Source organism: Sorex araneus, chromosome 2 (genome assembly GCF_027595985.1).
Source record: "Sorex araneus isolate mSorAra2 chromosome 2, mSorAra2.pri, whole genome shotgun sequence".
NCBI lineage: Eukaryota > Metazoa > Chordata > Mammalia > Eulipotyphla > Soricidae > Sorex > Sorex araneus.
This window is the reverse complement of record NC_073303.1, coordinates 379,722,202-379,790,441: the sequence shown is the minus strand read 5'-3', so window position 1 is coordinate 379,790,441 and position 68,240 is coordinate 379,722,202. Positions and strand designations below refer to the sequence as shown.

General features: G+C 66.8%; 1 protein-coding gene across 8 annotated transcripts; it reads left to right on the top strand.

Moving 5' to 3' along the window:
• The first annotated feature begins 16,366 nt into the window (after window positions 1–16,366).
• On the top strand, window positions 16,367–64,509 carry ZNF516 (zinc finger protein 516). Of its 8 annotated transcripts, none has more exons than XM_055126863.1 (4): window positions 16,367–16,489; window positions 42,436–44,249; window positions 56,979–58,139; window positions 61,796–64,509. In XM_055126863.1, the coding sequence occupies exons 2-4, from the start codon at window positions 42,572–42,574 to the stop codon at window positions 61,810–61,812; spliced, it is 2,856 nt and encodes a 951-aa protein (XP_054982838.1). In that variant the 5' UTR covers window positions 16,367–16,489; window positions 42,436–42,571; the 3' UTR covers window positions 61,813–64,509. The 8 variants fall into 8 exon arrangements, with proteins under 8 accessions (XP_054982838.1, XP_054982836.1, XP_054982837.1 ...); XM_055126861.1 differs by lacking the exon at window positions 16,367–16,489 and adding an exon at window positions 16,684–16,807; XM_055126862.1 differs by lacking the exon at window positions 16,367–16,489 and adding an exon at window positions 16,869–16,989.
• The last annotated feature ends 3,731 nt before the right edge of the window (window positions 64,510–68,240 follow it).

Below are 68,240 nucleotides of genomic sequence, written 5' to 3'. Positions count from 1 at the left end.
GGAGCCCTGCCCGCCCCGCCCCGGCCCCCCACCTCAGGGTCCCGGGCTGCAGGGCAGGACCGCCGCCTGCCTTCTCGGTCCTGCAGTGAGAAGGCGAAGTCCGGCCACCCTGCGTGACGCCCCTGGGAGCAGGGCTGGGAGACGTCACCAGTACAGCCGCCAGCCTCGGGGCAGGGCAGGCTCACAGCCACAGTGCTCTGGAGTCTATTTGCCTGGCAGGCTTTCTGGGGGGACCCTGGGGTATATTCAGTGGCTTAGCGACGTACGCGGGCGCAGGCACACGCTGGGCAGGCAGAGGGACACAGCCAGGGACACAGCTCACCACAAGCCCAGGTGGCCACTCCCGACCTCAGCCTCCTCCCTGCCCCAGCCTCTGGCAGCCCCACGCCCGGACTCCTCGCCCCCACACACTGCAGAGCGCCCAGAGAGGGTCTGTCGGCCCTCACGGGGGCCTGTTCTCCCTGCCAGCCCCCTCTGTGGCACAGTGGCGCGTCCCGGCTGTCCAGGCGGGAGGTGGGGCCGCAGCTGGCCAGAGCAGCAGGACACTGAACCCACAGCCCGGGGAGCCAGGCCAGCGGGCACTCAGTGGGGGCCGCAGCCCAGCGCCCCGAGACCCCGTGTTCTCGGGGCAGAGCCTTGCCTCCCGGGACCGTCCGACCAGCCGGGCTCACGCCTGCGCCCTGGGGCCTGGCCACTGCTTATTGTGCTGGAAAACTGCCCAGCTCGTACCCGGGGTCAGTCCTGGCCAGGCCACGTGCAGGGAAACACCTCGACCTCCTGTCTCTCTCACCCTAGCTGCTGAGAATAAGCGGGTGGGACCCTCCGGGGCCCCGTTAACTGAAACAAAGCGAGTGCTAAGAGCCAAGTTTCGAAATTCGTCTTTCCAGCCTCATCTCTGCCCTGCGGTTCTTCTCTTCACTCCGAGACGGACACTCCGGCCGGCCCGCCGGTGACCCCGAGGGCCCCACACGGCAGGGGCACACACTCATCTCTCAATCTTACTTGGATACAGTCTCAGACCCCCGAGTGGGGGTGCGAAGGCACCGGACAGTCCATCCCGTCTGCGTGTCCCTCCGTCCGCCCCGGGCTCCATGATTCACGGTGGCTCTAGAGCAGTTTCGGGCCTTCAAGGCCAAACCCGCCCCGCGCCTGTGTCCCCGCACCTGTGAGCACTCTCCTCCTTGGCTCACGCCTCTGAGCACCCACTCACTGCAGCTGGGGTCACACACTTCCAGCAGTGTCCACTAGTGGCACCTGAGCAGGGTGGGACGAGGGGGGCCGGGGGCGGGCGCCCTGGCTCAGCCGCTGCTGTCGGGCCGCGCGTCACTGGGGTTGTGTTTCTCACACACGCTCTCAGCACACACACACACACACACACACCCCGCCCCCTTCCCTGAGCTCTGGCTTATCTGTCTGCTTGTGATTAGCTGTCACGTGTCACTCGTCACGCGCTCCTCCTCGTGTCGTTGCTGCTGTGTCTTACTCTGGCTCTCCCGTGCCGTGGACGGTGTGGCTCACGGGTGCTGCCCACGCGTGGCCTCTGCCACAGCCCCGCTCGCCCTCACACTTGGAAAGTCACTTGGACGGTGACCCCCCTGCCAGCCGTGCGGGGTGCTCAGGCCCGCCTGCCCGCAGGGAACCTCGCTGAAGGCCTCGGAGGCCGGGAGACACAGCTGGCGCTCGTGGGCACAGCACGGGGGGTGGCCCTGCAGCGAGGGGGCCAGGCCAGGCGCTGCTGCGGCCCGAGATGGCCAGGACCCGTGTGTGCTGGCCGGCAGGAAGCCGGGCGCTGGGCCGGGCACCTGCTCTCACTGCCCCATGAGGGCGAGGGGGCTCAGCCTTGCAGGAGGGTGGGGTACGGGCGCCTCTGGGAACCACTGAGCCCCGTGCGTGTGGGGCGGCCTGGCCTTAGTGATCCTTAGCTCAGACCCTGCCTCCATGGAACTGTGTCGTGCCAGGCCATGCCAGGCTGTGCTGGGTCATGCCTGGTCATGCCGGGTCATGCCGGGTCGTGCCGAGTCACAGCATGCTGTGCCGTGCGGGGCTGGGTTGGGCCAGGGTCAGGGTAAGGAGGGCATCAGAACCACGCTGAGGGGCTGCCCACGGATAGACAAACTGCGCGGGGGGGTGTCACCAACGCCCCGGCAGCGGAGAAGGGGTCGGGGGTCACCAGCACGAGAGCTTCCGAGGAGTGGGCAGTGCCTGGCCAGCGTCTCTGGCACTCGCTGTCCAGAAACTCCGTGGCGACAGGGGCGGTGTGTCTCAGCGTGGCGGTCCACACACACAACCACAACAAAGGAAGAGCATGGAAGAGCCACAGCCCGGTGAGGCGAGCGGGAGGCCGCCCCGGATGCCCCCGCCCCCCCCGCCCCCCGGCCCCACGGCGGATCTGCAACCTCTGGAAAACACCCGCATCCAGCCCTGGTCAGGACCAGGTTCCCCGCACAAAGGAGATCTGGCGTGAGGTCTGCGCGGTCACATGACATAGTCTCTCGCCTCCCGACTCCAGAGCCCCTGGGACCCAGAGGTGCGTCCCCCGGCCAGCGCCGAGCCCTCGACACAGCACATGGCGCCTCTGAGAGCCTGACTCCATGTTCCAGACACGCAGTCGGGTCACGCCAAGGGAACAAACGGGGTCCAGGGTCCCGTGGCCAGAGTTGACGGGGGCCGAGGAGCCGCTGGAGGGAATTTTCCTGGGCAGCAGCGAGGGGGACGGAGGGAGGAAGCCCCGAAGGGAAGCGGGAGGCAGGCCCGGGCCCGAGGAGAGCGGCCCTGGGAACTCAGGGCTTGTTTGTCAGAGAGGAGGAACCGGGAAACAGGAGCCCGCGCCGACACGCCGCCCGCTGTGAAACAGGAACCCTGCGGCCACAAAGGGAGGCCCTGGCGGGCCGAGGGGGGGACCAGGAGCGTCTCTCAGGCCGCGCTGGCCGGCACAGTGGACAGTGTTCCAGAGGGTCGGGGACACAGTCGACCTGGAACCTGCTCCCCGAGGCCGAAGGGAGGCAGAGGCCCCGTCCCCGGGCTGCCCCGTGGGCAGGCGCTCAGGAGGACGTCTGAGGGGAGGCCGCCTGTGTGGGCAGCGTCTGTCACCTGAGAGAGCCCAGGGCTGAAATCCGAGCAGGACCGGGAGGGGCGGCCCGGGGCGGGCGGGGGGTGACGTGCTGCCGGTGAGGACGGCGCGGGGTCCTGGGCAGCGCCAGGGGCGGCGGAGGGGCAGCTGGGCTCAGCGTCGCCCCCCGCTCCCAGCCCCCGCTCCACGGACCCAACCTGCAGGAACCAGCAGGGACCAGCCGCAGCTGGGCTGGAGGCAGGGCGAGCCCAGAGGGAGGGACTGTGCACCTGAGCACCTCAGAGCCGCCCTCGGGGCGGCAGGAGGGAGCCCAGACTCCGGCGGGGCCAGGCCCTCACCCCGGCGTGCGCGCGGCTTCACGGACAGCACGCGGCCACCAGGCCCGGGAGGGTCGCACCACACGGGCAGCCACAGCTCTGACAGAGGACGACGGAAGCGGGGCCACGGCCCTCAGGCGCAGGCAACGCCGGGACGGGAGTCTCTGAGCAGACAGGCAGCTGCACGCACAAACACCAGTGGGGCACGCCACACCAACACACAGTGTGTGCTCCACACACGGTGTATACACACACGGTGTACGCTCCACACACGGTGTGTGCTCCACACACGATGTATACGCCACACACGGTGTGTGCTCCACACACGATGTATACTCCACACACGGTGTATACTCCACACACGGTGTATGCTCCACACACGGTGTGTGCTCCACACACGGTGTATACACACACGGTGTATGCTCCACACACGGTGTGTGCTCCACACACGGTGTATACACACACGGTGTGTGCTCCACACACGATGTATACTCCACACACGGTGTATACTCCACACACGGTGTGTGCTCCACACACGATGTATACTCCACACATGGTGTATACTCCACACACGGTGTATGCTCCACACACGGTGTGTGCTCCACACACGGTGTATACACACACGGTGTACGCTCCACACACGGTGTGTGCTCCACACACGGTGTGTCCTCCACACACAGTGTGTGCTCCACACATGGTGTGTATTCCACACGGTGTGTATACTCCACACGGTGTGTACTCCACACACGGTGTATGTTCCACACACGGTGTGTGCTCCACACACGGTGTATGTTCCACACACGGTGTGTGCTCCACACACTGTTGTATACTCCACACATGGTGTATACTCCACACACAGTATGTACTCCACACATGGTGTATACTCCACACACGGTGTATACTCTACACACGGTGTATACTCCACACACGGTGTATACTCCACACACAGTATATACTCCACACATGGTGTATATTCCACACACGGTGTATACTCCACACACAGTGTGTACTCCACACACAGTATAAATCCCACACGCAGTAATACCCCCCACAGTGTATACTCCACACATAGTACACGCCACACCATACCACACACTGCATACGTAACGCACAGTATATACTCCGCACACCTGGCACAGGCGTCATGGATGGGCTCACAGAGGGACAGTAAGTCAGGGGAGGGAGGAAGATGGGTTCAGAGGTGCCCAGGAAGAGGGTGTGTCCACTGGCCCTGGTGTGCCCACTGGCCCTGGTGTGCCCGCCGGCCCTGGTGTGCCCGCCGGCCCTGGTGTGCCCACCAACCCTGGTGTGCCCGCTGTTCTTTTCTGTCTCCGGGTACCTCTGCGGCCTGGGGGTGGTTCCTGGGACCCTGCCTGGCGTGAGGCCGGGCACCACCGCCAGCCCCACGGCCGTGAGCAGGGTGTGAGTCCTGCTGCCCGCTCCGGCTGAGGCTGCTAGGCAGAGCCCGTGTGGCGGCTGTGTCCAGGCCCTCAGATGGCTGCAGGGGCACAGCCCGTGGACACAGCCCCTGCCCGACAGCTCGTGGGGAGCCGTGGGGTGCAGACGAGCGCCCACCGGGGGCCTGGGCCTGCAGGGGGACCCCGCCCGCCCTGGCACCCACATCCGTGCGCACGAGAGCCAGGGCTGTGGGGAGGCCCGGCCGGCTCTCCGCCTGCAGGCCCCCGGGGACGCGGTGTCCTGGTTACCAGGCTGTCACCTGCCTCTGGGGGCTGCGCCCAGCTGGCACCCACGAGCACAGACCAGCTCACGCCCACTCCTCCCACGGAGCCCGGCGTGGAGCCCGTCTGCGCCGCCCTCTCGGTTCCCGGCAGCCTCTGTGCGACCTCGCGGGGAGCCAGAGGGCGGGAGAGGCGTCGGCGTCTCCGGCATCTGGGGGCCGGAGCAGGAGTCCTGGGGGTTCTGGACGTGCCCTGCGCAGAGAGGTGGGAGACACCAGAGCTTTGGGGGCCGCATGAGCCCCCTCGCACGTCCGCACGGCAGGCAGCCGCCGGCGGCCCGGCAGGGGCACCTTCACGCCCTCCTCCTCACCACGGGCAGCCGGGCACGAGCACTGAGCTGTGCTTCGGGGGTCAGGCCCGACCGCTGGCCGCACAGTCGGAGGCTCGCGTGCAGAGGGACGGGTCTGGGGAGCGTCAGCCGCCCACCCCGATTCTGCTGTGGGAGACGCAGGGGGCTGCAGGGCCCAGGAGCCGGGAGGGAAGGGGGGCGGGTTCGAGAGGGCCCGCACAGGCGCCTGTCTCCCTCGCCCAGCCCCTCCCAGCTGACCACTGGGCGCCCCGGCAGGGGGCTCTGCCCACCCGCAGCTTGTCCAAGTCCTGCGCCTCCGTCCACAAGCAGAGCCGGGGAAGCAGCCCCGGGACCCGGGAGCCCAGGTCTCTCCCAGCGCAGGCGGCTGGCCAGGCGGGAGGGGGGCCACTGAGCCCAGCACCATGGCTGTGCGCGAGGGTCCGAGGGCCATCGGCGCCCAGCGGCTGCTGCAGAGTGGACAGAGATGGTCTGTGCCCAGGGGGCGGGGCCAGCCCCATGCACGCACCCGCCTGCCCACACAGGGAGTGGACGCCACCAGCTCCAGGATGCGGTGCCCGCCTGCCCGCCCAGGGGAGTGGACCCCAGACCCGCGGGCGTGTCCTGGACTCAGGCTGGGACTGAGGGCCCAAACACCACCATGTCACCCGCATGCTGTCCCCTGGGAAGTGAGATAAGCTGCTACGGCCCAGGGCCCCGCTGCCCCGCCCAGCAACCCAGGGACGGGGCACGGCTCGAGGGAGCCCAGGCAGGCCTGTCCCAGGCTGACCTGGGTCAGAGTCCGCGGCAGGCAGGCAGGGCCAGGCCACGGGCATACAGTTCCTCGCGCGTCTCTTCCTGCACAGACAGCTCTGGCCGAGGGGCCCTTCACCAGAGCCTCGTCCCGGCGGCTGCGGGCTGGGACGCCCGGGGCCTTCTCCACACCGGCCCCCATCTCTCAGAGGGAGGGGCGGGGCTTCTTCCAGACGCCGTTTCCCCGGGCCCGGCCGCTCTGCCCCCGCACACGCACAGCCCCTTGCGCCTCCGCAGGAGGGCGGCCCTGGTGGCGGCAGCCGAGGAGCTGTGCTCGGCCCTCGGCCCTTGCGCCCAGGGGAGCCCGGCCCGCACCAGTGCTCGGCGCTGTGGGGAAGGGCTGAGGGAAGGCGGACACGCCGCCTCTTACTACACACCACGCCACAGTCTACACACACACCCCAGGCCACACACACACACACACACACACACACACATACTCACACATACCCACGCCAGGAACTTACACACATTCACACACACACACGCACGCACACACACACATACCCATGCCAGGAGATACACACACTCACACACACACACACCCCAGGCCAGGTACACATACATACACGCACACACATGCCAGGTACACACACACACACCACAAACACAGCCCGAATCCCCACACCAGGGACACACACACACATACCCATCCCCCAGGCCAGAGACACACACACATACACATAACCCATGCCAGGTTATACACACACACACACACACACACACACACACACCCCACACACATAACCCATACCCCCCAACAGGGACACACACATATCCCCCAGGCACACACACACACACACACACACACATAACCCACACCCCCCAACAGGGACACACACACATCCCCCAGGCACACACACACACACACACACACACACACACACACACCCTCATCCCCAGGCCAGGGCCACACATGCACACACGCACATGCACACGCACACGCCCTCTCGGCGCAGAGGGCCATGCCGGAGGTGTGTGTGGGAAGGGACGTCCCTGCGGCCCTGGCGCCTGCGCCCTGGCAGGGGCCACACGCAGGCCGGGGAGACGCGTGGAACAGCTGTTTCCTAGCAACCAGGGGGCCGGCTGGGCCTTTCCTCTCCCACCTAGACACATCGGGGAGGAGGAGGAGGCGTGGGGCTGGCTGACCTCGGCCCCCGCAGCCGTGCGGCGCCAGGAGCCGTGCGGGACCCTCGGTGGGGCCAGGCCGGGCAGGACACAGCCACCGGGAGCCCAGGGAGCGGCTCTGCCGGGGCGGTCTCGTGGCAGACGTGCCTGAAGCAGCCCCTCCCCACACCCGAGACCCTCAGCCCCCGGCTGTGTGCACGGCCTTGCCCTCCCCGGGTCTAGACACGCGGGTTCGACCGGAGCGCGGCAGTGAGCTCCATTTCCCAAGCCCCGAGAGCACTGTGGAACCAGGTCCGAGGGCTTTCTTGCTGAGGGAACAGAATCGCCCAGGAGCCTTCGGGAGCCCATCAGGAGGGAGGGGCCCCGGGGCTGCCCCGTGCTGCCGCCTGGCGCCGCGTGCCTGGGCCACGGCTGACTCCGAACTCCGGGCCGAAGGAGCCTCCCGGGGCTGTTGTGCAGGGGTCTCCCCGGCCAGCCCCACCCGGGCCCCGAGACCCTTCCCGGCACGGTCACTGATGCAGGAAGCCCGCGGGCCACAGGCCCGGCACCGCCCGCCGGCCCGAGACAGCAGGGGGCTTGGGGATGGCAAATCTCGTTTCCCTCCTTCAGGAAAGAGGGACGCGCCTTCTCGGGAGGAAGGTCACCGGCACGACGACGCGCTGCCCGTGCAGGCCCTGTGGCTGCTCGCCACCGTGTCGCTCGCGCGTTTGCTCCGTGTTTGGGGCCGCAGCCTGCGTGCTCGGGGCTTACCCCTGGCTCTGCACTCAGGGATCCCTCGTGGTGGGGTCAAACCGGGGCTGCCGCGGGCCCTGCCCTGTCCTCCGGCCCGAAGTCTTTCCTGAACCGCTCGGCACGTGTGCGCGGCCTTCCAGGAGCCCCGGGACAGGCTCTGCCCCGGCGGGGAGGGGGGGGTTACCGGGAGAGCCCGAAGTGCTGGGTGGGTGAGGCCAGCGCCAGGCCGGGCTCGGGAGGAAGCGTCAGCCCCAGTGACCCCAGCCCAGGGAGGCCCGTCCTCCTCCCGGAACAGGGGAGCCCCAGTTCCCTCCCCGCACGGCCACAGGGCGGCTTCGCTCGGGTCTCTGGGAGTTAACCGCGCATCCCGCCTGGTCTTCGTGCCGCTTCTCCCAGGCAGGCACCGGGATCTGCTCTCCGCCTTAGGTGACTCCCCGGACCTGGGCAGTAGCCCCTTGCCTCTCCGAGAGGAGAATCAGGGTAGACGCGGCGGGAGGCACCGAGCACTGACAGCGGGCACGAGGGCACCGTGTTCGGCTCTGCAGACGGCAGCAGCCGTGGTTCCCCGGAGGCAAAGCCCAGGAGGGGGCAAGAGCGTCGTGTCGTGTCCACCGCAGCCCAGACCGCGTCTGCCCTGAAGAACCCGGACGCCGGGGGGAAACGGGGCCCAAGAGAGTGGCCGAGCGGCCCAGCCCGCCCTGCGCATGTCCCGGGGGGCCAGCGGGGCCCCGGCGCTGCCCAGGCTGTGTGACGGGGGCCTGAGTGTGGCCGCACGCTCAGCGAGAGACGGGCCCGTCCGGCGTGGACAGACGGCAGGCGCCAACCGGAGGCCGTGGCGGGTGGGCAGAGGCGGCCCAGTCCTGGCCCTGAGGCGCTCCCCGTGCTCTGCCGCGTGCAGGCGGCCCCCAGCCCGGCAGCGGGGACCCCCCTCCCCCCGACTCTCTGGTTCCCAGGCCGGAGAATGAGGCCGAGCGCCCGTCAGTGCTGGGCTCTTGTTCCTCGGCTTTGAAATAGGGCTTCGGGCCGCGGGCCAAGCTCTCCCTGGCGCTGGAAGCGAGACGGTCCTGGGGAGCTGAAGCTCCTTCTGCGTGTGGCCGGGCCCCCCTGGCCCTGTGAGAGCAGCAGCGAGACGCGGCCCGCGGCCTGCCCGCACGCCGCCCCGTCCTCTCTGTCACCGCCCCACCGGCCGCCCTTAGAAGGAAACATCACGCTCTCTCAGCTTCATCTGCTCCTGCACGGACAGACGGACGGACAGATGGACGGACAGACGGACGGACAGATGAATGGACAGACGGACGGACAGATGGACGGACAGACGGACGGGCGGTCTCTGCCGGCCAGTGCAGGGGTGAGCCCTGGAACCCGGGGCCAGCAGAGCCCCCGGCCATGTCCCGGCCCACCTAGGAAGGAAGGGCAGCTGGCACCCGTCCTTCCCGCCGCTCCCAGCGCTTCACTCAGGACGTTCCAGAAACGCCTCCCACGGACACTGCGGTGTCTCCCTCCTCGCTGGTCAGAGGGGCAGGGCAGCGGGAGGTCTTTGCCTCGCAGGCGGCAGACCCAGGTTTGTCCCTGGCACCTATGGCCCCCGGGCCTGGCCAGTGCTGATCCCCGAGCACCCCCGCCCCCCCCCCCGAGAGGATCCCTGTGGTGGCTGCTCGCCCGTGTGCAGCCTGCAGCATGGCCCCGGCCTGGGCGCCCTCGGCCCTCGCAGCCCCACACCGGAGCCCCCAGAGACCCCACTCACACCGCACACCCGGAGCCCGGGGAGGGGCCGGCCCTCAGAGGCGTCTTTCTGGGGCAAACAACGGGCGAGTGTTTCCTCCTTCCTGCAGCTCGGCCCCCACCCGCGGGACGGGCGCCTCGTGTCCTGCAAGAAACTCGAGTAAAGCGCGAGCTAAATAATTAAAGCCGAGCGCACGGCGGGCTGCAGGGTACTCCTCGGCCGGTCAGCCGCGTGGGGAAGAGTGGAAACTGACTTTTCCCCCACCAGGACTAGAAGGGAAACTCAGCTCCCTCTGGGCCCCCTAAGGGGCCGGACACAGCAGCTCCCCCGCAGGGCGCTGGGGCTTCCCCGAAACCGAATCCCATGGCTGTGTAAGTGGCTTCCTGCCCTCACTTACCTAACAGGATATTTCAGAGGGGCCCTGGCCGAGGGCACCGCTTTCCCGTCCCACACCTGCTCAGAAGCTGCAGGAACAGGAGCCAACGCAGGGGCACCAGGGAAGCCTCGGGGCCTGCTGCTGGCCAGCCCCCGGCCGCCGGGCTCCCCGTGACCCTCACTCGCGGTTATTTTGAGTTCTTTCATTGAACCGGTATTTGACACTTGCTGATTTCTCTCGTGCACCACCTTTGAGTAAATAAAATCGTATTTTATTCTCTCGCAGTAACTCCCGAGAGCGAGCCTCAGTCACAGTTCCTGTGATACGCGGGTTCCTCCCAGGGGCCCCTCTTCCTGGGGAGGGTCGCACACCACCATCCCCCGCTCTGAGCAGCGCTGAGCTTCTGATGGGCCTCTCTCTGACTTGACGTGCGTCGTCAGCACTTGTGCATGTGTGTCATGCGGCACTGTGTCCTGTTATAATGCATTCACTGCATTATTCTTGTATTGCTGTATTCTTGTCGCACTGTACTGCATCTCTTGCATGGTGCTGTTTTCTTGTCACATTGTACTGCATTTATTGCATGGTGCTGTTTTCTTGTCACATTGTACTGCATTTATTGCATGGTGTTGTTTTCTTGTCGCACTGTGCTGCATCTATTGCATGGTGCTGTTTTCTTGTCGCACTATACTGCATCTATTGCATGGTGCTGTTTTCTTGTCGCACTATACTGCATTTATTGCATGGTGCTGTTTTCTTGTCACATTGTACTGCATTTATTGCATGGTGCTGTTTTCTTGTTGCACTGTACTGCATTTATTGCATGCCGCAGTGCTTTTGTCGCAGTGTGCTGCATTTATTGCGATGGTGCTATTTTCTTGTCACACTGTGCTGCATCTATTGCATGGTGCTGTTTTCTTGTCGCACCGTACTGCATTTATCCAATGGTGCTGTGCTCTTGTCGCTCTGTACCACATTTATTGTATTGTTGCAGGTTGAAGCTTTGTCGTGCTGTATTTCCTGTATTGTTCCTGTTATACTTGGCACATTGCAGTGTATTTATGGTATTGTTCTGTGTTGCAGATTTTGTTGTATGGTAATGCATTTATGATACTGCTTTGTGTTTTATTGTGGTCCTGTGAAGGAGCGTGGGCCACACGGGGTGTGGGCTGTGTGCGAGGCCTGGGCCGCCGCAGGCTGGGGGTGGCGGGGGCGCGGGGACGCTGGTGGCAGGGAACGGCACTGGGGCGGGACAGGGGCTGGAGCAGACGCCGAGAAAGGTCTCGCGTGGGCTACTGTGAACCACACTGCCTGAGTTTAGTGATGATAGTGAGTCTGAAGAGTGAATTAAAGCAGTTCACTCTTGGCAAAACCAAACCGACCGCTGCGGAGAGAGAGCACCTCGCCAGCAGGGCTGTGTGCACAGGGGCGCGGCCCCACCCCGGCGCAGGGGGGAGGGGAGCTGAGGCCGCCACAGGGTCGCCCTGCCGTCCAGGGGCTCCCCAGGCAGCCCCGAACGTCCCCTGGGCCACGCAGAGGGGCTGCCCCGCCCCTGAGAGCTGGGCCCAGCCTCCAGCCCCCTGCTCCGGGGTGACCCTGCAGCCAGCAGTGAGGTCACAGACGCCCGGGAAGGGCCGGCCCCGCAGGCACGAGCGTCCGCCCCACGCGAGGGCAGGGCTGGCCGCTCAGGGGAAGGACCCCGGCCCGGAGACAGCAGCACACAGGCTCCGGCTAGCGCGGAGAACTCTTGGCCTTTCCCGAAAGCGCCGTTTCCGTGTGTAATTGGACACTGATGGTCTCCTCCGGCCCCTCCTGCTGCTTCCCTGCCAGGGAGGCCCCACTCGTCCCGAAGACAAACAGAGCAGGGATTCCTGGGGGCCGGTGCCGCCACAGCCGGGCTCAGTGCTCCCCGCAGCCCCGGGCTCAGTGCTCCCACAGCCCAGGCTCAGTGCTCCCACAGCCTTGGGCTCAGTGCTCCCCGCAGCCTTGGGCTCAGTGCTCCCACAGCCTTGGGCTCAGTGCTCCCTGCAGCCTTGGGCTCAGTGCTCCCCGCAGCCCCGGGCCCAGTACTCCCACAGCCTTGGGCTCAGTGCTCCCATAGCCTTGGGCTCAGTGCTCCCCGCAGCCCTGGGCTCAGTGCTCCCCGCAGCCCCGGGCTCAGTGCTCCCACAGCCTTGGGCTCAGTGCTCCCCGCAGCCCCGGGCTCAGTGCTCCCACAGCCTTGGGCTCAGTGCTCCCCGCAGCTCCGGGCCCAGTGTTCGTATGGATTCCGTCTGAAGTTCCTGCACTTTCAGCCACTGAATCACAGGTCGTCACTGGCCCCACCGAGCACACCGGGCAGAGGCTCCCCGAGCCCGGAGCCACCTGGCGTCTGCTCCCCGTGGGACTCGGCTCCTGCCCCGCCTCTCCGCAGGGGCGGGGGCCGGAGCCACCCCGGGAACGGCTCCTCAGCTTGGCGTGGTTCTGAATGCCTCCCCGGACCCGTGTCTGACTGCTGTCGGCACCGTCACAGAGACGGCGGGGCGGTGAGCCGTGTGCCTGCGGGCGTGCGGGCACAGCTCAGCCGAGAGGCCGGGCGAGCCCCAAACGTGGAGGCAGAAGCCAGCGGGCAGCGGTGGCTGGGCCGCCTCTTGAATGGGGGTGGCCCCAGGGACACAGCGGTGCCAGCACCACCGAGCTGGACACTGGGGAGTGGCTCAGAGCGGGCCTGGAGTGGCCTAGTGGTCAGGGCAAGCGGCTGGCCCGCCCCTCCCCCGCGCCACGCCCACCCGGTCTGATTGCTGAGCCCTGCGGGGAGGCCCCGCGTCCTCAGGCGGCGGGACCCAGTCTCTGAGCACTCCTGGGAGCCCCAGACGCTCAAGCGGGGCCTCCCCAGGCCACACCCCGTGGGCTGCGGGACAGTGGAGTTCTGACCCCAACTCGGCCCAGACCTGAGAGCCAGGGGCCGCCTGATGACCAACATTCAACCCCTCCGCTGCCAGCCCCTCTCCAGGGTCCCGGCCGAAGCCTTCGCTGGTGCCTGTCCAGCCGTGTTGTGCCCTCTGCCGCCGGCCGCCATCAGGGACGCGCCTTCTCCCCCGTCACAGTCGCTCTGGACACGCCCCTCAGGCCTCCGCTTGGACAGTGGCTCCGAGGCGGAGAGGGAGGGCCATGGCCTCAGTCCTGAGTCCGGCCTTCTGGCCTCAGAGACGGTGCACCCGGCTGACCTGGGCTGCATCCGGGCACACAGGCGGTTCCCAGGACTCCCCCAGCAGTGCTCCCTGAGCACAGAGCCAGGAGGAAGCCCTGAGCATGGCCAGGCGTGGATGCCCGGCTCGGGGCCCTTCACTCCCGCCCAGCCCCTGCTGCGCGAACCCCACCTGCGGAGTCGGCTGTGGGGGTCTGTGCAGCTCACAGTCTCTCCGGGGCTGTCGGTGAGGCCAAAGCTGGGTGTCCTTCCTGCTCCCTTGTGGCCTCGGCCTCTCCTTGCCTGGGGCTCGGAACGCTGCCCCCTCGGGTGTCTCGAGGGCTAGGGGGCCTTGGAGATGGGCTCACATCTGGGCGGGAAAGGATGGTGCGTGAGCGCCGTGGGCACTGGGCAGGCTCTGAGGGACTGTCCATGGCATACGGGGCTCAGCGCACAGTGCTCCAGGGAGAGCGTGGGCCTTCGCTCGGCCAAGCCTCGCAGACCTGCACACCTCAGGGAGAGGTCATCACGCGTGCTCCAGACACGCAGACACGCAGACCTGAGCCAGCCCCGCACGGCCTGGGGCCCAGCGTGACCCACACTTCTCCCTGGCCCAGCCTGTCGGGGAGAAAGCGGTTCCTGGGGGTGGGTGCTCGGGCACTGGGACACGGCCCCCCCCACGCCAGCCCAGCCGGCCCGGTGCGCCCTGGAAATGCAGGTGCGGGTCTTGGCTAGACACGGGCGCGGGGACAGGAGCAGCACCAGGTGGGGCCCGAAGTCCCCAGACGAACGAGTGGGCCGTCCAGCGGGGCCAGGCTCCGAGGCGGCGGTGCTCCAGCTGAGTCTTTGCGGGGGCCACGGTCCCAGCCTCAGTTCATGCAGGGGACTGTGCTCCAGACAGACACCCTCGCCCGGCCTCGGAGGGCTGGGCTCTGGAATCTACACGCGGCCTATCTCTCACTTCCGAGTCCCGGGACGGGAAAGAATCTGAGGTATGAACAGCATGCTGGGTATTAAATACTCGTGTAACCTTGAACCCACCAGTGGTTAAACGAACAGCCAGTCACCTGTGATGCACGAAGTGGTCGCAGACTCCGGTACCGACCCACGGCTGGCGACTGAGCCCAGCACACCCAGAGCGCCAGGAGACCCTGCAGGCCCAGCCCCCCCCCCCCCAGAGCTGCAGAATACCCCCGATTCGGCGCCTAACGTCATCCTCCGCTCTAGGCTGCCATTTAGAAAACCCTAATAAATTCACACACAGAGAGAGTCAGCATTAAATATTTACTAATAAGTAGTGCACTTAAATTTTTGAGCATGAATATTTCATAACTATTTTTGGAGTTTGTCTTGAATTTCATGCTTTGGTTTCCAGAGTTGCAGCCAGCCTCCTCGGAGTTCTTCTGTTTGCTTGTTGTTGTCCTAGTGACTCCTTAATGGACGCGGCAAGAACAAGAACCTTCCCAGTCCGCAGGCCCACGCTGACGCGCGGCCTGTTAGCAGACAGGCCATCGAACACAGTTTCATTAAAATGCCATTATCTGGGGCTGGAAGGAGCACAGGCCAGGACGCCGAACAAATAATTCATTAGCCAGTAACAAGGGGAAGTAAGTGTTTTCTTCTCCATCTATTTCATTACAAAATTATAAACAGCCGAATGTATAGTTTTCCACCGTCCCAATAATATTGCTGACTCTTCTCCCCCCCAAATGTCGCAATTTTTTCTAAACATTTCAAATCGCTCTCGGGGGATTCGGGGATCTGTGTTCCCTGCGGGGAGCGGCCTTGATCTTAAAAATCTCCGAAAGTATTGAACGGCTAAAGTTTTGGTAACACTAAGTCGTTCTAGGACGACTATGGAACTCATGAGATATTTTACAGCACTTTCAGCCTGGAGTCAGCTAGTGGTGGGGGTTCCCCACGGGACTCGGCACAGACAGCGGCACATTCTGCCTCTGCAGCCGGGGACGGAGCGGCCTGCAGCCGCCTCTGCAGAAGGCACCGCGGCTAGCTCTCAGGTTACAGCCGCGGGTCGTGTGGGCCCCGGAGAAAGGAACTTCCTTGGAGAGGGGCTGTTACCCTAGAACCGGCGGGCAGCGCGGCCCGGGCAGGGGGGCTGGGCCCCTCAGCGGCCGATCGATGTGGCTTGTCGATTTCCAGCACATGGGAGTGATTAATCCGACCCCTGCCGGGTCTGCGGCAGACCCGAGGGGCGCAGATGGATGTATGGATCTGTAGCACCGACCGAAATTCATTCCAAAACAGCCCAGGCGCTTTTCAGCGGACGGGCACGCACCCTGGGCTGTCCGAGGGCGCGCACACCCGCCTGCGGCACCCGTGCCGTCTCTGCGCATTCTCGCCGTGGGTGGCACGGAGTGGGGGGCACTTCGGTCCTGGCCTGCGAGTCCCAAACGTGACCCAGCAGACCCCCTGCTGGGGCATTCGCTTTGAGAGCAGCAACAATTGTCAGCCGCCGTCCCGAGCCCGCCGGTCCCATACAGGCGGGTCTCTAAGCCCCCGGCGCGGGGGTCTGCGTCTCGGGGACCCGCGCGGACGCCGCGGCGGCCCTGCCCGGCGTGCTGGCCCCTCTCCATGTCCATGCGGAGTCCGCGCGGGGAGGCGGCGCGCCGGGTCCGAACAATGCGCCCGGGCCGGGGGAGCCGCTCGCAGGACCCGCCCCGGCCGCGCCCACGTCACCGCGGCCCGCCGCGGGAGGGGGGTCGGGATCCCGGCCCCCGGCCCAAGTCAGCACGACAACTCCCGCGGGCCCGCGCGTGTCGGCGCGACGCGGCCGAGTTGGAGACACGCAGCGACCCGCGCCAACTTCCCGGGGGTCCCGGGCCCCGGCACGCGGGCGCCCCTCCGCGAGCGCGCGCGGGCCCCCGGCGTGGGGGCGCGGCGGCCACGGCCCGCGCGGGGCCGGGCGCTCAGGTGCCCGCGGGCGGCCGCGCGCCCACGCGTCGCACGTATGGCTGCGTGCGTGGCCGGGCCGCGCGCGCGCGCGGGGCCGCTCCCCGCGCCCGGGCCGCGGCCACCCCGCGCCGCCCGCACGGCCCCTCAGCGCGGCGGGGCCCGACCCCCGCGCGCGAGTCCCCGCGGCGGGCCCGAACTTTGCGCCGCCGAGACAATAGTGGAGCGGGTGCGTTTCCTCCAGGGCAGACCATTCCCGGGCCGGGGGAAGCCGCGGGCCCGCGCCCGGCCTCCCGCGCCCCGCCCGCGCCGCGCCGCGCCGCCCCCCGAGCCCGGCCCGGCGCGCGAGACCCCCGCGGGGCGGGCGCGTCCGGGGCGCGCGCGGGCGGCGCGGGGCGGGGGCCGGGCGCGTGGCGGGCCCCGCGCGCCCTCGCGCGTCCCCCGCGCCCGGGCGCAGCTGGCGCGGTCGGGCCGGTGCGGCGGCGCCTTCACCTTGGCGGCGCGGGGCTGCGCGTCCCCCGCCCGCCGCGCGCGTCTCCCCGCCAAGGTAGGGCCGGGCCGGGAGGCGGCGGCGACTGGGGCGGCGGGCGGGGGCCTTACCGCAGTGAGGGCGGGGTGCGGGCTTTGTACGCGGGCCCGTGGGGGAGGCGGCCGGGATGCGCTCGCCCTCCGCGCGGAGACAAAGAGCAAATTGCCCGACTTTGGAGAGAGGCGCTCGGGCTGGCGAAGGTGGGCGAGGGGCCGGGCGCAGTGCGGGCACGGGCGTGCGCGGGGCGGGGGCTCGCGCGCGCCCCCCGGGCCCTGGCGGCGTGCCCGGCAGCCGGACGCTCCGTGGCCTTCCTTCCCCTCCAGGAGTGCGGGCGCCCGGCGGGGAGGTGGGGGCGGGGCGGGGGCGCCGCGGTCCTGCGGGGGCCCGGGCGCGTGTGCGCGCGTGACGGGCGCGGGGAGCTCCTGCCCTTTGCAGGGCGAACTCCCCGGCGCGGCCGTGGCGGCCTCGCCGCTCGGATGGAGCCGCCGCGTCAAGTTTTAGGGAAACTTTGCGTGGCCAAGTTTGCGGCTGCCCGCGGAGTCGGGCGTGGAGGCCCCCGCAGCCCGGCGCGGGCGGGGGCACCCCGGGGCAGGGCCCCCGCGCGCCCCCCGTGGACGCGGGTGCTCTCGGGCCGCGTGGAGCCCCGGCGCGCACAGGGCCGATCGCCGCGCCCCCGCCGGGTCACGTTCCCCGGAACGGCGGCCGGTGTCACCTGTGGAGTTGGAGATGCAAATAAAGGCGGGTGGGAGCCGGGGCCGCGCCCACCCGCGGGCACCCGGCGAGGACGACCCCGCGCCCCCGGGCCGCGGCGCCCGAGAGGGGCGTGCGCCGCGGGAGGGCGGCGTGACGTCAGGGCTGTGGGGAAAGGTGTTATTTTCGCGGTTCGAGCGCGGCGCCGGCGGGGGCTCGCGGGGGAGCCAGATTACGGGATTAGCCTCTGCCAGCCGGGTCGCTCATCGCCGGCCCAAGTAGGTCAGCGCCCTCGCCCTGGAGCCCCCGCGAGGGGCGCGCGCCCACCGGCGCCGGCGCCGCGCGGGGCCCACCCGCGGGACCCCCGCCCGGCCCGGGCCCCTGCGGGCGCGGGGAGGACCACTCTCGCCCCGCGCCCAGCCCTGCGCGCCCTCGCCGGCCCCTCCCGGCCGCGGGGTCCCGGCGCATCCCCGGAGGAAGCGCCGCGGCCGGGCCCGCGCCGGTGGCCAACTTTCTGGGCTCGGCTGTTGTTTTACCATTAAATGGGACCCGGGTGGGGGCGGGGGAGGGGGCCGAGGGAGAAGGAAGCCGCCCGGCGAGGCCGCCCAGCCCCCGGCCGTGACTGACGGCTCCGCCGGCCAATCCGCTCAGCCTCTCCATCCCGGAGGTAATTTGGAGTGTGCGCGCGCGCGCACGAGCGCATGTGTCTGCGGGCGCCGGGAAGGCCCCGCACCCCCCGCAGCCTCGCGTTCCGCACAGATGCGTGCAGCCGCCGTGCCCACGCGGCCCGCAGGGTGTGTGCAGCCGGGGGGCGGCCGCGGGGCGTGCCCGAGGGGGACCCCGCCGCCCCCGCGTGCGCTTCCGCCCCGGAGGCGCAGGAGCCGGCGCCGGCCTTCGGGTTCAAGTCGGGACCTGCCGAGGGGGAGGCAGGCGCAGGGGAGCGGCGGGGGCATCCGGCGGCCGCCCCCTTCCCGCGCTCGGGGCCGGGCGGTGGGCGCCCCGCGCGCGCCCGGGGAGTAGCGGGACCCGGAAAGTGCCCCAACTCCGGGGAAGTGGAGGGCGGCGCGTGCCGGGCGCCCCCGCCCCGGGGCTCCCCGCTTCTCGCCGCGAGTGCGTCCCGGCCGGGGGCCGCGGGGCCGGGCGCGACTTCCCGGGGGGCTCGGCCAGCCGGGCCTGCAGCCTCCGCCCGCCGGCAGTGCTGCGCGCCCCGGGGGCCCAGGTGGACCCTCGGCCTCTCCCCGGAGGCCAGCGCGGAGATCGCGCCCAGGTCGCGGGCGACCCGCCCCCCGCGGGGAGCCGCGCGGCCGGCCAGGTGGGGTCCGGCGCGCGCCCGCGCCCCGCGCCCCCCGCCCGCCGGCGCCGCGTCCGCCCGGGCCTATGAGTGCGCGCGCGGGGCGGGGCGCGGGGCGGGGCCTTCACCTGCCCGCCCCGGGGGCGCGGCCGCTTGTTGCTGGGCGGCCGGGGGCGGGCCGGGGGCGGGGCGGCCGCCCCCCGCCCCCGTCATGTGGAGCGGACGTCACACGCTGGCCCTGAAACCCAAGAAGTGGAAGAGACGGGGACCCACGGCCCAACTTCGCACCGTAACAAAGGCGGGGGTCCGTGCGGGCCGGGCGCGGGGCCGCGCGGGCGCGGGGCGCGGGGGGCGCGCGGGGGCCGCGGCGGGGCCGGGGGTCGGCGCGGGGCGCGGCGGGGCCGGGCCGCGGCGTCTATTTTAAACTTCTCGGGGCGGCGGGGGCGGGAAGGCGTGTCCCCCAGGACCCTTACATAAGTGCGCGCACCTGATGGGGCGCGCGGGGCCCGGGGCGCGCGGCCCGGGGGCCGGCCGGGGCGCGGGGGGCGCGGCGCTCCGGGGGGCGCGGGGCCGGGCCGGGCCGCGGGGGCCGCCGCGAACAAAGGCCGGCGTTGCCGGGACCCGCGGCCGCGCCCCGCCCGGCCCGGCGCAAGTCACCGGAGGAACTTTGGCCCGGCCCGGCCCGGCCCGCGGCCCCGCGCCCCCCGCCCGGCCGCGCGCCCGGGGCGGTGCGGGAGCGCGAGGCCGCCGGGGGCCGCGGGGACACTTGCTGCTGCCACGTACCGACGGGCCCGTTTGATCGCGTGGCCCCGCCCTCGGCCCCGGCGTCCACCCGGCCGAGGTATTTATATTTGCGCACATCGCGGCCGGCCCCTCCCCCAGCGCCGGGAGGGGCCGGCGGGCGGGGGGCGCGGCCTGCGTTTCCCGGGACCCGGGCCTGGCCACCGGGCGGCCGCGCGCGCGCGTGGGGAGGAGCCGCGCCGCTGCCAACTTGCTGGTGGTCGGGGCCGAGCTAGTTAATGCCGAGGTGGGTGCTGTGCCCGGGCGGGAGGCGTGGGGGAGGGGGCGCTCACTTTTGTTCCTGGATGGTGACCCCATCCCTGGGCTGGAAACAGCCCCTGCTGATGCCACTTGTCGGGGGCACTAGAGAGTTTCCAGACCGCAGCCCTCTGCTTCCCAGCGGCAGGGGGTGTCCCGGGCCGGCACGGAGGGGCCGGAGGGGCCGCAGGGAAAGGGTCCCTGCCCGCGGAGGCAGGAGGGAGTGACATCACGTGTGAAAGGAGAGGGCCGTCCTCCAGGAATGCGCCAACAGATGGTCAGTCTCGCCAAATAGGGGTCTGGAATCCACGCACGCGGGCGGGCGGGCCGGCCGTGGGGTGCAGCTGTATTGTTTTCACCGCGCAGGACGGGCGTTTGTGCCACTCGTGATTCACCAGAAGGAATCCTCGGAACAGCATCTGTGGGGCACGGCGGGCCGCGGAGATTGTTGGTGCTCTCTGCAGTAGTCGCTCGCCTCTGCACTCCCCGCCAGTTCCAGAACCGGGGCCCTGGCGGCGGGTGTCGGGCCTCGTCCAGCGAAACTGGCCTTTGTCCTAGAACCCGCTCCGGGTGCAGAGTGAGCACCGCTGTAAAACACGCAGGGAACAGGCCGCCGTGGGCCGAGTGTCCCCAACCAGGGGCCCCGTCAGGCCGTGGGGGCGGCCAGCCGTACCTGTGTGCAGGGCCGGGACACATCTTCCTGTCGGTGTTTGTGCGTGTTGGCGCTGCGGTGGAAGCTGTCCCGGCACGTTGGTCAGTTCTTGCAGAGAGGGCCTTGCTTTCGTCCCGGTGGGCCTGTGGGCGCCCCTCCCCGGGGGTCCGGGCCTGTGGGGAGCAGCAGGGCTCCCACCAGCAGGCCTGCCTCCCCGCCTGGGCCCCAGAGTGGTGAGGGTGCTCAGCCCCAGGCTGGGGGGGCAGGACGCCCCCCGGGGTGGGTGGGGGTGCCTGCTGTGGGGTGCTGGCGTGGGTTAGGGTTCTGGGCCCGCCCCCCAGATGGAGCCCGGGCCCACCGCCCCACCGTGCCCGTCTCGGCCCGAGAGCGGGCCTGTTTCCCGGTCCGAGCCTGGCCTGGCCCCGCCGGGGCCCAGAAACAAGTGGGTTTTGGGGTGGGGAAGGGAGGCGTCCCCTGTGATAGAGGGCGACCTCTGACCCCTGCGTGCCGAGATCGCCCCACCTCCTCCTATCGGCGCGGGAGTGATTTATGGGGGGCCCGGGGCTCTGAGTGGCTTACAGTTTCCAGGGCTGGCGGAGGAAGGGTTCACGGGGGGCGTTCTCGGGCCCCAGGAGCTTATTAGTGAAGCGGACCCACGGGGAGTAAAGCAGAGCCCCACTACGAGCGCGGAGCGTCTCATCCAGTTCTTTAAAAAGCGTCTTTATTTCGAAATTAGTTTTCTCCCAAGGAGAACTATTTTAGGGGTGTGACTGGAATGGCCGGAGCAGCCCGTCTCTGGAGCAATGAATGAATGCGTGGCTTGTGCTGGGGGGAGGCGCCCGGGCTGGGGAATGCCGGGCCGTCCCCAGACGGACGGTGCCCGCGGACAGTTGCCTCTGTGCTCGGCCTGCCCTGCCCGCATCTGGCCGCACGTGATGCCGGCAGCTGAGGCTTCCCCCCGGGGCTCGCCGGCCGCCCCGTGTCTGTGCGGGGAGCGTGTTTCCCGGCCGCCCGCGTGCGTGCCATGGAGCTGCGTGTTGTTTTGTGGGGCTCAGCGGTTCTCGAAAGGAGTTTTCCAGAAGAGATCTGGCGTCTCATCTTCGAGCGGTTCAGAAAATTACAAAGCAGGAGGAATTGGGAGCGCCACTATTTTTAGAAGGTAAACTTGTGGCTGGGGGCCGGGCGAGGGGCAGGGGTCCCTGTCTCCGACGGGTGTTGCTGGGCGGCTCCTCCTGCCCTTTCTGCCTTTCAAGAGCAAACAGTGATTTAATCACTGGCGCTGAGTCTGAGTGGCCGGGGGGAGGCTCGGACACTTCCACGTCCGGCCAGCGTGCTCCCCAGGGCTCCTGGGTGGGGGGGGGGGCAGCTCCAGGGTGGGCTTTGCTTCCTGGGGGCAGGCGGAGATCCCGTCCAGTTTTTGTCTTCAGAGTCCCTGAGTTTTTTCTTTTTCTTCTCAATTTTTTTTTAACTCAGTCACTGTGAGATGCACAGTTGCAGAGCTGTTCTGATTGGGTTTCGGTCACAGAGTGTCCCAGTGCCCGTCCCTTCACCAGTGCACAGCTTCCACCACCATTGTCCTCAGTTTCCCTCCTGCCAACCCCCCTACCCCCACCTCCCCCCAGCCTGTCGCTGTGACAGGCACGCGTGCTCTCTCTCTCTCCCCCCCACCCCCTTTCTGGGCATTTTGGTTTGCAGGAAGGTACCGAGAGGTTGTATGTGCGCGCGCGCGCACACACACACACACACACTTGGTTTGCAGGAAGGTACCGAGAGGTTGTATGCATGTGCGCGCGCACACACACACACACACACACACGGTTTGCAGGAAGGTACCGAGAGGTTGTATGTGCGTGCGTGCGCACGCGCGCACACACACACACACACACACTTGGTTTGCAGGAAGGTACACACACGCAGCACTCAGTCCTTGTCCAGAGTGATTGTTTCTGACTGTCATCGTCTTACTGGGCCCTTCTCCATCCTAACTGCCCTCCCCCCGCCCCTCCACCTGGGACAAGCGTCCGTCCGTGGGCCAGTCCTCCTGGCCTTGTTCTCCTGTCCGTGGGCGTTCGGTGTGTTTATCCCCTGCAGGTGAGTGCAGCCCTTCGCTGTCCGTCTCTCTCCTTTTGGCTCATTGCCCCCGGCACGGCCCCCTCCGTGCCCCCCAGTTAGAAGCGGGTTCCAGGGCTTCCTTTCTGGGAAGCGGTCCATTGTGCAGTGTGTGTCAGAGAAGGAATGCCAGTGCCCCAAAGGCGCGTGAGAAAGTGCTCTGCATCACTCGCCGTCAGGGAGATGCAGAGCACAGCGGTGAGATCTCACCTTACGCCAGAGACGGGCACACACCGGAGAGGGGAGCCCTGGCGGGCGGGCGGGGGAGGGGACTCTCGCTCCGGCCTTTTGGGAAATAACACGGACGTTCCTCAGAAATCGAGCTTCCGTTTGACCCAGCAGTGCCCCTCCCGGGACAGCCCCGGGGTCCAGACACACGGCAGAGCCCCTCCCGCACGCCCACCGGGGCCTGCACACAGCCCGAGTGTCCGAGCACAGAGCCCGGATCAAGTCTCTGAGTTTTTCCTAATGGCCGGGAATTAGGACCGATTTGTCGGCGCGGGGCCGGGAGCTGGAGGGGCTGTTTGTTTAGGACGGGCCTTTGTTCCCCCCGCCGCCCTGTCTGCGCTGCCATCTGGCACCGCTTAACCTGCGTTCCTCAGCGCTGTCTCTGGGCCGCCCCGCGTCTTCGCTGTGTTCCGGAATGTTCCTGGAGGTCTGGGACCTGGGCCGGCCGTGGGAGTGCAGGGCGGGGTGTGTGTCTGTGTGCGTGAGTTGCCCCCTGGCTGCGGGCTCGGTGCTCCCTGCACCCCAGGTCCCGGAGACGGTTTCAGTGGGGGAGAGTTTGTCCTCGGCATCTCCGGAGGCGCTGAGGTGTGGCCGGCGGGAGGCCACCTGTGGGCCACTGGCCCCCGACCTCCACAGCACAGGCCGCTGCGGGGCGGGGAGCAGGGTGGGCTGTGCTCTGAGTACACGGGGCACTGCCTATCCGTGTGGGCTTTGCGCTTCACTTCCTGCGTGTGTGTGGGGGGGGAACGGGGGGGGGCGTGTGCCTGCCCGGTCCAGCGCCATGGTCACCATCCCGGGTCCCGCCCCTGACCCCGGGCCCCGCCTGCCTCCCCGCCCTTCTCAGCACCTAATTTTTCTTTTTTTAAATTATTTTTGTTGAATCACCGTGAGATTCTGTGACAGCTTTCCTGTTTGAGCTTCACTCACACAGCGATGGAACCCCCATCCCTCCACCGTGCACGTTCCCCACCACCCGTGTCCCCCGTCCCACCCTCCCCCTGCCTCCGTGGCAGACAGTCACCCCCACACTCTCTCCCCACTCTGGGGCCTCATGGCTGCAGCACAGACACCGAGAGGCCGTCGCGTCTGGTCCTTTGTCTGCTCTCAGCACACACGTCCCGTCCCGAGCATCCCTGCAGCCGTCGCTGACTCAGTGGTCCCTTCTCCCCAGCCCCGAGGCAGCTGCTGGCTGTGGCTTCTCTAGGCAAGCGGGTCCAGGCTCTGCTCTCACCGCTCCTGGCGGGGGAGAGCGGCCGCCACAGTCAGACCCTCACACGGAGCTGCCGGCCGCTGGTGACCGTCGTGTCGTGATGCGTGTGGTACGGAGGCGTGCGGAAGCCTCTGGCGTTTCGTGTGTTCGGTTTGGGTATGCTGCCCTTGTCATCATTCTGGTTTCGGGCCAAACCTGGCGGTGCTCAGGGCCTATCCCTGGCTCTGTGCTCCGAGGTCGCGCCTGGCGGGTGCTGGGGATTGAACCCAGCCGTAGCCCTGGGATGTCCCCTCGGCCCCTGACGTTAGTGTCGTTGTGGTCAGTGCCTGGCATCGCAAAGTGGTTTTGCGATTTCCTAAGCAGCTTTTCTGAAGTCGGGGCGAGGGCAGGAGAGGGCCCGGGCCGGGCTCACGCGCCGCGTGGCCCCCGAGACCCCAGGCAGGGAGCCGCCCCCATGGGGGAAAAGGGACAGGGTCGCTCTGATTACCCTCTAGCTCGGGAAGACAGCGCAGCAGTGAGCCCCGTGGGAAGAGGATCCTGGGTGGTTCCCGTGGAAAGTTCTGGCATCCAGGAGTGCTCCAGTGGGGCCTTGGGTGCAGCCCCAGCCAGAGGCCCTGGCACTGGGGTGCGGCACAGTCACCGCGCGCCCGGAGATTAGCAGCTTATTTCTCAGTTTGCCGGGGGATTAGGGGCTGCTGAGGATTTCAGCTCTGGAGAGTGACTGTTCGCATGCCAGGGTTCTAGTGCTCGACTCTGATGGGCCCCGGGTCACGTGACCCGGGTCCCCGTGCACGATCCTTCACGTGACCCGGGTCCCCGTGCACGATCCTTCACGTGACCCGGGTTCCGGTGAATGATCCGTGGTTTCCGGTGTGCCACAGTTGGCAGTGCCTGCGGTGGAGGCTTAAGGAGGAAGTTTCTGCAGGGTGGCACCGGGGTCCCGTGCCCATCAGTGGTGTCCCGGCACCTGCCCCGGCAGCCGTGTCCCTCCACACCCCTCCAGCCGGTCTCGGCACGGGCAGCACCCGCTGTGCTTGCGTGTCCTCCGTGGACAGGACGGGAGGCCCCGGGTGGACCTGCTGCGGCTCATCCCCGGTGCAGGGGAGGGGAGAGGAAGGCGGGCGGCATGGCCTCGCTGCTGCCCCGGCCACTCGGCCTCTCCAGCCTCTGCCTGACTTTCTCCGTTTTCCTCCGGAGAATGAAGCCGCCGCTGCAGTTTGTCCGCTGGGGGGCCCTTCTGGGTGGCCCTTGGGGAGTGTGAGAAGGCAGGTGGGGCTGGTGGCGTGGCCCTTCCTGTGTCTGCCCGGTCCCCCACCAGGACTTGGGCTGGGTTATGTGACAGGATTGAGCTGTGCCGTGTGCAGGTGAGGAAACGCCCGGCTGGTTTATGCCCCACTCACGGGAGCGAGGCTGCACAGTACAGCGCCCCGAAGGCACAGAGTGGGGAGCGGTCCTGGACCCGGCACAGCGCTGCCCCCTGCTGGGACACGGAACCCAGGGCTTCCACTCTGAGCTTTCTGGGCGCTGAGACATGGGCAGGGGGTTGTGTGCACTAGTGTGCAGGAACACGTGTGGACAGCTAGAGCACGTGGACAGGAGCGGGCTGTATGCACGAGTGTGCAGGAGAGCGTGTGGACACTGGGGCGTGTGCACGAGTGTGCACTGGAGCACATGGGCAGGAGCGGGCACTAGAGCCTGTGGGCAGAGTGCGTGTACACACCCTGCAGGGTATGGGCGGACGCTGCTGACCCCAGCATGGTGGTGGCGTGCCGTCCAGGAGCATGTCACATACCTTCTCCCACCGGCTGGCTCTGCTCAGGGGTCACTCGTGGGGCTCCCGGGACCACGCGGGGTGCTGGGGATTAAACCCACCACATGCAAGTGGCCTCCCTGGTGTCTCTCCTGTCCCCTGTGCTGTTCTTACATGGAACATTCTGGAAGTCCCGGACGCCTTCCCTGGGGTGGGAGGTGGGCACTGCCCCCTCCTCGCAGCGCCCCGCCGAGCTGCCCCGCGGCCCGGGACAGAATGACCCTTTGGGAGAGCCGGCTGGGAAGGCCAGGCGTGGCCAGGGACCTGCCCTCGGCCGTGTGGGTGCTGAGGGCACCGTGCTCTAATGTTGGTGCTCAGGGCTGGGCCGCGGCTACTCCTGTGCGTCACTCAGGGGTGCGGGTGCCGCCTGATCAGCCCCGGCACTGCGGGCGTGAAGCTGTAAGCCTCCGTGACGATGCCGCGTTCTGCCCGGCTCACCCCAGGGAAAGCCTCGCTCCCAGGCTGAGGTGCTCTGGCTTTCGGGCCCGGCTGCCTTGATGCTCTTGCAGACCTGCCAGAGCCTGGCCCGGCCAGGGACGGGCCTCTTCCCAGGAGCGGCTCTCGGGCCGCGGGTCGGGCCGTGCTCACGGCCACCTCCCTGCCCCCACCCGTGTCCTTCCTCAGAGGCAGCTGCGTGTGTGAAGCTCCAGGAGAGGCGGAACCTTCCTCCCGTCCCTCGCACCCCAGCAGGCTCCCGCACGGCCCTTCCCAGACAGGCCGTTTGGGTTGAGCAGAGAGAGGCCCGACGGGTGTCAGGGACGGCCGAGAGCCCCTCGCGGCCGGCCGTGTGCCTGAGGGAGAAGCCGCTTCTCGCCCCTGTGGTGGCGTCTGCTCTTGGGCCGAGGCGTTTGGAGCAGCTCAGCGTGGGTGTGGGCCAGTCCCCGCCTGTGGGACAGGCTCCCTTTCTCCCCACTGAGACTGCCAGGAGGCGCTTCTGGTCGCGTGCGGATTCGGGGCGTGGTTCCCAGGGCCTGTCTGCACCCATGAGGGGCCGCTGCCCCGACGGGGTAGGCGCCTCACCTGAGGGGTGCCTGACCTGAGGGCGGGGCGCCATCCTGAGAGGATGACACCCTGAGGGGATGCCTTCCTGAGAGGCCACCGTCCTGAGGAGATGCACGTCCTGACATGCTTTCCTGAGGGGCCACTGTCCTGAGGGGGTGCCTGACCTGAGGGAGGGGCGCCATCCTGAGGGGATGACACCCTGAGGGGATGCCTTCCTGAGGGGCCACCGTCCTGAGGAGATGCACGTCCTGACATGCTTTCCTGAGGGGCCACTGTCCTTAAGGGGGTGCCTGACCTGAGGGCGGGGCGCCATCCTGAGGGGACACTGTCCTGACAGATCCTGAGGGGTTGCCGTCCTGAGCAGGGGTCTCTGCCTCACAGGCTGAGGGGTCTCTGCCTCACCCCTCCCGTGCCCCGCTCGTAGCTGTCGGGGGCCCTTGGTGGGATGATGGCCGCTCTTGGCCTCACCCCCGAGCCGCCGCCCCTCGAGGAGATGGCTCGAAAGGCGGAGGGTCCACAGTGCGAGACACGGCGGGGACAGCGTGTTCTCGTCCTCTGGGCGTCCCTGGGAGTTGGGTTGGGCTGAGAATTTAGGCCGCGTCCTCGTTTCAGTAACGCTTTCACTGCAGCCCGGGTCTACCGCGCCGCCCGTGGCAGGTCTCGCACGCGGGGTCCCTGCACCCACCGCCTGTCCACGCCCTCACCACTGCCGCGCCCGGCCCCCCTGCTGAGGCCTCTTACACGGTTATTTCCAGGGGTTCTGGGCAGGGCCCCGGGGCCACTCCGTGACACTCTGCCCGCCGGGCCGGGTCCGTGGTTTTTACGGGCCGTCCCCGCGGGCTCCGCTGTGCCGTGGGTTTGTACCCCCGGGCCGGTGTCTGGTTCCCGGCCGTCACCTGCCCGGCTACCCGGGCACCCCCGGCTCCTGCCTTAGGGGCCAGTGCCCCGAGTCGACGGGCCCTCCCTGCCCCCGCCCTCGTCCCGCCCTCGTCCCCGTGCGTGGTGGGTGGGGCCCTGGTGAGGCCCCGAGTGGCCCGTCCTGCACAGGAGCACTGTGCCTGGGGCCCACACGTGTCCCGCTGTCCCTTTCCGAGTCTCCTGGCCTGGGCCTCTGCCGCCACTCGAGGGCGTGGAGCCCGGCCACAGCCCTGCCGCAGACGCGGGCGTCAGAGGTCACGCAGGCGCCTGGACGGAGGCCGTGGCCCTTCCCGGCTCCCCGCGGACGCCGTGTCTGCGGCTCGGGCTCGCCGCCCTAGCCCGGGCCCCGCCTTTCCCTCGGACATGGCCAGCACAGGGCGCAGAGCACTGCCCCCCGGCCTCCCTGGTCACCTTTGTGCCCTCTGCGGGCAGCGGCACTTGGGGGAAACCGAGTCCGAGGTTGCCCGGGTGCTGGTGCTCCCCGGCAGGGTGCAGGGGCCTGGGCCGCGGGGCGTCCCCGTCTCGGCCACACTTCCCGGCCTTCGTGAGACTCGCGTCCCGCCACAGCTGCTCCCCCGGGCCCGGGCCGGGATGCCAGGCCACCCCCGTCTCCTCCCCGCTCTCCCCCGCGTCCCGGCCCCTGCTCTGCCGCCACCCTAGGGGCTGCCCTCTGGGACACGCCCGACGTGGAGGGGGACCCGCTTCCCCGCGAAGCCCGACGCCCCCACCCCCCGCCGTGCGGGCGAGCCTCTCCCCAGGCCGGCCGCGGGGACGGTGCAGTGGCGCCCTGAGAAGGACCGGGCACCGCGTCCCCTCGCACCTGCCGTCCCGTAAGCCCCCGAGACTTGGTCGGGGCGGCCGCCCCACGCCTGCCTCTGTCCACGTCGTGTCTCTGGCCTCGCTTCCTCCCCCGAGCAGCCTGTCTCAGCGCGTTTCCCAGCGGGCGTGTGGGGTGCGTGGCTCCCGTCTGGCGGGCGTGGCTGGGCTTGATTGTTGCTTTGGAAACGCTTCTCACCCCGGGCCTGGCCCTGGTCGTGGCGGTACTCGGGTTCCCGGCTCCCTCTCACACGCGGGCTGTCTGAGTGAGCCTTGTTTGGGGCCTTGTTTGGGGGCTTGCCTCTTCCTGGCGCTGCACCGCGGGGTGCCCGGGGATGGGACCCAGGCGGGCCACGTGCTCGGCCGGCGCCCGACCCGCTGTGCCGTCTCACCGGTCCCAGGAGTTCCGTTTTCTGCGTCAAGTGTCCCTCGTCGCTTGCGTCTGTGCCGTGGAATTTAGGCCCAGAAGCTCGTCTGGCCGAGTGTGTGGACTGACTTCACGCCGTGGAGAAGGCCGGGGACCTGGAGAAACAAGCTCTTCCTTTCATTCCCACCCTCGGTGGTCGGCCCACGCCCCCGGCTCTGCTCTCAGGAGGGAGATAAGCCGTGCCGTTATCAGCGACTGCGCCCTCCCGCGCCAGCTGTGGCTCCTGACTCGTTACTTTCTGAAACCCAAACTCAAGGTCCTCATTGTTCCCTCTCTGGTGTCTCCGACTCGGCTCATGCGCTTCCGGCCCTCCGCGTCCCGGGTCCCGGCACATGGTCGCTTCAGGAGGGCTCTGTGCTGTGCCTTTCTCCCAGCCTTGCTCTTGGTGGTTTCTGGAGTCTGGGCTGCCGGCTGTCGCGCTCCCGAGAGGGCTGGTGTTGGTGCCCGGGGCCACGGCGGGCCGGTGGAGCGGGAGCCGTGTCAGGGGCCACGGCAGGCCGGTGGAGTGGGAGCCCGTGTCAGGGGCCACGGGAGGCCGGTGGAGCATGAACCCATGTCAGGGGACACAGGAGGCCGGTGGAGCGTGAACCCGTGTTAGGGACCATGGGAAGCTGGTGGAGCGTGAGCCCGTGTCAGGGGCCACGGGAGGCCGGTGGTGCGTGAGCCCGTGTCAGGGGCCACGGGAGGCCGGTGGTGTCAGGGGCCACGGGAAGCTGGTGGAGCGGGAGGCCATGTCGGGCCACGGCAGGCCAGTGGAACATGAATCCGCATCAGGCCCACGGGAAGCTAGTGGGGTGTGAGTCTGTGTTAGACCACAGGAGGCCGGTGTTGTGTGAGCCCGTGTCAGGGGCCACGGCAGGCTGGTGGCACGAGGAGTCACACGGCGGACACCCTTCCCTTTTCTCCCCTTCGGCCTTTCGCTGTTGCGGCCTTTCCTGCCCCCCCCCATGCTTTGCTTTCTCTCAGTTTTGTTGACTTAGGCGTTAAGGTATTTGTTATCTTCTCAGATTCTTGGGGGGTGGCTGTGGGCCATCCCACCTGATTCAGGGCTCACGCCGCGTGCCTGCGGGGGGCGGGGCCTTGTGTAGTGGCCAGGATCGAACTGGGGTCAGCTGTGTGCAAGGCCAGTGCCTCTCTCTGCCGCACTGTCTCTCTGGCTCCCTCACGCTAATCTTTACCTGGAGTGACTATAAGATGACGTGCAGTCCGATGCCCTTTAAAAATACATCAGGAGTTGAACTTGCCATGAAAGTTTATTTTCACTGTTACTTTTGCTTGTGTTTTCTGGTTTACTTTGTAAATGTCCAAATTTCAGAGAGCGAGTAGTTGGGTCTAACTTCCAGCCACGTCGCTGGACAGTCTTAGGTGAAGAGGCTTCTGATGAGACAGATTCATCCAGCCTTCGTTGCTAATCGATCATATTTCTGCTTTATTTATTTTCCGCTTACTGGTCTCTCAACTGTGTCTTCTCTAATTCTTGAAGCCAGAGGGACGTGAGGTCTTTGGTTCAGTTTTACGAGGGTTTGTATTTATAACTTCTGCTTAACCCCGTGTTTCTCAAGACTCTGGTTGCGCTTCCTCTCGGGGAAGGTGAAGAAACGAGCGCTCGGCCCCTCGCGCGCTTCCCCCTGCCGCCCGCTCTGCTCCCTGCCGGGTCTCCGCGGGAGTTTTGGGTTGGGGCCGTTGGTTGTCTTGCGGCAGCCCTGAGGCGTGTGGGAGGGTGTGTGTGTGTGTGTGTGTGTGTGTGTGTGTGTGTGTGGAGTGGGCGGTCAGTTCGGTGGGTCCTGTGGACGCGGCTCACGGAGCAGGGGGGGGGGCCGCACTCTGCTGAGTCATGTTGCAGGTGGCCCTTCCTGTTCGGGTGCTGGACTGGGCCATGGGCAGCACATGGGGCCAGGGGTGGCCAGAGCCTCACATGCACCTGTGTGTGGACATGTGTATACGTGTGCATGTCCCTGTGTGTGCGTATGTATGTACTCATGTGTGCCTGTGGCCGGCTATGCCCATGTCTTTGCATGTATACATGTATGCACATGTATGTGATCATGTGTGCCTTTGTGTACGTGTGCACATGTGTGTGCCTGTGTGTGCTCATGTGTGCATGTGCCTACATGGGTGCATGTGCCTGTGCCAACGTGTGCCCATGTGTGTGTGCTCATGTGTGCATGTGCCTACATGGGTGCATGTGCCTGTACCAACGTGTGCCCATGTGTGTGTGCGCCTGTGTGCATATGTGTGCCCACACGTCTGCTTATGTATACATAGGTGTACATGTGCACGCGTGTGCACACTGATGTGTGCCCTTGTGTGCCTGTGCCATGTGTGCCCATATGTACAAGTGGCTGTGGATGATAGTGCTTGTGTGTGCACATGTGCGCCCCGCCAGTGTGTGTACGTTGTGTGCCCGTGGAAGGGATGCAGGTGACGGAGAGTTGTTCGGACCCGCTTTGTGGCGGCTGGGCCGGAGGTGAGTGCCCCACCCGATGGCGACCAGCCCTGCCGGGGGGGTGAGGGGCTGAGCTGTGGGGCTGTGCAGACGTGTGGGTGGGGACGCTGAGGCCCCAGGTGTAGACGGGGTGTGGCCTGGGCCTGACTGGCCGTGCTGGGCGGGCCCCTGGGCTTCTCCTTTCCCTCCCTTCTCCAGCTGTGCGGCCACGCGGGCGTGCACGGAGGGGCCTGTGCCGCCCGGCGTGTGTGGGGCCCCTTCCCCTGGCGGGTGCTGGGAGCCAGGTGCCCCGCGGGCCCGCCATGCTGCGAGCAGGGAGTGGGCAGCCCAGCGCACAGGCCGTTCCCGGGGCACGTGCGCGGCTGCCTCGCCCGAAGTACCTGTCCAGAGGGGAGGGAGGCGTGTCGGCCCCGGGGTGGAGATGGTCCCCAGCGGGGCCCCTGCCGGCCCTGTGGACACGTTCCTGCGCTGGGAAACGGTCAGCCCTTGGATCTGTCACCTGGTGCCTGGGGACGCTGGGAGGGCCCTGCCAGGGCGAGGGGTCTGAGTGGTCCCGTCAGGAGCGGTCAGCGGTGGGGCGCGGCCTGCAGTGACGCCGACAGCATCCCAGCGCGGGATGAGAGATTCTGAGCGTCAAAGCCTCCGTGGGGGGAAGTGGCCGTCCCGAGCACTGGCCGCCTTGGTGGGGCTTCAGGCCGTGTGGCCGCCGTGCCTTGGCCTGTCCCTCTGCTTCCACAGCACCAATGGGAGCAACACGGGCTGGGGTGCCCCTGGGAGTGCACGTGCCCATGTGGGACACTCGGCGGTGTCTGTGGGGACACTTGGCGGTGTCTGTGGGGGACTCAGCGGTGTCTGTGGGGACTCTGGTGTCTGTGGGGGACTTGGCGGTGTCTGTGGGGACTTGGTGGTGTTTGTGGGGATACTCGGTGGTGCCTGAGGGGACTCGTGAGGGGACTCGGCGATGTCTGTGGGGACTCAGCGGTGTCTGTGGGGGACTTGGCGGTGTCTGTGGGGACTCAGCGGTGTCTGTGGGGGACTCGGCGGTGTCTGTGGGGGACTCGGCGGTGTCAGTGGGGGACTCGGCGGTGTCTATGGGGACTCGGCAGTGTCTGAGGGGACACTCGGCGGTGTCTGTGGGGACTCGGCAGTGTCTGAGGGGACACTCGGCGGTGTCTGTGGGGGACTCAGCGATGTCTGTGGGGACTCGGCGGTGTCAGTGGGGGACTTGGCGGTGTCTGTGGGGACTCAGCGGTGTCTGTGGGGGACTCGGCGGTGTCTGTGGGGGACTCGGCGGTGTCAGTGGGGGACTCGGCGGTGTCAGTGGGGGACTCGGCGGTGTCTATGGGGACTCGGCGGTGTCTGAGGGGACACTCGGCGGTGTCTGTGGGGACTCGGCGGTGTCTGAGGGGACACTAGGCGGTGTCTATGGGGGACTTGGCGGTGTCAGTGGGGGACTCGGCGGTGTCTGAGGGGACACTCGGCGGTGTCTATGGGGGACTTGGCGGTGTCAGTGGGGGACTCGGCGGTGTCTGAGGGGACACTCGGCGGTGTCTGTGGGGACTCGGCGGTGTCTGAGGGGACACTAGGCGGTGTCTGTGGGGGACTCGGCGGTGTCTGTGGGGACTCGGCGGTGTCAGTGGGGGACTCGGCGGTGTCTGTGGGGTATCTGTGGGGACTCGGCGGTGTCAGTGGGGGACTCGGCGGTGTCTGTGGGGTATCTGTGGGGACTCGGCGGTGTCAGTGGGGGACTCGGCGGTGTCTGTGGGGTATCTGTGGGGACTCGGCGGTGTCAGTGGGGGACTCGGCGGTGTCTGTGGGGTATCTGTGGGGACTCGGCGGTGTCAGTGGGGGACTCGGCGGTGTCTGTGGGGTATCTGTGGGGACTCGGCGGTGTCAGTGGGGGACTCGGCGGTGTCTGAGGGGACACTCGGCGGTGTCTGTGGGGACTCGGCGGTGTCTGAGGGGACACTCGGCGGTGTCTGTGGGGACTAGGCGGTGTCTATGGGGACTCGGCGGTGTCTGTGGGGACTCGGCGGTGTCTGAGGGGACTTGGTGGTGTATGTGGGGACACTCAGCGGTGTCTGAGGGGACTCCGTGGTGTCTAAAGTGGTGTCTGAGGGGACTTGGCAGTGTCAGTGGGGACACACCGCAGTGTGTGTGACTGGCCTGACTGGGGTTCTTGCTCCTGTGACTCTGGGTCTGTCAGTGAAGAGGAGAGAGCCGGCAGTGGCCTCTCGGGTGAATCCCAGCCCTGTGCAGACGCGCCATGTTGGCTGGGCGCCTTGAAGCTGGTCAGAGCCCTCGGTCCTGTGTCATGGCAGGGTCCTGTGAGCAAGCACAGCTCCAGATCTGTGGCAGCAGTACCGACTCTGGGTGGGCTAGTGGTGTAGACTCTGGATGGGCTAGTGGTGTAGACTCTGGGTGGGCTAGTGGTGTAGACTCTGGGTGGGCTAGTGGTGTAGACTCTGGGCCAGTAGTGTAGACTCTGACTGGGCTAGTGTAGACTCTGGGTGGGCTAGTGGTATAGACTGACTGGGCTAGTGGTATAGACTCTGACTGGGCTAGTGTAGACTCTGGGTGGGCTAGAGGTGTAGACTCTGGGCTAGTGTAGACTCTGGGTGGGCTAGTGGTGTAGTCTCTGGGTGGGCTAGTGGTGTAGACTCTGGGCTAGTGGTGTAGACTCTGGGTGGGCTAGTGGTGTAGACTCTGGGTAGGCTAGTGGTGTAGACTCTGACTGGGCTAGTGGTGTAGACTCTGGGTGGGCTAGTGGTGTAGACTCTGACTGGGCTAGTGGTGTAGACTGACTGGGCTAGTGGTGTAGACTCTGGGTAGGCTAGTGGTGTAGACTCTGGGCTAGTGGTGTAGACTCTGACTGGGCTAGTGGTGTAGACTCTGACTGGGCTAGTGGTGTAGACTCTGGGTGGGCTAGCGTGTAGACTCTGGGTGGGCTAGTGGTGTAGACTCTGGGCCAGTAGTGTAGACTCTGACTGGGCTAGTGTAGACTCTGGGTGGGCTAGTGGTATAGACTGACTGGGCTAGTGGTGTAGACTCTGACTGGGCTAGTGTAGACTCTGACTGGGCTAGTGTAGACTCTGGGTGGGCTAGTGGTATAGACTGACTGGGCTAGTGGTGTAGACTCTGACTGGGCTAGTGTAGACTCTGACTGGGCTAGTGTAGACTCTGGGTGGGCTAGTGTAGACTCTGGGTGGGCTAGCGTGTAGACGCCCAGAGCTCTCTGGGTGTAGACCTGGACAGGGGCTAACATGCGGCTCTGACGGGGTCGGCGTGGAGCTGTGACAGGCCAGGCTCCGTGACTGAGGCTGCAGGGCGCCACAGCCCGGCCCCGCCTGCCCTTAAGGCCACGTGTACGCGCTGCGTGGCCCTGCGGGGAGCCGTGGCTTCCTCTGTCACATGGAAACTGGCCCCGCGCGGCCTCGTAACCACGGCGTCCGCCCGTGCGCCGGGGCTCTGGGGCCGGTGAGTCACCAGGCGGCGGGCGCACTCTCGGTCTCTGCCAGGAGTGTCTGCAGCGCCGGGAGCGCGAGCACTCTGACTCGAGTCCCGTGGCGGTTGTGTGTGGGGAGACGGGGTCACACGCGTGACGTTGCTCAGACGACGTCAGGAAGGCGTGTAGGTGCCTCGGGAGGGGCCCGGTTGTCCCTGGCCTGAGGCCTTGCAGTGGGGCCGCGCGGGGGAGGGTGGTCTCTGCCCTGGGCCCCTGTCGCGCCCGTGGGTTCCGCCCGCCCTTTGACCCTGGGGAGGGGGGAGGGGCTTCTCCCTCTGCTCCTGCCCCGAGTCCTTGCGTGTGAGCAGAATAGCGGCGATTCCTCTGCTGTCTCCAGGCGCTTCTCTCGGAAGCTCCCGCCGCAGGGGCGCAGAGAGGAGGGCGTCCGCCCGCGGCCGCTGACAGGCTGCACCTTGGGGGGGCCTGGACGCGGAGAGGCTGGACCCCGGAACCTTGGCGAATGCCCGTGTGGGGGCAGGGGCTGGGCCTCGAGGCTGCAGGGGACACGGCAGGGCGGGGCCCTCAGCACCGAGCAGGCAGAGCCTCGGCCCCGGGCCCGGGGAGGGGCCGGCTTCAGGGGTGCCCACAGCCTGGGCCTCCTCTCTGTGCCCGGCCCTGGTGGACCGGCATTGCTGGCCGTCACTGGGTCTCCGTGTCCGGGTGCTGTCTGGACACGGGCCCTGCACCCGCCCCAGGCCCCCTGCTGTGCCTGCTGGGCGCTCCCTGGCGAGGGGGCCAGGGACGGCCTTGTCTGGACACACCCTCAGCCGAGAGCTGCTCGCCGAGCACTTGCTTTGTCCCTGTGGGCCCTGGTGGGCCTGCTGAGGGCCGGGAGTGTCTGAGGCTCTGCTGGGGGCGTGACCACCTGCAGCTCTGTGAGCCTCGTGAGCACGGTGGGTCCTGGCCGCAGCCTGCACCCCTGCAACCACACACCCTCACCCCTTCACCACTGCACCGCACACCTTCACCCCTGCACCTGTACACCTTCATCCCTGCATCTGTACACCTTCACCCCAGCACCTGTACACCTTCATCCCTGCATCTGTACACCTTCACCCCTGCACCCACACACCTTCGCCCCTGCACCCACACATCTTCACCCCTGCACCGGCACACCTTCACCACTGTACCGCACACCTTCACCCCCTGCACCTGTACACCTTCATCCCTGCACCTGCAACCTTCACCCCCGCACCTGTACACCTTCATCCCTGCACCCAAACATCTTCACCCCTGCACCCACACACCTTCACCCCTGCACCTGTACACCTTCATCCCTGCACCTGCAACCTTCACCCCTGCACCTGTACACCTTCATCCCTGCACCCACACATCTTCACCCCTGCACCCACACACCTTCACCCCTGCACCTGTACACCTTCATCCCTGCACCTGCAACCTTCACCCCTGCACCTGTACACCTTCATCCCCGCACCCACACATCTTCACCCCTGCACCCACACACCTTCACCCCTGCATCGGCAACCTTCACCCCTGCACCGGCAACCTTCACCCCTGCACCCACACACCCTCACCCCTGCACCCACACATCTTCACTGCACCGCACACCTTCACCCCTGCACCCACACACCTTCACCCCTGCATCTGCACACCTTCACCCCTGTGCCCACACACCTTCACCCCTGCACCTGTACACCTTCATCACAACATCACACATCTTCACCCCTGCACTCACACACCTTTACCCCTGCACCCACACACTTTCATCACTGCACCTGCACACCTTCGCACCTGCACACCTTCACCCCTGCACCTGCACACCTTCACCCCTGCACCCACACACCTTCATCACTGCACTGCACACCTTCACCCCTGCACTCACACACCTTCACCCCTGCACCCACACACCTTCACACCCTTGCCATATTCTCATGCCCCAGATACCTGTCGTACCCTGCACAACTGCTCCCTGCACACACCTGCACTACAGAGGTGCCTGACCCCACACACCTGCACTCAGACACCTGTTTCCTGCACGTCTGCATCCACATCCCTGCACCCCTGAGCCCACACGCCAACCCTGCACACCTGCACCCGCTCACCTGTGCTGCACACCCAAGGGATGGGCGCGGGGGGCAGGGCCGGTGCCGGGCAGCCCAGTGGGCCGGCGTCCTGGGCAGGCTCTGCTGTCCAGCAGCCCCGACTGTGGGAGTGGTCAGCGTCTGGCAGAATGAGGACAGGAGCTCGCACTCGGGCCCAGGGCCCTGGGTGGGCCCTCCCGGGGGTCTTGGTGTTCCTGCCTCTGGCCTCTGTGCCCCAGGCTAGGGCTTCCCTCCTGTGGGCCGGCCGGTCGTGCTGCTACCCGTGTGTGAGCATATATATGAGTGTGTGTGAGCGTTTGTGTGTGGGGGGGGTGACTATGCGAGTGTGTGAGAGAGAGAGTGTGTGTGTGTGTGTGTGTACAGGAGCCATGTGACTTCTGGGCGTGGAGCCCTCCTGGCCTGGGTTGGAGCCGTGTGTGAGTGTGAGTGTGAGTGTGAGTGTGTGTGTGAGTGTGAGTGTGTGTGTGTGTGTGTGTAGCCGCAGGCCGGCTGCTCCTTACGGGGTGGTACCCACGGACCCACTGTGTCCCTCGTGGTCTCGGATGCCCTGGAGAGCTGAGGGTGGGTCTTGGCGCGGCCTGAGGCATGGCCCTGGGGCAGGGGGCCCAAGGTGGGTGCCTGCTCTGGCCCACTGCCCCTTTCAGAGCAAACGGCCGCCCGGCTCAGTCTCATGCGTGGCCTCGGGTCCAGGACGTGCCGTTACGGGGTGGCGGAGGGCTGGTCCCAGGCACGTTTGGGATGCGTTCAGGGGCCTCCGCGGGAAGGACCCTCCCATTGGGCTGCCGTGCTGTGCAGGCGGCGGGCCGGCCTCCGCACCCGCATCTCTGGTCTGGGCGTCAGGAGGGGCTGGGCCGTGCTGCCCGGGGCCGCCGGGGCGGTGGAGCGGCCACCCTGTGCTGAGGAGGCCCCTCAGCTGCCGGTCAGAGCTGGCCAGCCGGGCACTGCCCTGGGGGTCAGCTTGTCCTGCGTCTGGCCTCGGGGACCGTCAGTGCGGGTTGATTCCAGGCTGTGGCCGGTGTCGGCCCATGGTGCCCGCGGGGTCAGTGCCGAGCAGGCCCACTCGTGCCCGGGGTGGCCGGGCGCGGGGCCCCTGCTGACGGGGACAGGACCCCTTGTGGATGCGGCTCTACCCGCCCGTCGCAGGAGCCCCAGGGCCGAGAGGCGCGTGGCTCAGATTCCCGGCCCGGCCTGCACCACACGGCAGCCTCGTCTCTCACGAGCCGGGGACGCCTCGGCCACTGCCCGCGTCTTCCCCGAGACGACGCGAGCGGCCGGGGGGGGTGTGTGACCCGTTTGCGGGGACGCGCAGTGCCCTCCGGTGCTGTCAGCCCTGGACGCTGAGCGCAGGGCGGTGTTCCGGTGGCCGAGGGCTGGCCGCCGGCCGGGTGCTTTCCCTCCCCGCTGAGTTCCTCAGACATCAGCGAAGTACACCGGCGCGGGGCCCCGAGTTGGTGAGTCTGTGCACTGTGCGCCGAGACTCCGCAAGCACCTTGGAGCACTTTCAAGCGGGGTTGTCCCCTGTGTGGGTTTCCCGAGTTAAAAAATAGAAACAGACGGTGTCCCTGCGGTGCTGGGCCGCGGCCAGGCCCGCGGCTGCGTGTCCCTCGGGCCACCGGCAAGCCCAGGCGCCCCCAGCAGGCAGGTGGGGCCGGAGGGTGGGCGAGACCCCCGCACCTCCGCAGCTGCCGGGGCGGGAGAGCTGCGCGCGGGTCAGGGACCGGGCCGCTGGCCTGCCCCTGCTCGTGCGCCCGCCGTGCCCTGGACGCCTGCTCGCACGTGGACGCTTGGGCCCGCTGGCTCGGAGGTGGGCGCTGCTGCCCGCCCATTGCACGTGGGCGCTGCTGCCCGCCCCCTGGGAGGTGGCCGCTCTGGCCCGCCCACGCACGCAGGCGTGGGTGCTGACCCGGCCCAGTTGCACGTGGACACTCTGGCCCGCCCCCGGGAGGCGGGCGGCTGTGTGGTGGGGGCCGAGCGTCCTGCTGAGGGCCTGGGGCGGCGACCCCTTGCTCCGACTCCCTGGGGCGCTGCTGCCTCTGTCCTCCCCTGAGGGTGCGTCCAGCTCCCTGGAGGAGGGGGCGCGTCCGGGGGTCCTTGCCAGGCCATTGTGAGGGGAGAGCCGTGGGGGGGGGAGGCGCACCCCCTGCTCGCCGCTTCCTGGGGGAAAGGTCTCGGCGCATAATGGATTATTGATTGGCTGCGGCAGCCGCCCAGGGGCTTGTCCCGGGCCGTGGGCCCCCTGCTGTGAATGTGCCACTTATGTGGCTCCGGGGCTGTGAGCCTGGAATTGTCCCTGCAGCAGCCGGGGGAGCCGGAGGAACCCGGCATTGTTGGGGGGGCGGCCCCGAGAATGGGCCTTTTGTCCTGCCCGAGGACGAGCTGCCTCATGCCGCCCGTGGCCGACTCGGCTCCTGCCGTTGTCTGCGGGACAGGCCGCGCTTCTCCAGGCCCCCCCCAACCTCGGGGTCTGCGGCCACCCCTGCGGGCTCCGGCTCTCCCCCAGGGCCTCCCGGGTGCCTGGCCGTGGGGCGGGGGTCCTCGGCCCGGGGTGCTGGCTTGGTCGAGGAGCCCGTGGGCGCAGCTGCACTCTGAGCCACGCCGGCCGCTGGAGGGGTCTGAAAGCTGCCCCTGTGCCCCTGGGGTCAAGGCCAGGGCGGCCGCTGGGCGGAAGCGGGGGCCCTCGCCGGCAGGACCAGGGTGGAGGGGGCCGGGGGGCGGGGGCAGGGAATGGTATGAAGCTCTTTAATGTTTTTACGTAAAACTTGATTGACTTCCTCTGAGGCCTCCTTCCGGGGCCCCTGGCGCTGGTGCTCAGCCGGGCCCAGGGTGCGGTGTGCTGAGGGCCGAGCCAGACGCCGGGGGGCGTTGTCTGCTGGTGGGCCTGGGGTCGAACCCGGGTCACTCACACATTCACGTCCGGCCCGAGTGTCGCTGCAGGACGTCTTCCTTCTCCCGAGCAGCCCGTTTCAGTCGGTTATTGTTTAAATTTCCTACTTTTGAAGCTCCAGCCGAGGCCCCTCGCCTGGTGGGGTAATGAGTGTCGGCGCGTCACCCAGCGCCCGCCCTCCTGGGGCCGAGGTGTCACGGGCCCCCCAGGCCCTCCCCACAGTCGGCCCCTTTGTCCCGACGCATCCTGAAAGTTGCAGAAGGCGTTTTTAAACAGGAGCTGCAAACCGTTCATTACGCGTCTGGAGAGGACGCGGGATGCACATGCGTGCCCTCGGACACGGCTCCGTGGAAAGCTATTTTAAAACGCGAATCAACAAGTCGTCTCTGTGCCTAAACAATTAAGTCACAGTCCTGCCTGGCGCGCGCCCAGCGGTAGCCTTGGAAAAAGTTTGTAATACAGTAACAACGGGGCCGAGACTCGTCCCGGGCAGAAGGCTTTCCAGTGGGCTGTGCAGTGCGGGGGCTGCGACAGGGCCCGGCCCTCCCTCCCCCTGCGGGTGGCCTCTGTGCCTGGGGGGTGGGTGCGAGTGAGGCCCGGCTAGGTTATCCCCCAGTCTGCGGTTCTGTTTGGGCTCGGCCGTGGGGGGTGGGGCCAGCACTGCTCGGACCCGCCAGCAGGGGGCAGTGCACAGCTGCCGCAGGTGTGCAGCTGGTCCCCGGCACCGACCACTGACCACCCCCGCCCGCGTGCAGGCCCCCCAGAGGGCACGTCTGTCGCTGCGTGCCCCTGGCTCCAGGCGGGTTCTCCAGCGGCAGGGCCATGGGGACCCGCTCACCCGGCCAGGCACTGCCCCCGGAGAGCAGGCGCTCTGGGCAGGAGAGACCCACCTCCAGGGGCCCGGCCACCGTGCTCTGCCCCGGGCACTGCCCACAGAGGGGCCGGCAGGAGTTGGTGTGTGTGAGCCTGTGCGTGTGTGTAGGTGTGTGTATGCGTGTGCGTGTGTGTAGGTGTGTGTATGCGTGTGCGTGTGCATGTGTGTAGGTGTGTGTGTATGCGTGTGTACAGGTGTGTAGGTGTGTGTAGATGTGTGTAGGTATGTGTAGGTACGTAGGTGTGTGTAGGTGTATATAGGTGTGCGCAGGTGTGTGTAGGTGTGTGTATGTATGTAGGTGTGTGTAGGTGTGTAGGTGGGTGTAAAGGGGTGTGTGTGTGTGCATGTGTGTAGGTGTGTGTATTCATGTGCGTGTGCATGTGTGTAGGTATGTGTAGGTATGTAGGTGTGTGTAGGTGTATATAGGTGTGTGTAGGTGTGTGTAAGTATGTGTGTATGTGTGTAGGTGTGTGTATGTATGTAGGTGTGTGTAGGTGTGTAGGTGGGTGTAAAGGGGTGTGTGTGTGAGCGTGTGCATGTGTGTAGGTGTGTGTATGCGTGTGCGTGTGCATGTGTGTAGGTGTGTGTGTATGCGTGTGTATAGGTGTGTAGGTGTGTGTAGATGTGTGTAGGTATGTGTAGGTACGTAGGTGTGTGTAGGTGTATGTAGGTGTGCGCAGGTGTGTGTAGGTGTGTGTATGTATGTAGGTGTGTGTAGGTGTGTAGGTGGGTGTAAAGGGGTGTGTGTGTGAGCGTGTGCATGTGTGTAGGTGTGTGTAGGTATGTAGGTGTGTGTAGGTGTATATAGGTGTGTGCAGGTGTGTGTAGGTATGTAGGTGTATGTGTGTAGGTGTGTGTATGTAGGTGTGCAGGTGTGTGTGTATGTGTGTAGGTGTGTATGTGTGTATGTAGGTGTGTGTAGGTGGGTGTAAAGGGGTGTGTGTCTGTGTGTGTGTGTGTGTGTGTGCTCGCGCACGTGCCCGGGGTGCTCAGGAGCCAGTTCCTCCCGTCTGGAGCTGGGGCGAGTGGGCGGTGGGCACTGCCCTTCCCCGGCGCGATGGCCTGGCCTCCCTCCCTCCTTCCCATCAGCTCTGGTGCCACGGGGTCTCTGCTTGGCTGCGGGCCTCGGGGTTGGGGGTCCCGTGGCAGAGCAGACACTGCTGCTCTGTGGGGTTTCCTGGCTCTCCTCTGCCCGCGGTGGGGTCGGGGCTGGCCTTAGGGTGCTCGGGCCACAGGGCTGTGCTGGCCGGGAGGGGCCGGGCACTCAGGGGCCACTGCTGCCCCGTTTGCTCCTGGACAGACTCGGCCTTGTGGGCGGAGGGTCCCTGCGGTGCAGGAGCCCCGGGAGGGACCCGGGGTGGGCGGCCGGCCAGAGTGCTGGTGCTGGGTGCCGGCAGCCGACACCGAGGGCCACGGAGGCTGGGGGGAAGACGCTGCTCCGGGGGATGCCGGGGGGGTGCTGTGGGTGGGTGCCCAGGGGGTGGCGGGGGGATGGCAGGGGGGATGGTGTGGGGGATGGTGTGGGGGGAGGCGGGGGAGGGTGGCATGGCGGGGGGGATGGCGGGGGGATGCTGGAGGGACGACCCGTGGGGGGTGCTGGGGGGATCCCGCGGGGGGGACGGGCGGTGTGTGGCCCCCCGGGAGAGGCCTCGGCCCTAAGCTCCGCGTGTCCCTCTCTTGCAGGTGCTCGCCGCAGTGCTCGGGGCCAGGACATGCGTGACCCGGCCGTAGGGCCCCCGAGCGGCCGCGGAGCGGAGGGCGCCCGGGCCATGGCGCAGTAGGCGGCCCCCGCGTGACCAGCCGTGCGTGCCCGGCGGACATGGAGCGCAGCGGCCAGGAGGCGGCGGACATGGAGCCGGGCGCGGGGCGCGGCCTGGAGGCGGAGGCGGGCCGGGCGGTGAGCCACAGCTGCTGCATCTGCGGGAAGGGCTTCCCCTTCCAGAGCTCGCTGTCGCAGCACATGCGCAAGCACACGGGCGAGAAGCCCTACAAGTGCCCCTACTGCGACCACCGCGCCTCCCAGAAGGGCAACCTCAAGATCCACATCCGCGGGCACCGCGGCGGCACGCTGGCACAGGCCCAGGAGCCCGAGGCGGGCGAGCCGCGCGTGGCCGAGGGCCTGGGCGGCTGCGCCAGCCCCACCAAGAGCACGTCGGCCTGCAACCGCGTGCTCAATGGCGCCAGGGTCCTGCTGCGCGGCGGCGGCCGCCGGGACGCCGAGGCAGGGGAGGAGCGCTCCCCGGCCCAGTGCTCCTTCTGCCGCAGCCGCTTCTCGCGCCGCAAGGAGCTGGAGCAGCACGTGCGCCAGGCCCACAAGCCCCTCCGCTGCCGGCTGTGCGGCTACGCGGCGCTGCGCCAGGACTCGCTGCTGAGCCACGTGGAGCGGGACCACGTCGCCGCCGCGCAGGGCCCCGAGCCCGGCAAGGCCGAGCCGCCGGCCGGCGAGTTCCCGTGCGAGGTGTGCGGCCAGGCCTTCAGCCAGACCTGGTTCCTCAAGGCGCACATGAAGAAGCACCGCGGCTCCTTCGACCACGGCTGCCACATCTGCGGCCGCCGCTTCAAGGAGCCCTGGTTCCTCAAGAACCACATGAAGGCGCACGGGCCGCGGGCGGCCGGCAGGAACCGGCCCCGCGGCGAGCTGGAGCCCGTGGCCACCATCAACGACGTGGTGCAGGAGGAGACCATCGTGGCCGGCCTGTCGCTCTACGAGGTCTGCCCCAAGTGCGGGAACCTCTTCACCAACCTGGACAGCCTCAGCGCCCACAACGCCGTGCACCGGCGCGCGGAGGCCGGGCGGACGCGGGCCGTGGCCTCGCCTGAGGGCCCCGACGGGGCGCCTGGCTCCCCCGTGCCCGGCTCGCAGCGCCGGTTCCTGCAGTGCTTGAATTTGCGGCCGGCGGGCACCGCGCCCGCGCAGGGCCCCGTGGGGCAGCGGGTGGCCGAGCTGGACCCCGTGAGCAGCTACCAGGCCTGGCAGCTGGCCACGCGCGGCAAGGTGGCCGAGCCGGCCGAGGCCCTCAAGTACGGCGCCTGGGACGAGGCCCCGGCCGGGGACGTGGCCTTCGACAGGGAGCGGCGGGAGTTCGTGCTGGTGAGCCAGGAGAAGCGCCGGCGGGAGCCTGAGCCCGGCCCCCAGGGGCCCCCGCGGAAGCGCTCTGGAGACCCCGTGCCTGGGGCCCCCGAGCCGCGGCCACCCCCGCGCCCCAGCCGCCGCGCGGCCGCCCCCGCCGGCCAGGGCAAGTCCTCCGAGTGCTTCGAGTGCGGCAAGATCTTCCGCACCTACCACCAGATGGTTCTGCACTCCCGCGTGCACCGCCGCGCCCGGCGCCACCTGCCGCGGCCCGGGGAGCAGGAGCCGGGCCGGGCGGCCCGCGGGCGCTGCGGCTCACTCAGCGAGGGCGACTCCCAGCCCAGCAGCCCCGGCTCCCCCGGCTCCGGCCTGGCTGAAGACGCCGCCGAGGAGAGCGGAGAGGAGGGCGCGGCCGGCCCTGCCCCAGGTGAGTGCCCGCCCCCGCACCCTCGTGCCCCCTGCGCCCCCCACACCCCCGCACCCCTGCGCCGCACACCAGGGGGCCCTCGGGGCCGCCCTCGCCGAACAGGACACAGGTCGTCCTGGTCACCCGAGCAGGATGCAGGTCGTCCCGCTCAGCCAAGCGCCCTCGGCAGCCCCAGCCAGGCCCCTCCACGCGCAGTGACCCGAGTGTGCGTGCGTGTGCTGGCGTGTCCTTGTTCGGGCCACGTGTGGCCTCCCTGAGGGTGCGGCCATCCGGGTGCCGTCGGGGCGGAGGGGCCCAGAGTCCCTCCCACGCGGGAGCCTGACCCGTCCCCCGGGGCTGTGCCTCCGGCCTCACCCTCCCTGGGTCAGGGCCATCTCTCGTCCCTGCTTCTCCTCCCCGGCCGGGCACAGCTTCTGCCCTGCACCGCCGGAGCCTCTGGCCACGCCCACGGTGTCCAGTGCTCCCAAGAACTGGCCGAGGCTGCCTGAGGGCTGGAGGGTGCCAGGCAGTTCCGCCGGGAGCAGGGAGCGGGTTCCACGCGCGTGGCGACCCTTTGCGTGTCTCGAACCCGTGCCGCTGCCTCCCTCCCTCTCGAGTCCTTGTCAGTGGTTCAGCCCCAGCTCTGCGCCGGTGCTGGTCGGTCCTGCCCCCACCGCCGGGCGCTGCCGGGCTCGCTGGCTGGCGTGAGAGGGACCCGTGTTAGCCCCCGGAGCTGCCGGGCGTGGCCAGGGCCTGTCCAGCACCGCCGGCCGGGCCATGTGGGGAAGCCGGGCCTGTTTCGGAGGACGAAGGCGGGACGGCCACGTCCCAGCCCGGGCGCCTCTGCAGGGCCCGTTGGAGACGCCGTCGCCCGTGAGGACGCGGTTCCCTGTTTGGAGAAACTCTCGGGCCTCCCGCACGGCCGCACCGTCTGCTTCTGTACCTCGGGGCCTCGCTCGGGCCTCGGAGAGGCCGTCCCCACCTGCCTGCCCGTGCCGGGGGACAGTGCTCGGCCGGCTCTCCTCGCCCTGGAACCCGTTCTCTGCAGTGTCTGAGACCTCGGACCGTTGGGGTGACGGAGGCCAACTCCACGGCAACGTCGGGCCTGACCGCGGCGTCGACACGATGGAGGCGCGTCGCCCCCGCTGCCGAGTGGCCGTGGTGCAGCGGACGCCGCAGGTGGTGCTGGGCCGCTCAGGACGCCCGGCTTGCGAGATGCTCCCCCGTGTCCGCAGTGACTCCGGGTGGTCAGCCCCGAGGCCGCCCTCGGTCAGGGCCGACGCGTCAGGACTCGGGCGCCGCCAGCACGAGGGGGCGGCCGCGGCCTCTGGGTCCGCGCGGGCGGAGCAGGTGTGGCCGTCGTCTGCGGCAGGGGCGCTGCTCGTCGGGCGCTGCAGGGCTGCGGGTGGGCCTTGCCGGCGGCCCCCAGTTGGCGTCCGTCTGCAGCTTGGCCTCGTGCCGTGTCCTCGGCCTCGCGTGCACAGTCGCCCGGGCGCTGCCACCACGGGGAGGGCCCGGCCCCTGCAGTCACCCGCTGGAGGAGCCGCCGTCGCTGTGTGTCGAGGCCTGGAGCGCTCTGGGCCGGCAGCTCTGGGCTGGGCTGGAGGGGCCGAGAGAAGTCGGGAGCCCGGGCGAGCGAGCGGGTCACCCACGGGGCTGGGGCCCGGCCTGGGTCTCGCCCCAGGCCCAGTGCGGGCGGCATGAGCAGTTCAGGGCTGCGGGCGGGGGCAGCGCCCGAGATCTCGGGGCACAGGGCCTGGCCCCGGGTGCGGGCGGGGGTCAGACGGGTCAGACCCTTCCTGCCGCTTTGTTCGCCGTCTGGGCCCCGTGTGGTTTCTGCTCCCGCGGCAGGTGTCCCAGGGAGGGCCCTCCCCGGTGCTGCTGGGCGGAAGGTTCCGGGAGGTGCAGCGGGTGGGGGTGGGGTGCCCCGGAGGAGTGGGGCGCTGGACCCCTTATGCTGCGGTGCCGCGCAGGTGGCTTTGGGGGACGCGGTTCAGGCCCACCGTTGCCCGAGGGCCACAGGCAGCAGCAGAGCCTGGGTGATACTCAGTGTCTCGAGAGTGAGGTCCAGGGACCCGCCCGTGGCCAGCTGCCGTGTGGGACCCCTGACCCCTGGCCGCCCGTGGGTACGGTCACTCAGGCCCTGGTGGCTCCTTGCCCCCAGCCCCGCCCCTCTGCCCTGCCTGTGGCCTGAGCACCGCCAGCCTGCAGCTGCCGGGGACGGTCTGGGCTGAGGCCAGGGGGGAAGGTTCCGGGCTGACGTGTGGGGGGAAGGTTCCGGGCTGACGTGTGGGGGGAAGGTTCCGGGCTGACGGGCGTATCCGGGCGGGCTGAGGGAAAGTCAGAGCCCAGTCAGGCGGCAGGTCAGGGCCGCACTGCCCCACAGGCCCTGCTCTGCGGGGTCCCCCGGGAGCCCTCCAGCACCACTTGGGGTCGGAAAAGCTCTTCCTGGAGGCACGAGGGACCCCGGGAGGCAGTTGCTTCTGCCAGACGGGGGAGATGCTGCCTCTTCACCCGGCATCTGTTTCTGAGCAGGAACACGTGTGTGTGAGAGCACATGTGTGTGAGCACGCGTGTGTAGGTCTGAGTGTGGCTGTATTAGGTGCTGTGTGGTTGGTATGTATGAGAATGTGTATACACATGCATGTGTGATTCAGACGTGTAGGAATGCATTTTGAGTGTAGCAGTGGTCATACGTGGGCTCGATACTTGACTACATGTGTGTAAATGCCTGTTACATGAAACACATGTGCATGTGGTTTCTGTGTGCCCACTCGTACATAGGGAATCATGTATGACATGAGTGTGTATGTGTAGGATGTATCCATGTATGTGTCACTAAAGCTAAGTACACATGTGATTTGTGTGCATATATAGACCATGTCGGCATACATGTGTGTATGAATGCATGTAAGAGTACACGTGTGGGTATATGCATGAGTTCATGTATGTGTATCATTAAAGCTACATGTGTGGTTTCTATATACATGTATATATTATCATTAATTTCATGTACACATGTGATCTGTGTTAAGTACATATGTGTTTTGTGTGAGTAGGAATGTACATGTGAATGCTGGTATGTATGAGTATATTCGCCAGTGCATGTTTTTATTAAAGCTACACATGTCTGCATGCACGTTTCTGCATACACGTGTGCAGGAATATATCTGAATGTTGTATATGTGTAGAGTATATGTTTGTGTGTGTCATTAGTCATGTGCACATGGTTTGTGTGTATGGATGCATGTGGAGTGCATGTGTACATGAGTGTACATGCATGTGCCTGTATGTGTGAGTGTACCCATGTATGTCATTCAAGCCATGCATGAGTGCTGTTTACAAGCACATGGAGCCTGAGCGTGTGTGAGGGGAGTGCATGTGTGCGGGGTGTGTTAGTGGGATTGTATGTTTGTGTGTGAAAGTGACAGGCTGGGCCCCTGGCCAAGGTGGACCCCACCGGGCGGCTACTGTTCCGTCCTTGTTACCTTGACTTGTTGTCTCAATCCCAGTTTACTGACTTACTCCCCTCCCCCTCCGGGTGTTTAGTGAATTTGGCAGGAGAAACCTTAACCCGGGGCTGTGGCCCGTGGCTCTCGGGGGAAGCACCCGGGTGGCTCCGTGGCCAGCCCTGGTGCGCCAGGACGGGGGTGCCCGTCCCTGCCAGGGTCTGGGGAGCAGACTCCTGCCCCGAGGCCTGCTGCTCCTGAGAACTGGCCGAGGCCCGGCCACTCGGGAGCCGCCTCGGCCGGTGTGACCGAGGTGGTGGAACAAAGGGAAAGGAGTGACTCGGTTTTTGCCACACCCAGCAGTGCTCAGGGATCACTCCTGACTGGCTCGGGCAGCCGTATCCCAGGGATCGAACCCGGGCCAGTCTGTGCCAGGCAGATGCCCTCCCCACTGTCCTTTGCTCCCACCCCGGCCGTGTCTGCTGCCCCAGGAAGACCCGCAGTGTCTGATGGAGCCGCCTCTGATCCCTCCGGCACGTGGCGAGTCCTGGGACCTGCTGGCTGCCGGTCAGTGGGAGGAGGCACCGCGGGCCTCCCCTGGCACACCGGCCATGCCCCCGCCCGTTCCAACACCCGTTTCCTCACGCCGTCTCCTCGGGGTCCCCGAACTCCTCAGGAGGGCCGGGCTGAGGAGGCGTTGTCTGCCCTCCCAGCACCCGCTTTCCTCACGCCTCAGGGTCCCTGAGCTCCTCGGGGTCCCCAGCTCCTCAGGAGGGCCGGGCTGAGGAGGCGTTGTCTGCCCTCACGCAGCGTCAGCACAGGGCGGCTCCGCAGGAGCCACGCTGCTCTCTGAGGGGAAAAGTCGGCTTTGCCAAGCGAAAGAACAGTATTGGGGACACCTCAGCGGTGCGAAGGGAAAGTCGGGTGGCGAGAGGGCGAGGTTCCTGCCCGACCCGGGTCCTGAGAGACGCCGCCCGCCACGGCGCTAGATGAAGCCGGTGCTTCCGAGCCCGGCGGGCCGCTCCCACACGGGGCTCGCTCCTGGGATCCGGGGCACCGCGTATGTGCAGGGCTGGGGGGCTGGACCACGCCCAGGGAAGAAGGTTCTGGAGACACACCCCAGCTCAGAACGGCCCGGCCTGGTTCTGACCTACAGCGTGCGTGTTTTCCCCTTGCAGTGTCAGTCCGCAGTTCCTGAGCTGCTGCCTGGGGGAAGGTGGGGGCTCGGTGGGAGGCCCCACGGCCGCCCCTGTGTGCACACGTGTGTCATTGCTTCCGTGCATGTGACAGCAGAGGGGCTTCGATGCTGAGCTGCTGCGTGGTCCGTGACGCGCAGTGCTGGGGGGTCACATCAGCACCTCAGCGCCCGCCGTGTCTGCTGACGGTGCCGTCACCGCGTGTCATGGGACTCTGGGAGGAGGCTCTGTCCTCCCTGGGCCTCTGGTGGGGGAGTGCAGACCCCGGTGCCGTGGGTCAGCAGTGGGTCAGAGTGTGCCCCTGGGCGCAGAGGGTGCTTACGCCCCCAGGATGAGTCCCCGAGCCCTGGGCAGGCCCGGCGTGGCCACGCGGCATGAAAGTTTTTTTTTTTTCTTTTTTGGGTCACACCCAGCGTTGCACAGGGGTTACTCCCGGCTCTGTACTCAGGAGTTACTCCTGGCAGTGCTCGGGGGACCATATGGGATGCTGGGAATCAAACCCGGGTCGGCCACGTGCAAGGCAAACGCCCTACCCGCTGTGCTATCACTCCAGCCCCGAGAGCTGTGTTTTGGAGCTGAAGTGACACTTCCTGTGCCCAGAATTCTCAGCACAGCCCCCTGCAGCCCTGCAGAGGCAGGGTCCCCCCAGGTAGGGATGGGAGGGGCAGGCCCTCGAGTGCAGGGGTTGGCGGGAGGCCTCAGCTCCGTGGGCATCACACGCACGCCCAGTGTGAAGGAGGCGTGTTTATTGGCTGCTTGCAGCAGGGCCCACGTAGTGCACAGAGACATATGCTCACATAATGCTCACAGTGCTCTCACAGTGCTCGTACTTATACCTACACATATACATATGCGCAGACGTGCTCACACACATACTCAGATGCTCACATGTGCTTATATGCTCATACATCTACTTACATACTCGTTTTCACGTGTCACACGTGCCCACATAAATGTTCCCAATGCACGGGTGCTCATAGTGCTCATGCACATGCTCATACACAGGTGCTCACACACATGCCCTCATACCTGCTCATGTGCTTGTGCTCACACACATGCTCATATGTTCTCATGTGCTCTGCCAGTCTTCCTTCCTCTGTGCTCCCTAGTCTCAGCTCTGGGCCCTGTCACCTGCAGTGACTGTGGGCCCGGGTTCGTAAGGCTCAGGGACATCCCTGTCCCTTGAGCGATGCAGCCAGCTCTGTGGGTCTCCTGCCCCAAACGATGAGTCTCACAGGAAACGGTAGCATGTGCATGCACATAACCATGTGCATTGCCTGCATGTGACATAGGCAGTGCGTTGGAGCAGGACATGCAGTCGTACACGTGGGTCGTACAAGTGCACACACGTGTGCGGAGATACGCACACGCCACGCTCTGAGTATTGGTCTGGAAACGCCTCCCTGCTACCCGTCAGAAATCCCAGTGTCCACACTGCCCACGGGGGTGAGTGACGGGCTTGTGGGAACAGAGCAGACGACCCACCGGAGGCCCCAGTGTCTGCACTTGCATGGAGCCGAGTGTGGCTGGGCGGGGTGTGGCGGGAGTGGGCAGTCTGACCCGCGGCCCTCGCCTCTGCCCCAGCTCCCTCCCCGCCTGCCTCGGCAGAACTTCTGGGCTGGTGGACGCTGGGCCCTGCTCCGAGGGGCTCCCGGAAGCACGGCAGCGATGCCGGCCGCAGCTTCCCATGCCCAGCTGGTGTAGACACGCGTCAGGAGCGGGGCACTGAGACCCAGAGGTGACAGACAGACGGGGCAGGGCGTGAGCAGCCCCCCGCCTGCAGAGGAGGGAGGGGTGCTCGAGGGCAGCAGGACGCTCATCCTCCCCTCCCCTTGCCCCTGCCCTGTCCCTGTCCCTGCCCGCCAGGTCAGGCTCCGCTTGACGGCCACTCAGTTGCCTTCGGGCCGGGGGTCCCACAGGAGCAGGGGCCTGTGACGGCTCCCCCTGGGCTGTGTGTGCCCCGGGAGGGTGGGGGTGGTTCAGACACAGCTCCCGGCCCCCACTCCTGGGCGTTGGAGAGCTGGCCACAGGGCCTGTGGGCGGGGCCTCTGGTGAGTGGATGCTACCCGGCTGCTGGCTCGGAGTGGGCAGGGGAAGACCGTGTCATGGCCGTGGGCAGGCCTATCTCCTGGGATCACACCGTCATCCTGGAGAAGACCCCGGAACACCCTGGAAGATACTTTCAAGCGAGTTGTTAAGTGGCCGAAGCGTTTCAGTCAAGTGAATTTTCCAGAAGCTGGACGTCACTCCGTGGTGACCCTGAAGCACAGGGCGCTGGGACTGCCTCTGAGTTTGCGCCTTTACTGAAAGTTGCTCCGTGCCGCTGTCCGGGAATCCCGGTGAAGACCCGCAGGGCGCAGAGGAAAGCCCGGGGCATCCCTGGTGATGCTGTGGTGCCCATGAGAGCCGGTCCTGCCTGGGGTGTGGGCGCCACCTGGTGGCCACGTCCCACACTGCGCCGAGGCCTGTCCGCTGTGCCAGCTGCGGTAGGGCCGCCCCCTGGGCCAGTCTGTGACCTCACACCCGGACACCGCTGGTACTTGCTCTCTCCTCTTTCGGGGGTCGTGCATTTCCACACCTGTAGGGCCTGGGTTTTGTGCTTCTGGATAAGCAAATGGAAAACTTGTCCGCCACATGGCTGGCAGGTCGTGCCATCCGCATGTTCCAGTTCCCCGAGACCCCGTCTCCGGGGCTGCCCAGGACGGGCGGGAGGATCTGGGGTGGGTGGGGATCCCCGGCCAGAGGCAGCATCACTCCCGAGACAGGCGGGTCGCCCCAAGAGGGGCTGGCTGTCCACTCTCTGGCTGTCCTTTGTGCCCTCCTGGGCCCTGTCCCCCGAGCAAGCTTCCGGGCCCCATGTGGTCTCCGCCGCCGTCTGGGAGCTTTGGCCTGCTTCCTGTTTGTGTGGCTGTCAGGGCTCCACGCGTCCCCAGTGACTGGGTGTCCGAGGGGGACGGCGGCTGCCTGCAGTCTGGACCCCTTCTTCCTGACCGCGTCCAAAGCCGCGTGAGGACCCGGCGTTGCTGTCCTTCCCCAGTGATGCCCGTGGGCGCCTTTCAGCCCGCTTGCTTCTGGCTGTCCTGGTCGTTACGAGGCCTGGAAGTGTGATGGTGTGTGGCTAGTCTGGCGGGGGGCGGGGGGGCTGTCACGAAGGCTTTAGAGCTGCTCTTTGTCTCCGCTACTCGGCCCCCTGGGCTGCGGGGGGACACTGGGCATTTTCACATTGTTATTTTTTCCAGCCCATAAGCATGTGACATTTTCCCACTCTTGGTGTCTCCTATTAGTTTGATAACTGGAGAGATAGCACAGTGGGTAGGGCATTTGCCTTGCATGCGGCTCACCCGGGTTCGATTCTTCCGTCCCTCTTGGAGAGCCCGGGAAGTTACTGAGAGTATCTTGCCTGCACGGCAGAGCCTGGCAAGCTCCCCATGGCAGAGCCTGGCAAGCTCTTCGTGGTGTATCCGATATGCCAAAAACAGTAACAAGTCTCACAATGAAGATGTTACTGGTGCCCGCTTGAGCAAATTGATGAACAACGGGATGACAGTGCTACAGTGGTTCACTTGTATTTTGTAGTGGCTGTGTTTAGGGTCAACTCTAGTGGGCCCCCCGTGAGATGACACAAAGGGGAGGACAAGTTCTTGGAAGGTGATGCTTTGGGTTCAGCCGTCACCCCGGGATAGTATTCCGTACTGGTGGAAGTGTGGTAAATGTCTATGCTTGTGGCTCTTACTTTTTTCTGGCACAATTCATCAATGGATCTGTTTCCTATTTTCTTTATTTCCTTTATTTTGTTATACATGTGCTGATACATCTGGCTTTATTTCTGGGCTCCCTGTTTTATTTCATTGGTCGTGTCTTTTTGCTGATGCCGTGCCATTTTTATTCTCACAGCTTTATAAGGTAGTTGGCACGGTGCTTCCAGCATTCTTCCTTGACGTTTCTTTGCTCTTCGGGTTTTCATGATCCTGTACGAACTAGGATTCTTTCTGCTGTGTCTTTGAAAGTTGCCTTTGAGATTTTGATAGGGATTTAGTTGTGTCTGTTGATTGCCTTGGGGTATATGAACGTTTTAACATTAAAGTTGTTCCTTCCTCCAGGTGGTAAGCATGAAATGTCTGTCTTTGCTTCTTTGCTTTTTCAGTGTCTTCTAGGATTAAGGCTAGGAATGTTTGAATCCCTTGGTTAATTGGATTTTTTTGTTCTATGCCTTTAGGGTATTGCCTTGTTTCTCTCTCTGTTCGTTGTGGGGACAGGCACATCGGTCTTGGGGTCCCTCCCCGAGCTGTTCTTGGCTCCATCCTGGCCTGTCTCCTGGGGTTGGGAGTAGGTGTATTAGACAGTGGTTGCTGCTGGGATGCTGTGAGCCTCCTCCCTCATGGGCACAGAGGGCTGGAGCACTTTGGCCAGGTGTGGGCCCAGGCTGCAGTGTACCTGTGGGGCAGGCTACCGAGGTGCGTGGAGCTGAGAGCAGGGGGTGACAGGTCCTACTCAGGGCATTGGTCCTCTTCCTCTACCCCTATCTGGGGGGTGTTGGATACACCCCCCCAGGGGACTCGGGGGCATCGTGGTGCCCAAGTGCCCCCTGCCTCCTGTGCTGTGCGCATCTGAAGCCATTCTCTGCGCAGGGCTCTTCCTGGAGGTGTGAGAGAGCCTGGGAGAGGCTTGCTGGGTATGGAGGGAGGCAGGGCTCTGTGCACCGGGGTGTCCTGCCACTCTCTCAGCTGCCTGTCGTGCAGCACAGACTTCACTTTTGTCCCCTGCATGCAGTAGGGGTTCCTCTTCCTGTCCCGTCATGCGTAATGGCTCCTTGTCCTATCTTCTGTCATGCATGATGGCTCCTCATCCTGTCTCCTGCATGCATCATGGCTCCTTTTCATTTTCCCTGTCATGCATGATGGCTCTTCCTGTCTGCTCTCATGCATGATGGCTCCTCGTCCTGTCTGCTCTCATGCATGATGGCTCCTCGTCCTGTCTGCTGTCATGCATGATGACTCCTCGTCCTGTCCCCTGCATGCATGATGGCTCCTCTTCCTGTCTCCTGTATGCATGATGGCTCCTCTTCCTGTCTCCTGCATGCGTGATGGCTCCTCTTCATGTCCCCTGTCATGCATGGTGGCTCCTCTTCCTGTCCCCTGTCATGCACGATGGCTCCTCTTCCTGTCTGCTGTCATGCATCATGGCTCCTTGTCCTGTCCCCTATCATGCTCAATGATGGCTCCTCTTCATGTCCCCTGTCATGCATGATGGCTCCTCTTCCTGTCCCTGTCATGCATGATGACTCCTCTTCCAGTCCCCTGCGTGCATGATGGCTCCTCTTCCTGTCCCCTGCATGCATGATGGCTCCTCTTCCTGTCTCCTGCATGCGTGATGGCTCCTCTTCATGTCCCCTGTCATGCATGGTGGCTCCTCTTCCTGTCCCCTGTCATGCACGATGGCTCCTCTTCCTGTCTGCTGTCATGCATCATGGCTCCTTGTCCTGTCCCCTATCATGCTCAATGATGGCTCCTCTTCATGTCCCCTGTCATGCATGATGGCTCCTCTTCCTGTCCCTGTCATGCATGATGACTCCTCTTCCAGTCCCCTGCGTGCATGATGGCTCCTCTTCCTGTCCCCTGCATGCATGATGGCTCCTCTTCATGTCCCCTGTCATGCATGGTGGCTCCTCTTCATGTCCCCTGTCATGCATGATGGCTCCTCTTCTTGTCTGCTGCTATGCATGATGGCTCCTTGTCCTGTCCCCTATCATGCATGATGGCTCCTCTTCATGTCCCCTGTCATGCATGATGGCTCCTCTTCATGTCCTCTGTCATGCATGGTGGCTCCTCTTCATGTCCCCTGTCATGCATGATGGCTCCTCTTTATGTCCCCTGTCATGCATGGTGGCTCCTCTTTGTGTCCCGTGTCATGCATGATGGCTCCTCTTCATGTTCACTGTCATGCAGATGGCTTCTTGTCCTGTCCCCTGTCATGCATGATGGCTCCTCTTCCTGTCTGCTGTCAGGCATGATAGCTCCTCTTCCTGTCCCCTGTCATGCATAATGGCTCCTCGTCCTGTCCCCTGTCATGCACAATAGCTGCTCTTCCTGTCCCCTGTCATGCATGATGGCTCCTCTTCCTGTCCCCTGTCATGCTGTGGCGGCTTCACTTCCTGTCTCCTGTCAGAGCAACGGTGGCTTCCCTTTCTGTCCCTGACAGTACAGTGATGGCTCCACTTCCCGCTCAGAGCAGTGAGGGCTTCACTTCTGTTCTCTGTGTGGCAGTGGCTTCAGTTCCTGTCCCTGTCAGTGCAGTGATCGCGTTACTTCCTGTCCTCTGTCAGAGCAGCTGTGGTTTTGTGTCCCTGTCAGAGCAGTGATGTCGTCACACCCGGGCCCCGTAGAGCAGTGGTGGCTTGGCTTCCTGTCCCGTGTGTGCAGTGATGCCTGTACTTTCTGTTCCTGTCTGCAGCAGTGGCTTCACTTCCTGTCCTGTCTGTATGGGGATACTGTCACTACCTGTCTCCTGTCAGGGCACTATGGCTTCACTTCCTCTCCTCTATCAGGGCTGTATGGCTTCACTTTCTCTTCCCCCGTAGGAACAGAGATGGTTTCACTTCCTGTCCTCTGTGTAGTAATGGCTTCACTTTCTGTCTGTCAGAGCAAAAATGGTTTCACTTCCTGTCCCTGTCAGAGCAAAAATGGTTTCACTTCCTGCCCCTGTCAGACCAGATATGGTTTCACTTCCTGTCTCCTGTCAGACCAGATACGGTTTCACTTCCTGTCCCTGTCAGAGCGGTGATACCTTCACTTCCTGTCCCATCAGAACAGAGATGGTTTCACTTCCTGTTCCCTGTCAGAACAGCAGTCTGCCTGTCAGAGCAGTGATACCTTCAGTTTCTATCCCTGTCAGAGTGGTGATACCTTCGCTTCCTGTCCCTGTCAGAGCGGTGATCCCTTCGCTTCCTGTCCCTGTCAGAGCGGTGATCCCTTCGCTTCCTGTCCTTGTCAGAGGGGTGATACCTTCACTTCCTGCCCCGTCAGAGCAGTGATCCCTTCACTTCCTGTCCCTGTCAGAACGGTGATACCTTCACTTCCTGTCCCTGTCAGAGGGGTGATACCTTCTCTTCCTGTCCCTGTCAGAGGGGTGATACCTTCGCTTCCTGTCCCTGTCAGAGGGGTGATACCTTCGCTTCCTGTCCCTGTCAGAGCAGTGATACCTTCCCTGTCAGAGGGGTGATACCTTCACTTCCTGTCCCCGTCAGAGCAGTGATACCTTCACTTCCTGTCCCATCAAAACAGAGATGGTTTCACTTCCTGTTCCCTGTCAGAACAGCAGTCTGCCTGTCAGAGCAGTGATACCTTCAGTTTCTATCCCTGTCAGAGCAGTGATACCTTCACTTCCTGTCCCTGTCAGAGCGGTGATACCTTCACTTCCTGTCCCTGTCAGAGGGGTGATACCTTCGCTTCCTGTCCCTGTCAGAGGGGTGATACCTTCGCTTCCTGTCCCTGTCAGAGGGGTGATACCTTCGCTTCCTGTCCCTGTGAGCAGTGATACCTTCACTTCCTGCCCCCTGTCAGAGCGGTGATACCTCAGGCCCTGCCCACACGTAAAAAGGGCATGTCTGAGGCATGATCCTTAGTAAAGGTTGTGAGCACCGCACCTCCCGGTGTCCCTCAGACTCTCACTCTGCCCTGCCCTCGGCCTGGCTCACCCCCAGCCGGGCCTGGTGGGACGCGGTGTCCGTGCGTGGTGCAACAGCTCGGCTCTGAGGGGTCACCTGTGCAGGCGCAGGGCGGGGCCAGCAGTGCCCGGGGCACCGCACGGAGGGTGACGGGGAGGCCCGTGGTATTGCATTTGGAACTCGCACCCTGGACCTGAGGAGGGGCCACGTCCAGGCCGCCCCAGGGGGACCCCGTCTGCATCTCCTCTCCTCAGCGAGGGCTGTCGGCCGTCGCGGGAAGCCGCCTGCTGTGGAAAGTGTCTCCAGATGTTAGGATGACAGCTGTCCTGTGTGACGCTCCCGGACAAGCTGCCGCCACCTCCCCCGCCAAGCCCCCACCGCGGGTCCCGCGTCCGCTCCGTGATGAGTGATGGTGACCGACTCTCACGTTTTCCTCCTCCAGGGCCAGAGCCACGTCACTGCTGCGTCTCGGAGGCGGCGGCCCCGGCCGCGCTCTCTAACGGAGACCAGAGCCACCCGGGCGGGAAGAGCTCGGCGGAAAGAGACCCCAAGGAGCCGCGCGCCCGGACGGCGTCCCTCCTCGGGAGCCACGGCCGAGACCCGTGCAGGAGGCCCGAGCAGCCCCGCGGCGCCGTGGACCCGAAGGCGGAGCCCTTCCCGGACGGGGACAGGGAGCCGGCGGCCGCGCCCGACCTGGCCCCGCTGGACCTGAGCGAGAGGTCAACGCGGGGCGGCCGCGGCCCCCGGGAGCTGGCCTCCTCGCTGCAGGCCGCGCTGGCCGTGCACCCCTGCTCCTACTGCAGCCACAAGACTCACTACCCCGAAGTGCTCTGGATGCACAAGCGGCTGTGGCACCGCGTGAGCTGCCACGCCGTGGCCCCGCAGTGGGTCCCGCCCAACGGGCACCGGAGCATCCGGAACCACCTGGTGTTCCTGGCGCGCAGCGGGCGCACGGGCCCCCCGCCGGCCCTGGGCGGCAAGGAGTGCCAGCCGCTGCCCATCGCCCGCTTCTCCCGCACGCAAGTGCCCGGCGGGGCGGGGCCCAGGGGCGGGGCGTCCGCCGTGCCCAAGAGCAAGGAGGGGCCCTGGCCCGCCGGCCCCGAGGGACCCCGCCAGCGCAAGCCCAGCCCCGCGCCCGAGCCGCCCGCCGCCCCGCCCAAGCCCAAGGCCGAGGCCGGTACCCGGGCCGGGCCTGCCCTGGGCAGCGGCGCCCCCCGCGGCGGCCCCCCCACGCCCGGCGTCATCACCCGCGCGGGGCCCCCGCCCCCGGCCCCCGGGCGGCCCGCGGAGAAGCTCCCCCCCGCGCCCCCGGGGCCCCTGCCCAAGCACAGCGCCCCGGAGCCCCCGAAAGCCAAATGCAGCCCCCAGCCCCAGGGCCAGCCGCCCGGGAGAGGCGACGGGGGTCCCGCTCTACCTCCCCGCGACGCTCCGGCCAAGGCGGGCGGCGGCTCCCGGAGCAAGGCGGCCCCCGCGGCCCCGCCCGCGCCCGAGGGCCCCGAGAAGCGCCTGGACATCCTCAGCATCTTCAAGACCTACATTCCAAAGGACTTCGCCTCCCTCTACCAGAGCTGGGGCGCCAGCGGCCCCGCCCTGGAGCACAGAGGTAAGCGCCGCGGGCGCTCCCGGAGGCGAGGCAGGCGCGGGCACGGGCGGGCCCGGTGGACTCGGCCCCTGGGATTGCTGCCCCCCCCAGCAGAGTGCGTGCCAGGGTCCTGGGGCCTCCTGGGGGCTGAGGCGGGGAATGCCCCGAGGCCGCAGCCCTGCAGTGTGGTCCCCGCGCCCCCAGGCCAGGGCCAGCCTGACCGCTTGGGGCCACCTGGGCCGGGCCAGCTGTGGGCCAGGCAGGTGCCCCCCGCTGTCCTCTCGGGCCTGAGAACCTGCTCTCCGGAAGAGGGCAGACGCCTGACGCGGGTTGGGGCTGGCACGTTCCGTGGCACGCTTCGACGGGGGCCTGCTTGCCCCGCCGTGGTCGGGGTCCGAGGGTCACCCCTGGCGGTGGGGCCACATCGCAGGGCCGAGCACAGGCCTGCGGTGCCGCCGTCGTGTCCCTCCCTGCAGCAGTGACTCGGGGTCAGCGTGGCCCCGCCAGGCCCACGTCTCAGCGTTGCCCCCGCCCCCGTCTCTTCCTGCCCCAGCTGGGGCCGTCTCTGCTGCCTAGGGTGGGGGTCCCCTGCCCCCGAGCCTGGTGGGACGCAGTGTCTGTTCATGGTGCAGCAGCTGGGCTGAGGGTCCCCTGTGCAGGTGCAGGGCAGGGGAAGGAGCTGTTGCGGCAACAGCAGGGTGGAGACGCTGCGTGTCCCACGCGGGCCCGGCCCCATCTGTCGGAGGGACGCGGCTGCCGCGCTGAGACCGGACTCCGGGCAGGGCCCTTGGGTCCCGCTTCTGGGACCTGCACCGTCATTCCTGTGGCCCTGTGGGGTGGCCCATAGTGCAAGAAGTTGGGTGGTAGGTGACTCTCGGGAGATGGGCGGGAGCTTTGCTGAGAGCAAGGGGGTGAGGCAAGGACGGGGCCGTGTTCTGCGCCTGCGGCTCTTCTGAAATTCCCGTCAGGGCGGTGGGGCCTTCTCTGAGGTGATGTGGGTGCGGCGAGCCTGCCTGAGGTGGCACAGAGACGGGTGAACCTGTCCCTGAGGTAATGTGGATTCTGGTGTGTCCCTGAGGTGATGTAGACACAGGTGAGCCATCCCTGAGGTGACATGGATATGGGTAAGCCTGTCCCTGAGGTCACAGTGGTGCAGGTGGCCCATCCCTGAGGTGACGTGGACACAGGTGGCCCGTCCCTGAGGTGACGTGGATGCAGGTGGCCCGTCCCTGAGGTGAGGTGGACGCAGGTGGCCCATCCCTGAGTTGACACGGACGCAGGTGGCCCATCCCTGAGGTGATGTGGACTCAGGTGGCCCATCCTTGAGGTGACGTGGATGCAGGTGGCCCATCCTTGAGGTAACGTGGACGCAGGTGGCCCATCCCTGAGGTGATGTGGACGCAGGTGGCCCATCCTTGAGGTAACGTGGACGCAGGTGGCCCGTCCCTGAGGTGAGGTGGACGCAGGTGGCCCATCCCTGAGTTGACACGGACGCAGGTGGCCCATCCCTGAGGTGACGTGGATGCAGGTGGCCCGTTCCTGAAGTGACATGGACGCAGGTGGCCCGTCCCTGAGGTGACCTGGTCTCAGGTGGCCCGTCCCTGAGGTGACATGGATGCAGGTGGCCCATCCCTGAGGTGACGTGGATGCAGGTGGCCTGTTCCTGAAGTGACATGGACGCAGGTGGCCCGTCCCTGAGGTGACCTGGTTGCAGGTGGCCCATCCCTGAGGTGACGTGGATGCAGGTGGCCCGTCCCTGAGGTGACGTGGATGCAGGTGGCCCATCCTTGAGGTGACGTGGACGCGGGTGGCCCATCCCTGCTGTTCCAGGACATGGCCTGTGGTTCGGATATTCAGGGCTCCCCTCACGGTGCTCCGTGGCCTTCCTGAAGTAAACTTGGGGTCTCACCCGGAGCCACGGGGAAGGATTTCTGAACCCCGTGCGCTGGGCCACAGTTTCTGCTCCGTGGGCACGGCCCCCAAGAGGTGCTTCTTGGCCACTGGGCTGGGTCGGTGCCGGCCTCTGGTGTGAGCAGGAGGTGGCCGCGTGGCGGCAGCCCTTGGCGTCTGTGCTCGCGGCCCTGGAGGGTCTGCCGCCAGCAGGGGGGGCCGCAGGTGGGCGGCCTGCCCCAGAGACGCGTCTATGCCTGCCCGTGTGCCCCGGCCTGGCCTGTGTGGGCCTTGCTGCCTCCCCGCCCGCCTCTGGGGCCCCGTCTGTCTGTCCCCTGGGTCCTGACTCCCTCCTGCCCGCCTTCCCACTCGGGCCGTGCCAGGGCTCTCGGGGTGGCCCCGCCCGCCCGCCCCGCTGCTTTCTTGTCTCGGCTCCCGCAGGGGCCCTGAGTGGGAAGGCAGCTCCCCGCGTGCCCGGGCCGGCCCCATCCCCCAGGCTACCCCGGGTCCACACGAGCTCAGGGGGGGCACGACAGACCCCGCTCCTCGCTGCTCCTGGAACAGCTGCGTCGTCGGAGGCCTGGGTTGGGGTCGGCGCCGTCAGCTCTCCCAGCCCCCACGACCTCCCCGTGCGTCCAGCTGCTGGGGGTGTCGGGCCGTGCACGCACTGGGGTCTCAGCACTCCAGGGCCACTGGAGCGGCCGGAGCCCTGGGGTCCCGCCTGCTCAGAGCCCTGGACTGATGCGGCGTCCGGAGAGCAGCGCCCTGCAGTGGGGGCGCTCGGCCGACGGGTTCTGGGCGGGACGGCGTGGGCGCGGCCTCGTGTGTGTGTGGGGGGGCAGGGGTCGTCCGTATCCGGCCCGGGCGGCTCAGTCTCTCCTCGAGGCATCGCTGAGCAGGAAGCACTTTCTCACGTTAGCGACTGCTTTGAGGGGAACCGCGTGGACGAGGCTTCCTGCTGGGGGCCGGGAGCAGCTGGGGGTCGGCGTGGCGAGACGGGCTCACCCATGCTCGGGCCAGCGTGAGGCATGCGGGCCGAGGGTTGAGCTCCGGCGGTGCGGTGTGCTCGGGTTCTGGCCAGGCCTGTGCCGGCGGCATCTGCGGGTGTCTCCTGCAGCCAGCGGGGCCGGGGCCGGCTCCGGTGCCAGCCGTGCTGGGAGGTTGTGCGGGTGTAGATGGGGCTGGTGTAGGCGTGTCCCCCGCCCCGCCGACGGGCCTGCTCCCCGTGTCCCCAGTGGCCTCGCCTTCTGGCCACGGCCTGCGGTGGGGACTCCTGTGCAGAGGTTGCTCCTGCTGTCCCCTCCGCAGTGCTACCATGGTTTGGCCAGGTGCTCGGGAGCACTGTGGCCCCGGGAGGCAGATGCAGGTGGTGGCTGCGCCCATGGGGCCAGACGTCTAACTCACTCGGGCTGCGGTCTGGGTGGTCCTGGCAGAGCCGTGTGCCCGTGTGTGCTGCCCCGAGCCGGATGCGAGGGAGCATCCGCACAGCAGGGCGTGGCGGGCCCTGCCGGCCTCACTGCCCTTCCCTGCCTGCACGGCCCATGCTGCCGCTGAGTGACCCTGGGCGGGGCCACGGGCGCTGCTGGACGGGCCCAGGGTGGGCGCGCCCCTGGGGAGGCCCTGGGGAGTGGGCATGCGGCGAGGGCGGAGCCCGGGTCCCTCCCAGCACGGGGGCGAGACCCCCGAGCCCTGCGCCAGTGCTGCGGTGACCCCCAGCCCCGGGCTTGTTTCTGGGCGGGGCTGGGATGAGGGGCCCGGCTGACCCGAGCTCTTCTCTCTCTCTCCAGGCGAGAGGCCGTTCTGACCGCCACGCCGGACAGCGCCGCTCGGACACGGAGCCGGACGAGCACCCACCTGGCGCTGGCCACCGTGCAGCCCCGCGGCACCCTTCCCGCGTCCGCGCGCCTCGGCGTGGCCGCCCCGCCCCCGCGCCCCTGGCCCAGGCCTGGCCCTGCCTGTCGGGGCCGGGGCAGACCCGAGTGCCGGGCCGAGACACTGGAAGACGAGACTGCGGGCAGGGGGTGTGGAGCCCCTCGGCCCGCGGAGCCGCCCCCGCCCGGGCGCTGCAGAGGGGCCTGGGGCCGTGGTGCCGGTGTCCGGACGCGGGGGCAGGCGCCCCCCACGGCACCCGCTGAGCCTCGGGGCTCGAGGAAGACCCAGAGAACGGCTCCGCGGTCACTCTCACTCAGGACCGTCCCGTGCCGGCTGCGGAGGAGGCCGCCCGCCACCGAGCCACGGACCCCCGGGGGACCCGCAGCCATGCAGAACCCGGGACAGATCCTGGGCCTGGTGCTCTGGGGCCTTCGCTCTCCACCCCGACCCCCTGCTCCCGTGCCGCCCCGCAAACAGGTGCCCTGCCCGGGCCCTGGGCCCCGCCTCTGGGGCCAGCCGTGCCGGCCTCTCCATACCTCTTCTTCACTCCTGCAGAGGCGCCTTCTGTGGAGGGGGAGGCCGAGCCGTGTGCAGTGCAGGCGGGACGCTGGGTCTCCGCCCTGTGCCGTGACACTGTGTGGCCGTCTCTGAGAGGTCCAGTTTTTGCACATATGATTTTATGCATCATCAGAGTTTCTGCTGCCTTGAATGAAAACGTCCTGTGAAATTTTTTGCAAAAGCTTTACTAGGTTTTTTTTTTTTTTTAATTGTGAGATATTTTTTGTAAAGGCAGGTGACGGATTGGAAATGAGCATGCGGAATATATTTTTCAGAGAAGCAATAATTTTGCAGTCCAGACGTGACCGTGACCTTTAGTACCAGGGAGAGCGACTGTTTCCTCGGCAGTCACCGGCTCTGTGGCTTCGGCAGAGGACAGGCTGGGGCACGAAGACTCGGTGAAACACCCCGGCGCAGACACGGCCCCCGACGTGCTTTTCCTGTTCCGATGATTCCTCGAGTTGTTTTTATTACTGTTACTGTTGGTGTTGTTAGTTTGTGCTCCTTTCCGGACTCGACTCGTCACCGCATTACTTGACACCGGGGCCGCTGCCGCCCGACGGCGGCCCTGGCTGGTTCTCTGTGACCGCGGCCCCGGTGAGAGCGACTCTCCGTCCAGACACCGTTTCCACTCACCTCCTGGATGCTCCGAGTGGTCTCTGCCCTGTGGGTGTCACGGGGCCGGTCCGAGCAGAGGCCGGCCACCCGTGGCCTTGTCGCCGTTCCGAGCGGGCCTGGGGCCCCGTCCCTCTGGCCACCCCAGGGGTCACGACGCCTGCCTGCGTCCCGGAGCCTGGGCCGGCCTCGCGGCGGGGACCGCATGGACCTCGCGTGGTCGAGCTGTGCCACCGAGCTGAGCGGGCCCTGCCCCGGCAGAACAGCCGACGTGCGCGCACACATGAGGGTTCCGTGTGGGCTGCGGGCGCCAGGACCCCCCGCCGGCCCCCGCCGGCCTCGGCGTTGTTGCATCGTTGCATCGTGTTTCTGCGTTTGTCCGCTCAACCGTAGTATTTAATATGATTTGTGTTTCCTTATTTATTTAGTCCACGTGTCCTGACGCGCTTTGGTTTCCGATAATTTGCGATAACTTGGGATGAGCCCTGCGGGGCCTCCTGCCAGTCCCCGACTGTTACCGACCTCCTGCTACCTCCTCCCATCTGCTGTCTCCTTGTGTCTTAACAGGAACGTCACAGTGTTGCTGTCTGCGGTGCGCAGGCAGTGCAGGGCCCGCTTGTCTCTGCTGCAGCCCCCGCCCGGGCAGCCGCCACCTGCAGCCGCGCCCCCGCCCCGGCCCCCGGGAGCTGGACGTTGGCGCCCGGAGTAGTGGGCGCACGCCCACGCTCGGCCCTGTGGGTTTTTGCCTTTTCGGTTTGGAAAAGTATTACATGCTTTAAGAGGTTCCCCCAGATTTGCTTATTTATTTTTTGAGAGCAAGAGTGACACTGGTTTACTGACAAGGTGCTCAGGAAGGGGCCGGGGCAGGAGCGAGGTGGGGCCGCGGGCCCTCGCGGGGCCGCGCTCGGGCTCGTGCCGGGCCGTGGCTGCGTGTGGCCGGAGCCCTCCGGGTGTTCAGGCCAGGTCATCCTTCCTGAAACGGGGCCCGGCCCCCCTGCGTGCAGCAGGCGTGGGCGCGGCCTGGCTCTCCCTGCAGGTGCCCGTGAAGTAGCACATGTGTTTTACTGCCGGGAACTCGGCGAGTTTCCTCACAGGACATTCTACTCACTGAGCAAGACCGAGAAAGCCCCCGGCCCCGGGCGGGGGGGCGCCCACAGAGCCCCCGCCCGCACGCGGGGGACGGGCACTTGACATGTTCCTCCTCCCCACTCCACGACTTACCTTCTGAGGCAGTAAAATGCAAAAGACCATAGAGTTTGTATTTCTTTTTTTAAAATACAATTTATAACATTATATTTTGTACTCTTTATATTAGAATTTGTAACTAGATCGATGTATTTAACTCTATTTCTGAAAAAGATAATTCAATGTTTCGGTTGTGTGATAAAGATATTTAGATAAAGCATATTCATTCTATTGGAATTTGAAATAAATAAAATCACCTTGGGGTTCTCGAGCTGGTCGGACCTTCTTCCTGCCTGGGCGCGGGCTGGGCTGCCTTCCCCGCCCACCGCACGCCCAGGAGCAGGCAGCCCCCGGCCCGAGGGACGTCTGCCGGGCCGGGCACTCGGGCAGCCTGCGGCCATGAGCCTTCCATGCCGCGGCCCCAGACTGTGCTTGCAGAGTGCCAGCTGCCCACGCGTCCACTCCAGCTGGTCTGGGCACCCTGTGCGGACAAGGGCGGGAAGGATAAGACAGGAGGGGGAGGACCGTCGCGGGCAGGAGCAAAGGGGAGGACTCCAGGCAGGAGCAGAAGAGGGAGGACTCCGGGCAGGAGCGAGGGGGCAGAGAAGGCTCGGGGGTAACCTGCCAGTTCTACGGGCTGAGAGTGTGTCTGTGTGCGGGGGCCGGGGCTGAGCTGACCCCCAGTGCAGATGGGGGGGTCTCCCGGACACAAAGACCAAAGGTCACCTCTCGGGGGGGACCGGCCAGCTCAGGAGACGCTTCTCGGGGGCCCCAGGGCTGGCTGGGCCGGCCTCCCGGGGCACCTAGGACTCCCTGCAGGTCAGGCCCCAGCAGCGGGGGGTCCTGGGGGCGTGGCCATGCAGGGCCGAGGCCCCAGGGTCCGCTCGTGCCCGCACGCTCTCCGGGGCTCTGGCGCCAGCGGCACTTCCCCACCGCGGTGTCTCCGGCCGGGGTGCACGTGCCCCCGGCCAGCTGGTCCCGTGACCCCAGTCACGGGCCACACGGCTCTGTTGCACCAGGTCGGGCTCACCAGGACACGGGTCCTCTGCAGGGCCCTGACCCCCGCTGGCCACGGGCCTCTGGAAGCCCGGAGCTGGCACGGGCACGACTGGGCTGGCACGTGGGCCCCTGGCCCGGCGGCCTGTCCGTGTGGCCCCTACGGCAGTGGCCCCCAGGCATGCGTCCTCCCCTCGGGCGTGAGCAGAGCCGAGGGCGGGCCGTCCACGCCCCCTTACACGACTCCTCCTGGGCCGGGTGACAGCACAGCAGGCAGGACGGGGCCTGGTCCTGACCACACCGCTGGGAGTGACCCCTGACCCCGGGCAGGACCACACTCCACCCACTGCCGGGGCAGCGTGTTCTTCCCGGCTGTCAGGCTTCGTGCGCTCCGCAGCGGCTCCACACCCGGGGCCAGGCAGGAGCCGTGTCCTCTCGGGCCCACAGCCACGTGCACCCTCCCGCTAGGCCCAGCTCGCAGACTCGGCCCCGGCCAGTGCCTCAGACTCGGCCCCGGTCAGTGCCTCAGACTCGGCCCCGGTCAGTGCCTCAGACTCGGGCCCTGGTCAGTGCCTCAGACTCGGCCCCGGTCGGTGCCTCAGACTCGGCCCCGGTCACTCCGCAGACGTGGCCTTTCTGATTTTCGCCACGTGTGTGAGTGGCGTTGACGTGTCCACGCCTGTGGAGGTGGCACCTTCCCCTGAAGTTGCCTTCTTGGTTGCAGACCCGCCCGCGTGTGGCCCTCGGCCTCCCGGGGCAGCAGGCTGGACGCACCTCGGGGTGAGCCCGTGTGCTCCCACCCGGCAGGGCCGGGGGGGGGGGGCAGCGCCGTGTCCCAGGCCCGGTGGCTGAGTTCTGCCCGAGGCCTGGGTTCTCTGAGGTGCCCCCTTCTCACCTGCGGGCCGGGCGGCCTCGGCCCCGTCGTGCCCACGCCCAGCAGGGCGGCCACACCCGTGCCCGGGCCCTCCCGGGCCGTGCTCCCGCCCAGGGAAGTCCTTGTTGCTGCTCAGAGAGGCCCAGCCAGGTGGGGGGTGGGGAAGGGGCAGGGGCCACGCGGCAGCCTGGGGACCAGCGCCGGCGGCCACCCAGCGAGGCCGGGAGGGCCCGTGCCCTGATCACGCCCACTCGAGTCAGCTCGGGGGTGGCGTCAGCTGCCCAGGCCGCCCCATGTTGGCCCTGTCCAGAGGGGCCCTGCCTGTCCCCGTCCCCCGGGCAGGGCGGGGCCGCGAGGGGCAGTGTGGCCGGGGGCTTCCCTGGTGCCTCCGTGGCTGCCCCGAGGGTGGCCAGGGGAGGGGGCAGCCTCGGGACCCCCCACGCCTCCTCCCTCCGCCCGCCGTGGGGCCCCTGGCCGGGGTCACCTCACACCTGCTGGCCCTTCTCGGGGTCCGCAGGCACCCGGGGGAGCGGCGGCCGGGCGGCCGTGGAGGTGCCCGTTGGATGCGCCTGGTGCAGACTCGAGCGCTCGCTGGGGTGGACGTGAGGTCCCGGGAGTCCGCTGGCAGCAGGGGTCCGCCCTGGGTCTCTGCGCCGGCCCCTCCCGGCTCCTGCGCTGAGGGGGAGTCCCGCAGCCGCACGCCCGGCACACCCCCGTGCCCGACCTGATGGCCCCGACCCACACTCAGCCCACGACACACCCATCACAGCACACTGCCCCGTGCTCCCTGCCCCGTGCTCCCTGCCCCGTGCTCCCTGCCCTTTGCTCCCTGCCCCGTGCTCCCTGCCCTTTGCTCCCTGTCCCGTGCTCCCTGCCTCGTGCTCCCTGCCCCGTGCCCCCTGCCCCGTGCTCCCTGTCTCCTAGGTCTCACTCGTCCTCTCTGGGCCATCTTACCCCTCTCCCTGCTCTCATCTCTCCTGACTCGTTCCTCATGTGCAGGAGGCGAGTAACACGGGGGTCCGAGAAGGTCCTTGCAGGACAGACTGTGCCCAGGTGCAGCACCCCCATACCCCCACCCCGGGAAATCCTTCCAGGCCAGCCTGGCACCTCTGTCCCCCTCGCTCAGACAGGCGCAGCCCCACCCTCAGAGCCCTGGGGTGGACAGGACAGCCCTGGCCCTCCCGTCCGGCCCCTCCCTCCTGGCCTGGCCTCAGAGCCCTGGGGTGGACAGGACAGCCTGGCCCTCCCGTCCGGCCCCTCCCTCCTGGCCTGCGGCCTCGGTGCAGCTGCTCCCTCCGGCCACTAGGTGGCAGGTGGCGGCCACACATGGGCGGGCGCCGGGCGGCTGCTGGCTGAGCTTTGCACACACGCTGCCGTCTCCCCACGTGAGGCCCTGGCAGGGGTGCGGGGAGGGGGCGGGGGGCTGAGCCCTGCGGGCAGCACGGTGCTGGGCCGGCCGTGTCCTCTGGGCCTGCGGGGCCCCAGGCTCGTGCTGAGACAGGGCTGCCCTGGGCTGCGTGGACGCTGGCGTGGGCCGGGACAGGGGCTGGGCAGACACGCGGGCGTGGGCGGGGCAGGCCCGGCCTGGGGGCGAGGACAGGGGCGCCTGCACAGCTCCCGGGACGGGCCGGCCTGCCCCAGCGCCGAGAGGGCGCCCTGGGCGGCACTTCGGCCTCTGCACTGGGCACAGGGGCGCAGATGGAGGAGGGTCCATCGGGCCATGAGCCCTGCCCTGGGGGTTCCTCGGGCCTCAGGGGCGGGAGGCCGCAGCTCGTCAGAGTGGGGGTGCGGGGCCCAAGGTCGGGGGGGTTCTGGAGGGAGGAGGGGCACCGGGGCCCTCACAGAGAGGAGCGAGTTCTGGAGCAAACATGGTCTCAAGTGTGCTGGGCAAAAGGGGTGGACATGGTGGGAAGGTGGAAGGAAAGAGGGAGAGGGAGGGGTGGGGGAGGGGAGAGTGAGGGAAGGGGAGAGGGAGGGGAGGGGGAGGGGAAGAAGTGGGGGAGGGGAGAGTGAGGGAAGGGGGAGAGGGGGAGGGGAAGAGGTGGGGGAGGGGAGGGAGGGGAAGGGGAGGGGATGAGGAGAGTGAGGGAAGGGGGAGAGGGGGGGTGGGGAGGGGAAGAGGTGGGGGAGGG

What these genes read in the sequence shown, in the direction of transcription:
- ZNF516 (XM_055126863.1), top strand. Translation starts at nt 42,572, where the DNA reads ATGGAGCGCAGCGGCCAGGAGGCGGCGGACATGGAGCCGGGCGCGGGG. An exon ending in CGCGGCCGGCCCTGCCCCAG is followed by an intron (nt 44,250 to 56,978) that starts GTGAGTGCCCGC and finishes TTCCTCCTCCAG; the next exon opens with GGCCAGAGCCACGTCACTGC.